General features: G+C 45.6%; 2 protein-coding genes across 3 annotated transcripts; one reads left to right on the top strand and one right to left on the bottom strand.

Annotated features, from left to right (window-relative positions):
* Positions 1-1,859: 1,859 nt before the first annotated feature.
* LOC149442144 (cytochrome c oxidase assembly factor 6 homolog) lies at positions 1,860-9,711 on the top strand. The gene is made up of 3 exons (XM_089656487.1): positions 1,860-1,923; positions 4,203-4,353; positions 9,450-9,711. The coding sequence occupies exons 2-3, from the start codon at positions 4,210-4,212 to the stop codon at positions 9,543-9,545; spliced, it is 240 nt and encodes a 79-aa protein (XP_089512613.1). The 5' UTR covers positions 1,860-1,923; positions 4,203-4,209; the 3' UTR covers positions 9,546-9,711.
* Positions 9,712-17,408: 7,697 nt separating this feature from the next.
* On the bottom strand, positions 17,409-64,334 carry LOC149442143 (uncharacterized). 2 transcript variants are annotated; one of them, XM_089656485.1, is made up of 10 exons: positions 64,212-64,334; positions 58,471-58,605; positions 54,527-54,712; positions 50,144-50,252; positions 49,939-50,039; positions 42,614-42,664; positions 38,170-38,230; positions 32,684-32,784; positions 32,104-32,170; positions 17,409-24,280 (listed from the first exon to the last, which is right to left on the bottom strand). In XM_089656485.1, exons 2-10 carry the CDS (start codon positions 58,588-58,590, stop codon positions 23,832-23,834), a joined length of 1,245 nt encoding a protein of 414 aa, XP_089512611.1. In that variant the 5' UTR covers positions 58,591-58,605; positions 64,212-64,334; the 3' UTR covers positions 17,409-23,831. The 2 variants fall into 2 exon arrangements, with proteins under 2 accessions (XP_089512611.1, XP_089512612.1); XM_089656486.1 differs by having other exon boundaries at positions 42,614-42,661.
* Between the last annotated feature and the right edge of the window lie 7,755 nt (positions 64,335-72,089).

Below are 72,089 nucleotides of genomic sequence, written 5' to 3'. Positions count from 1 at the left end.
CCCTCGCCCTCCTGAGGATTTCCCCCCCATCCTGATCAGGCCATTTTTTGTGATACGGCACTGCATTACTTTAACTGACAATTGCGCGGTCATGCAACACTGCACCCTAATGAAATTTACAGCCTTTTCCCCCACAAATTGAGCTTTCTTTCTGTGGTATTTGATCGCCTGTGCGGTTTAAAATTTTTGCGCTATAAGCAATAAAAAACTGACCATTTTGAAAAAAAAAAAATATTTTTGACTTTTTGCTATAAAACATGTCCAGTAAAAAAATTTAAAAAAAATCAAATTTCATCATAAATTTAGGCAAAATGTATTCTGCTCCATGTCTTTGCTAAACAAAAATCCCAATATGTGTAAATTAATTGGTTTACGTGAAAGTTATAGCGTCTACAAATGGCGGTGTAGATACTGGGATTTTTTTGCTTAATTTTTACTAGTAATGGCGGCGATCAGCGACTTATAGCGGGACTGCAGCGGGCATTCTGACACTGGGGGGGGGGGGGGGAACTGACTTGGTGTTACTGACATCACCAGTGACACCAATACAGTGATCAGTGCTAATAAAAAGCACTGACACTGTACTAATGACACTGAGCAGGAAGGGGTTAACATTTGGGGTGATCAAAGGGTTAACTGTGTGCTGTTTCACTGTGTGTGTGCTTCACTGTGTCAGCACATTGCTCTGTATTGGTCTGCTATGCAGAGCCATACAAAGCAGTATGCTGGAGCTGACAGGGGAGAGATCTATATTTTTTACATACAGGTCTCTCCCCCGTCAGTGATACTCGACGATCGCTGGGTGCCGGAGAGAATCACCAGAATCACCCGGTGATCAATAGCTGAGGCCGCCAATGGCCTACCCAGAAATGAAAAATCACACACAAGTATATATATATCTGCCTGGAGTTTGCATGTTCTTCCTGTGCCTGCGTGGGTTTCCTCTGGGTTCTCCGGTTTCCTCCCCCACCCCAAAGACATGCTGGTAGGTTAATTGGCTCCTGTCTAAATTGTCCCTAGTATGTGTATGTATGAATGTGAGTTAGGGACCTTAGATTGTACTCTCCTTGAGGGTTAGGGACTGATGTGAATGTACAATATATATGTAAAGCGCTGTGTAAATTGACGGCGCTATATAAGTACCTGAAATAAATAAATATATATATATGTGTGTGATTTTGTACAGCCCTACCGCCCTGTAGCAGGAAAGCGGTTAAAAAAAAATGAAGGTATCTACGCACAATTGAATCAGTAGATGAGGTTTGAGACACTGGTTGCAGGTATGCAGGGTGCTTTTTCTTTTTAGATACAACGAGAAATGTTGATAACGGTAAATGATAAATCAGTTGAATGAGTTTGAATGTTTTGCATGTATCTCCTTCAGAGTAACGTGTGGTATGACGAGGGGCGGACTGACCATTTGAAAACTCGGGCACTGCCCGAGAGCCTGGGGTCAGTAGGGGGCCCCATGAGATGCCCCTGGTACCTTTTTCATAGGCTTTTTTGAGTTTGGGCAAGGACACAGGGGCCCCATGATCCCCTATTGCCCAGGGGCCCCATGAGTTGTCAGTCCGCCCCTGGATATGACTGTACTCTGTAAAAATGTATCAAATTTATTTCCCTTCAGAGTATAAAATAGAATTTTTGTTCCAACTGCCTTCTGAATTTTGTCCAGCAGAGGGCAGCCTAGTCGCTCTGCCTCCTATTATCCCTCGATGTGGCAGCAGGTGGCGCTGTTGTAACTGCAGCGCACGGTGATAGAGAGCTGGCGGCCATTTTCTTGGAGACCAGTGACAGCTGATTTGGGGACAAAATGTTATAAGAATTGTAATACAATCAGTAGAAAATGTCAATTTGTCTCAAGTGTCTGTCTGCTGACGTCATTTGTGTTCGTCCATTGAGTGTTGTGAAGGTCCTAGGCAGGTGAGGACACGGGTTCTGTTTGGATGGATCACACTGTCAGTGTTCTCCAAATCCACCAATCACACTGTAATTGTTCCCCAAATCCACCAATCAGATTCCAGGCTGGGTGGGGGGATTCTGGCTGGACATTGTGGGGAGATAACTGTGTGACCTCAGCTATGCTGGGGCTGTGCATGGGGGCAGGAGGGGCAACTCAGTGGTGCTGGGGCCAGGGCTGGTGTAGTGGCGGAGGGCTCAGGTTTGCAGGTAGATAATTGTACGGTGGAAGCAGCAGAGTTGTAAGAAGGTTCTTGGGGTGCAATATGTTGAAGCGGGGTTGGAGTCCCTGGAAGATGAGGCAGCTCAGAGGTCCTGGGATATTGGAGCAGCGTTGGGTTCCCAAGATGGTGGAGCAGTGTTGGGGGTTCCCAGATGATTGCATAGCGCTGAGGTCCAGGGATGATGGAGTAATGGTGGGTTCCCAAGATGACAGAGGAGAGTTCAGGTCCTTGCATTTAGGAACAGATGAAAGAGCAGAGCTAGGGTGCCAAGATGATGGAGCAAAGTTGAGCCCCCTGAAAGAAAAGGTAGCTCAGGTGGCCTGGGATGACAGAGCGGCACTGGGGTCCCAAGATGACATACACGAGATACGGACCTTGGATGATTGAGCGGCACTGGGTTACCAAGACGGTGGAGCAGAGTTGGAGTCCCTGGAAGATAGGGCATCTCGGGGTCCTGGGATGACAGAACAGAGCTAGGGACCTGGGATGATGGAGCGGTGCTGGGTTCCAAAGATGGTGGAGCAGAGTTTGGGGTCCTCAGATGACTACTTGGTGCTGAGATCCCAGGATGATAAAGCAATGTTGGGCTCCAAAGATGACAGAGCAGAGTTGAAGTCCTAGGATGAATGGACAGATGAGGGGACAGAGCTGGGGTCCTGGAATGACAAAGCAGAGATCGGACGCCTAAAAAGATGGAGCTGAGTTGAGGTCCCTGGAATGACTGAGCATGGCTGAGGTCCTGGAGTTGGGGTCTGAGGATGATAAAGCAGGATAAGGTCCTGGGATGATGGAGCAGAGTTGAGGATCCCCAGATGACTGCGTAGTGCTAAGGACGCAGGAAGATGGAGCAGTGTTGGGTTCCCAAGATGACAGACTAGAGCTAAGGTGACAAGATGACGGAGCAGAGTTGAGGTCCCTGATTAGCTAAACAGTGCTGGATTACTGAGCAGACCTGGTGTCTTGAGTTGATGAAGCAGAGTTGGGATACCCCAGATGACTGCATAGAGCTAAGGGCCCAGGATGATGGAGTACTGCTGGGTTCCCAAGATGACAGAGCAGAATTGAGGTCCTGGGATGACTAATCAGTGCTAGGGTGCTAAGATGATAGAGCAGGGTTGAGGTCCATGGAATGACCTAATGTAGCTGGGGTCCCAGGTTGATGGAAAAGAGGCAGAGTCCTGGGATGACTGCGCGGTGCTGATGTCTCAAGATAACAGAGCAGTGTTCGGGTCCCTGGACAACTGAGCAGCTCTGGGGTTGTAGAATCTCATTGCTGAGGTCCTGGGATGACAGAGTTGGAGGTCCTGGAATGAAAGCTCAGAATTGGGGTCCTGGAATGACAGAGCAGTACTAGGGTGTCAAAATGGTGGAGCAGAGTTGGGGTCCCAGGAATGATTCAGCATGACTGAGGTCCTGGGATGACAGAGTTGGGGGTCCCCAGATGACTGCGTAGTGCTAAGGGCCCAGGATAATGAGAGCAGAGCTGAGGTCCTGGAATGACAGAGCAGTGCTAGGGTGTCAAAATGGTGGAGCAGAGTTGGGGTCCCAGGAATGATTCAGCATGACTGAGGTCCTGGGATGACAGAGTTGGGGGTCCCCAGATGACTGTGTAGTGCTAAGGGCCCAGGATAATGAGAGCAGAGCTGAGGTCCTGGAATGAAAGCTCAGAATTGGGGTCCTGGAATGACAGAGTAGTGCTAGGGTGTCAAAATGGTGGAGCAAAGTTGGGGTCCCAGGAATGATTCAGCATGACTGAGGTTCCAGGATGACAGAGTAGAGTTGGGGTTCCTGGATGTTGGAGAAGATTCGAAGTCTCGGGATGACTGAGCGGTAACTGATAACATCATTGGGGTACTAGGAGGACTGAGCAGTGCTGGAGTCCCATGATGACATATCAAAGTTGAATTCCCAGGATGACAGTTGGGGTCCTGGTTGTGGCCAGTAGGTGATATTTCATTACAGGTCCTCTTTACTGCCATAACTTTAATGATGATTTAATAATCTTTCTGTTATGTTCAGGAATAAGATGTCGGCACCCTCTGCGCAGGAGAGAAAAGCATGCTGGGACTCCCGCGACCTGTACTGGCAGTGCCTGGATGACACTAAGGAGGACAGGGACAGGTGCCAGCAGATCAGGAAAGGCTTTGAGAAGAACTGTCCACAGACATGGGTAGGTCACATGACCACCGCAGCCAGCCAATGTCACCATCTCAATCCACTTTTAGCAGCTTCTTTTTAAATTCTGGAAAATGAGGACTTCACCTGTTGCAGCCAATCAGATCCTGGCCACTGGCAATGGACAAGAGCTTATTTCCCTTTCCTCTGGTGCTCCAGCCGGGGGCCACGTGATGCACAACTTAAAATGGATCTTCAGTTTTGTATTTCCTGGCCCTCTATATACATTGGAAAGATTTCAGCAGATCGTTTCAGCCTGTTGTGGAGATAGTTATTGTGCCCTTAGCAGAGATCGGCCCGAACATTGCAACTCCCAGTGCAGTGAATTTAGGGACAGTGCAGGAATGCCATTTCCCAATTAGTCATTTGATTCAAGTTGTGTGCCAACTGGAAGGGTGGCTTTTTACAGGAGCAAGGGGGGTGGGGGGGGGTGGTGAGGATTCTGGGATTATAGCCCTCCAAGCTGCCCCCAGGGTGGGAAGGAGAGATTAGAATTTTGTTGTTGTTTTATAATGTCCTGACTGTCTGCAAATTAAAACTGGGCTTGTTCCTTAGTTGAAGAGATGAGTTGAACAAATACCTCTCTTCTGTTCTTCATACGGTAGAGGGAAGGTGTTCTGTAGTCCACAGCAATACATGGAGGGTCCTGGGAGATCAGATATAGTGAATGCAGGGTCCTGGGAGACCAGATATAGTGAATGTGGGGTCCTGGGAGATCAGATATAGTGAATACGGGGTCCTTGGAGATCAGATATAGTGAATGCAGGGTCCTTGGAGATCAGATATAGTGAATGCAGGGTCCTGGGAGATCAGATATAGTGAATGCAGGGTCCTGGGAGATCAGATATAGTGAATGCAGAGTCCTGGGAGATCAGATATAGTGAATGCAGGGTCCTGGGAGACCAGATCTAGTGAATGCAGGGTCCTGGAAGATCAGATATAGTGAATGCGAGGTCCGGGGAGATCAGATATAGTAAATGCAGGGTCCTGGGAGACCAGATATAGTGAATGCAGGGTCCTGGGAGACCAGATATAGTGAATGCAGGGTCCTGGGAGACCAGATATAGTGAATGCAGGGTCCTGGGAGATCAGATATAGTGAATGCGGGGTCCGGGGAGATCAGATATAGTGAATGCGGGGTCCTGGGAGACCAGATATAGTGAATGCGGGGTCCTGGGAGACCAGATATAGTGAATGCGGGGTCCGGGGAGACCAGATATAGTGAATGCGAGGTCCGGGGAGACCAGATATAGTGAATGCGAGGTCCGGGGAGACCAGATATAGTGAATGCAGGGTCCTGGGAGATCAAATATAGTGAATGCAGGGTCCAGGGAGATCAGATATAGTGAATGCAGGGTCCTGGGAGACCAAATATAGTGAATGCAGGGTCCAGGGAGACCAGATATAGTGAATGCAGGGTCCTGGGAGATCAAATATAGTGAATGCAGGGTCCAGGGAGATCAGATATAGTGAATGCGGGGTCCTGGGAGACCAGATATAGTGAATGCGGGGTCCTGGGAGACCAGATATAGTGAATGCGGGGTCCGGGGAGACCAGATATAGTGAATGCGAGGTCCGGGGAGACCAGATATAGTGAATGCGAGGTCCGGGGAGACCAGATATAGTGAATGCAGGGTCCTGGGAGATCAAATATAGTGAATGCAGGGTCCAGGGAGATCAGATATAGTGAATGCAGGGTCCTGGGAGACCAAATATAGTGAATGCAGGGTCCAGGGAGACCAGATATAGTGAATGCAGGGTCCTGGGAGATCAAATATAGTGAATGCAGGGTCCAGGGAGATCAGATATAGTGAATGCAGGGTCCGGGGAGATCAGATATAGTGAATGCAGGGTCTTGGGTTTAGGAACACTTTAACCAGCAGTGCAGGGGCGGGTGGCCGTTTATAAACATCCTCCCACTTACCTTCCTGTGCGCGCTCCGGAAACAGCGGAACACCGATCGCTGTACGGGACCTCTGTGCGAGGTCCCGATCATGTAATCACTGATTGGCCAATCAGTGATCACTTGAATAGGTGTAAGCAAGATGTCACTTCTGACATCATTGCTTACTACTAGTGAAATCTGTGAATGATCACAGAGGTCACATGGTACAATGCTATTCACAACAGCCTTGTACCATGTGACAAGTGTGACCAATCACAGCTTTCACAGTATTTCTCAATGGCTGCAAAAATGCAGCCAGAGAGGAGGAGAAATTATTGCTTTTACAGCCTTTATGGGTGTAAAAGCAATCTAAGAAAAAAAAAAATCTTCATCACCGCCCACAAGTAGTACAGTGTCACTATGGTGACAGTATGTTAAAAAAAATAGTCATAATATCAAATAAAAATGTAAAAAAAGTTTTGAAAAATTATAATTTTTGGTTATAAACTAATTTGGGTTATTTTATTTTATTTTTTTACTAAAAAGATAGAGGAATACAATTTGGCCAAGATTTATGATGAAATATTATTTATTTGCAAAATTTTATACGAAAAACACTTTTTTCAAAATGTTTGGACTTTTTCATTTATATAGCAAAAAAATAAAAATCCCAGTGGTGCATAAATACCACCAAAATAAAGATTTATCTGTCTCAAAAAATGCTAAAAAATTCATATGGGTACAGTGTTGCATGACCGCGCAATTGTCATTCAAAGTGTTACAGCGCTGAAAGCTGAAAATTGGCCTGGACAGGAAAGGGGGTGAAAGTGTCCGGACTTGAAGTGGTTAAGGGAGTACATTGGGGCCTCCCAGGTCCCCAGAACTAGTGTCCCCATTGGAAGATTACTTTTCTGGAGACAACCCAAAATTTAGGATTTTCTTCCACTTTCAGCCCTGGTTTACACTGATGCGGTGCGGCACATCGCATGTGATTTGCACAGGAACCACACCTCATTCCTGTGCCACATGCGATGCCTGTGCGGTGCGTTTTGAGCCGTACATTTTGTATGGCTCAAATCGCATCCGCACCAAAAAGGCGCAGGACCCTGTTTTCACCCCCACCTGATTTGCATTGCACAGGTGTTCAAACCCATGCTATGCAAAGTCTGGTAATCACATTGCATTTTGCAAAATGTTTCTGGCTGTCAATTTAACATTGACACCTGTACCAGATCGCATTGACGCTGTGCGATTGCGGTGCGGGAAATGCAGAGGATTCACTGCGTTTCCCGCACTGCATTAGTGTGAACCAGGGCTCAATGATAATGGTAAACTGGAAAAATAGAGAGGGGGGGATCTCCCTAACAGGGGGCACAAACAGCAATAAAAACCTGACAGGGGGTCTAATCCCACTCCATCCAAAACTAAAAAAAAAAAAAATTTTGCCTCTAGTTATACTTTAAATAGTGGATATGTATGGATCAGTTTTGGAGAATAGGGATCAGGGGCGGACTGACCATTTGGAAACTTGGCCACTGCCTGAGGGCCCGGGGTCAGTAGGGGGCCCCATGAGATGCCCCTGGTACCTTTTTCATAGGCTTTTTTGAGTTTGGGCAAGGACACCGGGGCCCCATGATCCCTTATTGCCCGGGGGCCCCATGAGTTGTCAGTCTGCCCCTGATAGGGATATTGTTTGCTGTCATTTTAACATGCCAACTGCTGCTCCTCAAATAGGAAATGATGACTTTTGATGCTTTGCAGCCACACTGTATATGCCATGGGCCCGTTTACAGCACTTTCAATATAAATAAATGGAAATGTTCTCACACAGCTGGCCAGTAAAAGCAGGTGGTTGAGCCACAGTTCTACCGCCCACCTAAACAAGGGCATGCAGCTGCTGTAGAGAGATTAGAACTGTGGGAGGGAACCAGCAGGCTCCACCCACTACAGGCTGCCTGTAGAAAACTACAAAAGTGCAGCGCTAGATAATAAAGTCTGAAAGAAAGTCCACTAAAGTCTATTCATAAAAACGTGCCAGATGACAAGTGGATAATCAGTGGTGGCGGTCCGTGAAGAAAAGAAGAAATGCGCACTCACCAGAAGACAGATGTAAGTAAGCGATATGCATCAAAGCCCATAGATCCTCAATCAAGGAGAGAACTGGTCCGGTCAAAGTGGGTTGATCTTCCCTTAAGGATGCAGAGCTAATCCAGAGCAGATCCAGGTTCCATACCTCTGATGATGTGCGTGCGCACGTAACGCGCAAGGAGGAGCCTGGACGTCGAGATGCTATGCCGCCGGAGCCACGTGGAGGCCCGGCGGCCATTATTTCATTTTCTAGGGTTCAACCTTTACACCTGGATGACACACGTTTTTCTAAGTTGTTACTATTGTCCTTAATAAAATTGTTGATTCTATGAATACTACACTATGGGCGTCCTTCCCTGACTCCCTGAGAGGAGTACCTTTTTGCAGAGTCCTTTACTGAGAATTCAGGCTTTTATCAAGAGGAGGAAGACCCCCCCTTTAAGCAGGTGACCCCTTCTGTCCATTCAGCTGTAGGAGACCTCTGGCTACCTGGATCTGCTCTGGATTAGCTCTGCATCCTTAAGGGAAGATCAACCCACTTTGACTGGACCAGTTCTCTCCTTGATTGAGGATCTATGGGCTTTGATACATACCGCTTACTTACATCTGTCTTCTGGTGAGTGCGCATTTCTGCTTTTCTTCACGGACCACCACCATTGATTATCCACTTGTCATCTGGCACGTTTTTATGAATAGACTTTAGTGGACTTTCTTTCAGACTTTATTATCTAGCGCTGCACTTTTGTTGATATTACTCTGTTTAAGTATTTTTTGGTTACTTAGAGTGCTTAGCTGCTTTTTTGGATCAGCGCTCACTCTTTTATTATTATATATGTAGAAAACTACAGGAGGGGGCGGAGACAAGACCAGTCATCCTGCACATGTAGAGAGAGCAGCAGTGAGCGGTCTTTATTACAGGAAGTCTCACACTGGATTACTGCACAGATCCGGAAGAAATACACAAAGCACACCGAGATTCAAGGAATAATACACATGACCAATGTACAGTATTTAGACAACATTTGCTTATTCTGGAGTTCAGCCTTAAGTCCTCAGATGCAACACTGTACAGAATTAAATATTTGCTGATTTTTTTTTTCTTTTTTTTTTTTTCCCAGATTAAACACTTTGATAAGAGAAGAGATTATCTAAAGTATAAAGCCGAAATGGATCGTAAAGGATTTGAGCCTTCACAAACGGCCAAGAACTCATAGTGGCCTTTATTACAGAGAAAGGACTTTCTATAACCACTGGACTTTCTGGATTTTGTATGTTTTATTGGGAGCCGGAACCAAAGGATCGTCTATGCGAGCGCAAGGACCACACAGGTTCTGCTCCGCTTTGTATATACAGAATTTATTAAAATGGCCTTGGACTGTATATGTGAGGTGTGTGGAGTCTGTGTGACCGTCTGGGGTCTTATTCGAGGTGATCCTTGATATACACAAACTGGAACAGCCAATGGCAACGGGGCCTTGTGGAATCTCAAGATATGGCAGAACATGAGGCCACAGCTTATTGAGGTAGAACTATGGCCTCTTATTAACCCCTGGACGCCGATCGCATTCAAATATGTGGCCTCTCAGCGTCTGGGCCTTGACGCCGAATAGCCACATATTTGCGTGCAATTAAAAAATACATATGTGCTGAGAGCACACATCCTGTGCGCTCCCGGCACATACAGTTGCAAGAAAAAGTATGTGAACCCCTTGGGATTACGTGGAGTTTTGCATGAATTGGGCATAAAATGTGCTCTGAACGTCATCTAAGTCACAACAATAGAAGAACAGTCTGCTGAACATAATACTACACAAACATTAGATGTTGCCATGGTTTAATTGCACATAACATGTAAACATTCACAGTGCAGGGAGGAAAAAGTATGTGAGGCCCTAGCTTAATGACTTCTCCCAGAGCTAATTGGAGCCAGGAGTGAGCCAACCTTGACTCCAGTGTGATGATATTGGATGTGTTGCTGACAGCTGTCCTGCCCTTAAAAAACACACACCTGTTTTGGGTTTACTGGTTTCAAGAAGCACTGTCTGATGTGAACCATGCCTCGCAGAAAAGAGCTCTCAGAAGACCTACGATCAAGAATTGTTGACTTGCATGAAGCTGGAAAGGGTTACAAAAGTATCTCCAAAAGCCTTGATGTTCATGTGTCCACGGTAAGACAGACTGTCTACAAATGGAGAAAGTTTAGCACTGTTGCTACTCTCCCTAGGCGTGGTCGTCCTGTAAAAATTACTGCAAGAGCACAGCGCAGAATGCTGCATGAGGTAAAGAAGAATCCCAGAGTGTCAGCTAAAGACCTACAGAAATCTCTGGCACATGCTAACATTTTTGTTGACACATCTACAATAAGGAAAACATTAAAGAAGAATGGAGTACATGGGAGGACACCACGGAGGAAGCCATTGCTGTCCAAAAAGAAGATTGCAGCACGTTTGAAGTTTGCAAAAGAGCACCTGGATGTTCCACAGCACTACTGGCAAAATATACTGTGGACAGATGAAACCAAGATTGAGTTGTTTGGGAAGAACACACAACACTATGTGTGGAGAAAAAAAGGCACAGCACACCAACATCAAAACCTCATCCCCACTGTAAAACATGGCGGAGGGAGCATCATTGTTTGGGGCTGCTTTGCTGCCTCAGGGCCTGGACGGATTGTTGTCATTGATGGGAAAATGAATTCCAGAGTTTATCAAGACATTTTGCAGGAAAACGTACGACCATCTGTCCGCCAACTGAAGCTCCCCAGAGGATGGGTGATGCAACAGGACAATGACCCAAAGCATACAAGTAATTCAACAAAACAATGGCTGCAACAGCACGGAATACGCCTTCTGGAGTGGCCCAGTCAGAGTCCTGACCTCAACCCGATTGAAATGCTGTGGCATGACCTTAAGAGAGCGATTCACACCAGACATCCCAAGAATATTGCTACACTGAAACAGTTTTGTGAAGAGGAGTGGTCCAAAATTACTCCAGATCGTTGTGCAGGTCTAATCTGCAACTACAGGAAACGTTTGGTTGAGGTTATTGCTGCCAAAGGAGGGTCAACCAGTTATTAAGTCCAAAGGTTCACATACTTTTTCCTCCCTGCACTGTGAATGTTTACATGTTATGTGCAATTAAACCATGGCAACATCTAATGTTTGTGTAGTATTATGTTCAGCAGACTGTGTTCTTCTATTGTTGTGACTTAGATGACGTTCAGAGCACATTTTATGCCCAATTCATGCAAAACTCCACGTAATCCCAAGGGGTTCACATACTTTTTCTTGCAACTGTATGTCCGCGACTCCCGGAATGGTCCCGATCTCCACTTTTGATCGGGACCTTTTCCGATTATGTGACGGCGAATCATGGTGGTCACGTGACCCTAAAACTCCGCTCCACCTCCTGAAACTCTTAAAGGGCCGGGAGGCGCCAGTGCCAAGATGTTAAAAAAACAAAATGCGTGTGTGTGTATATATATATATATATATATATTATACACACACACACACACATACATACACACAGGCATACCTCGGTTTATGAATTTAATTCGTTCTGCGTGACTTTTCATATTGCGAAAAATTCGTAAACTGAAATGCAGTTTCCCATAGGAATGCACAAAGAAAACCAATTAATCCGTTCTGGAGGTCAGAAAAAAGTAAAAAAAAAAAAGTTTTAAAGTCTTTTCTCTGTTCAAAACTCTTTATAAAGTGCACTTTAAAGGCATAAATACTATACAGGGACATGATAAAAAGGTGTAAATTAATTGAAAACCAATTAATCCGTTCCGGATATCAGAAAAGAATAAAATAAAAGTCTGTTCAAAACTTTTTATAAAGGCATAGTACTGTACAGGGACATGATTAAAAAACAAATAGTAAATGCATTGAAAACCAATTAATCCGTTTGTACTGCGAAAAAATTTGTAAACTGAGGCATTATTTTCAATGGATTTTTATTCGTAAACTGAAAATTACATAAACCGAGGTACTCGTGTGTGTGTGTATATATATATATATACCGTATTTTTTGCTCCATAAGACGAACTTTTTTCCCCCCAAAAAGGGGGGGGGGAATGTCAGTGTGTCTTATGGAGCGACCGGTCCGGTATTTCCACCGCCACCGTGTCAGAATACCGGGCCAGCCGCTCAGCTCTTCTCTGCAGCAGGACCTTACCTGTACCTCGGTCCAGCGCTGTAGTCTTCCGGCGCCGGCATCTTTAGTGTGGGCACCCGGCTGTGAAAGCCGGGTGCCAACTGCGCATGTGCAAGAAGCGCCGCGCTTTGTGAATGGCCCAGCGTCTTCTGGGACACATGACAGGTCCCAGAAGATGCCGGGCCATTCATAAAGTGCAGCGCTTCTCGTGCATGCACAGTGAGCACTCGGCTGTCAGCCGGGTGCCCAAACTAAAGGGAGGACATCTCCGCGGAAGTGGTAGTGGGTACCTGTCAAATTCAGGTACCCGCTCCCCCTCCCTCCCCTAAAGGTCCACAGTCTCTTGGTTATCCACTGTACTGTCTGCAGTCTCTGGTCATCCCCGGTACTATATCCGCAGTCTCTGGTCATTTCCTGTAGTATGTCCGCAGTCTCTGGTCATTTCTTGTACCGTACCGTTGCCGCAGTCTCTGGTCATCTGTACTGTACCGTGGCCGCAGTCTCTGGTCATCTCCTGTACCGTGGCCGCAGCCTCTGGTCATCTCCTGTACCGTGGCCGCAGCCTCTGGTCATCTCCTGTACCGTGGCCGCAGCCTCTGGTCATCTCCTGTACCGTGTCCGCAGTCTCTGGTCATCTCCTGTACCGTGGCCGCAGTCTCTGGTCATCTCCTGTACCGTGGCCGCAGTCTCTGGTCATCTCCTGTACCGTGGCCGCAGTCTCTGGTCATCTCCTGTACCGTGTCCGCAGTCTCTGGTCATCTCCTGTACCGTGTCTGCAGTCTCTGGTCATCTCCTGTACCGTATCCGCAGTCTCTGGTCATCTCCTGTACCGTATCCGCAGTCTCTGGTCATCTCTTGTACTGTGTCCGCAGTCTCTGGTCATCTCTTGTACCGTGTCCGCAGTGCCCTGATAATCAGTGTAGATGTCCCCTCTGAGTAATGCCGCTTACCAGCTCTCCTCTGTCAGCATGACAGCTCGTGAAAAGAGAAATGCCGATAACCGGCATTTCCTTATTTACATTCAATCAGCTGTGACTGGACACAGCTGATCACATGACTGAGCCGACATCTTCGGCTCGTTCCATTGATCGGTGATCCGCTGTGTCTGAGGGACACACGCACCACCGATCACCGTGCTGCGTGCCCCTGGAGCTGCGCATGCGCGGTTTGAGTGGGAGGACGTCATATGACGTCCTCCCAGAACGAGAGAACCACATTGTGCCTGTCATTTCCTTATATGGGGGGCGGGAGGCAGTTAAAAAAGTGTGTCCAGGAGCCCATATCTCGGGAGTTCAGACAGGTTATGAGGCTAATCCATACCATCTGTATATCCACCCTGTGGGCTATTGCCCTACACTGGAAATCCCTCATGGTACCATTGACCACAGTTCTACATGGAGTTGATGCAGTGATGCTCAGGGAAAAAATGAATTATACTTTATTGGATAAGATGCACTTATCTGACAGAAAATGGGAAATTTGGAGAACTTAGACATTTACTATATGACTAATGACCAATCAGGATTTGATTGATTGAATTACTCTGTTGGTAGCTGTATAGCTCTGCCTCCCTCTCTACCTATATTGCTCATGTATTTAATTTCTTTTCTCTTTTTTTTACCTTACATGATTGTATCTTTTGAATACTATAGATGTGCCTTGTTTCTGTTGTATATTCTACTTGTTGCTGTAATGACAGCCTATTTCTTAACCACTCAAGTCCGGACACTTTCACCCCCTTCCTGCCCAGGCCAATTTTCAGCGCTATCACACTTTGAATGACAATTGCACGGTCATGCAACACTGTACCCATATGAATTTGTTTAGCATTTTTTTGAGACAGATAAAACTTTATTTTGTTAGTATTGATTCACCACTGGGATTTTTATTTTTTTTTTGCTATATAAATGAAAAAGTCCAAACATTTTGAAAAAAAAAGTGTTTTTCTTATAAAATTTTGCAAATAATATTTCATCATAAATCTTGGCCAAAACATCTTTAAAGATATCTTTTTAGTAAAAAAAAAAATATATCCCAAATTAGTTTATAACCAAAGATTATAAGTTTTTAAAAAAACTTTACATTTTTATATTATTATTTATGGGTTTTTTTCTACATACCGTCACCCTAGCAGTACAGTGTCACCATGATGACACTGTACTGCTTGTGGGGGGGTGTGATTTTTTTTTTTTTTTTTTTAATTACACACTGATTGCTTTTACACCCATAAAGGCAGGGCAGCACAGTGGCTAAATGGTTAGCACTTCCGCCTGGCAGTACTATGGTCGTTGGTTCGAATCCCAGCCATGGCACCTCCTGCCTGGAGTTTGCATGTTGTCCCTGTGCCTGCGTGGGTTTCCTCCGGGTACTCCGGTTTCCTCCCACACTCCAAAGACATGCTGGTGGGTGAACTGGATCCTGTCTAAATTGGCCCTAGTATGTGTATGTATGAATGTGAGTTAGGGATCTTAGATTGTACACCCCTTGAGGGTTAGGGACTGATGTGAATGTATAATATACAGTCATGGCCGAAATTGTTGGCACCCTTGATATTTCTCCAGGAAATCATGTATTTCTCACGAAACGTATTGCATTAACACATGTTTTGCTATACACATGTTTATTCCCTTTGTGTGTATTGGGACAAAACAAAAAAAGGGAGGAAAGAAAGCAAATTCGACATAATGTCACACAAACCTCCAAAAATGGGCTGGACAAAAGTATTGGCACCCTTTCACAACTGCGGATAAATAAGAATGTTACAAGCATGTGATGCTCCTGTAAACTCACCTGGGGCAAGTAACAGGTGTGGGCAATATAGAAATCACACCTGAAAGCAGATAAAAAGGAGAGACGTTCACTTAACCTTTGCATTGTGTGTCTGTCTGTGCCACACTAAGCATGGACAACAGAAAGAGGAGACGAGAACTGTCTGAGGACCTGAGAACCAAAATTGTGGCAAAATATCAACAATCTCAAGGTTACAAGTCCATCTCCAGAGAACTAGATTTGCCTTTGTCCACAGTGCGCAACATTATCAAGAAGTTTGCAACCCATGGCACTGTAGCTAATCTCCCTGGTCGTGGACGGATGAGGAAAATTGATGAAAGATTGCAACGCAGAATAGTCCGGATGGTGGATAAGCAGCCCCAAACATGTTCCAAAGACATTCAAGCTGTCCTGCAGGCTCAGGGAGCATCAGTGTCAGCGCGAACTATCCGTCGACATTTAAATGAAATGAAACGCTATGGCAGGAGACCCAGGAGGACCCCACTGCTGACACAGAGACATAAAAAAGCAAGACTACAGTTTGCCAAAATGTACTTGAGTAAGCCAAAAGCCTTCTGGGAAAACGTCTTGTGGACAGATGAGACCAAGATAGAGCTTTTCGGTAAAGCACATCATTCTACTGTTTACCGAAAACGGAATGAGGCCTACAAAGAACAAAACACAGTACCTACGGTAAAATATGGGGGAGGTTCAATGATGTTTTGGGGTTGTTTTGCTGCCTCTGGCACTGGGTGCCTTGACTGTGTGCAAGGCATCATGAAATCTGAGGATTACCAAAGGATTTTGGGTCGCACTGTAGGGCCCAGTGTCAGAAAGCTGGGTTTGCGTCCAAGATCCTGGGTCTTCCAGCAGGACAATGACCCCAAACATACGTCAAAAAGCACTCAGAAATGGATGGCAAAGAAGCGCTGGAGAGTTCTGAAGTGGCCAGCAATGAGCCCAGATCTAAATCCCATTGAACACCTGTGGAGAGATCTTAAAATTGCTGTTGGGAAAAGGTGTCCTTCCAATAAGAGAGACCTGGAGCTGTTTGCAAAGGAAGAGTGGTCCAAAATTCCGGGTGAGAGGTGTCAGAAGCTTATTGATGGTTATAGGAAGCGACTGATTTCAGTTATGTTTTCCAAAGGGTGTGCAACCAAATATTAAGTTAAGGGTGCCAATACTTTTGTCCAGCCCATTTTTGGGGTTTTGTGTGACATTATGTCATATTTGCTTTTCTGCCTCTGTTTTATATTTGTTCCAATACATACAAAGGGAATAAACATGTGTATAGCAAAACATGTGTTAATGCAATACCTTTTTTGTGTGAAATACTTGATTTTCAGGAAAAATATCAAGGGTGCCAACAATTTCAGCCATGACTGTATATGTAAAGTGCTGCGTAAATTGACGGCACTATAGAAGTACCTGAAATAAATAATAAAAGCAATTATTTCTCCTTCTCTCTGGCTGCATTCTTGCAGCCACTGAGAACTACTGTGTGAGCTGTGATTGGTCACAACTTGTCACATGGTACAAGGATGTTGTGACTAGCCTTGTACTATGTGGCCACTCTGATCATTCACAGATTTCACATGTAGTAAGCAATGATGTCAGACGTGACATCTTGCTTACTACTCTGCATGTGATCACTGATTGGCCAATCAGTGATCACATCATCGGGACCTCGCACAGAGGTCCTGTACGATGATCGGTGTTCCACTGTGTCTGGCGGGCATCAAATCGCGGTGCTGCGCGCTCCCAAGGAGCGCACACAGTCCATAATGGCGGGTGCTGTTTATTAATGGCAACCCGCCCCTAGGCTGCCACCGACCGGCCGTTTATATACAGCGGCCGGATGGCAAGTGGTTAAAAAATAAAAACGTTTGTAAACGAAAAAAGTGTGTCCAATGCCAAGTTTCAAAGCAAGTATAAATGAGCCCTCCCTGCGGGTGCTACCAACACTCCACATCGGACCCAACATGCGTGATGGGGCCTGAACCAAGGCAACAGCGTAAAAGAGCTGAACCTCACTGATTACACATATAAAGAGTACCTGTTAGATTTGTCTATCGCCTACATACATCATCACTGCAGGTTCAGTCTTGTCCAGTAATAGACAATGCTTACATGGAGCTATTCAGAGGTTCTAAAAAAACAATATCTTTATTAAAACGTAATAGAAACATTACATTGTCAATAGACTACAATTTACCCTACCCCACCCGGGAAGCTAATCATTTCTTAAAGTGGACGTATCCTTCAATCTTTCCAGCTTTAATAATAACTATCCCACTACAGTGTATAATATTCAATCTAAATTAAAAATAATTAAATTTCATTCCAGCCAAATGTTTTTTTAGACAGCAGTAAAGAAAACTCACAGGAGGTTTTGACCCTTCCAAAAAAAAAAAAAAAAGTTTCTCCGGAGTTCCACTTTCATATTGGAAGTTGGTACCGGACCACTTTCTCTGAAAATGTTCACAACGTAGCCTTATTCAGACACCGCCGAGACGTACCTTGGCCTTTAGGCATCATTCTACCATGGAAACCTGTAACAGTGCTTTTTTGCCCTGAGTAAAAATATTTTTTTCCCATGTGGTGGAGCTGCGTCCGCACTGCTTGTTTTTGTCTAGGGGATTTCAGAGTGGAGATATACTTATTGATCCTCCAAGCGCAAGACCCGCTCCACGCTACTCCTGCACGCCTTGCATGCTAGCGGTCTTGTGAATGGACTGCTCCTGACGTCATCATGCTCACAGATCGGAACAGCATGCTGATCCTCCAGATACAAAGTAGTATTTACCACATCAATTAATAAAAGCCAAAATAGTTTCTGAAATCTGGAGTAAGGGCTGAAAACTAATTCTTCAAAAAGGGACAGACTAATGGCAAAAGGCCACAGGCAGATCAGACGGGTCGAAAATTGGCTGAGTTTTCAGCAAAAAAATCGGCCAATTTTCACACCGCTAATGGGTTAATTGGTTGGCCATTTTTCGGGGTTTTGGCACATTTTCTTTTATCGGTAAAGCTGGAAAACAATCGGCCAATTTTCCCGGCAATGATGGGCAAATCAGCCGATCGTTTTACCGATAAAAAAAAAAAATCTGCGCATGAGAAGAAGAGGAGGAGGAAGAACTCCAGTCCGCTATTATATTTTATATGAAAAGTCTTGCGGTTGCAACAACGTATCCATTTGTATCCGAATAAAAACATCTGTATCCAAAATGGATACATTGTTGCAACTGCAATACTTTTTCATGTCAAATATAATAGCGGAGCTCTCTGCAAGGGACAGAAGTAAAAATGCCGGCCGTAGACAGGCCGAAAATCGGCCAATTTTTTTTACCGGTGGTGGTAACGTCAGCCGATCGAACGACCGATTTTTATTTTTATTAAAAAACGGCCGGTTTTCGACCCGTCTATGGCCTGCATTAGACTTTGAAGGGGGAAGGCATGGAGCAACCATAGAGCCTCTGAGGTCATGAAAGAGAGCCTCAGAGGTGATAAGGCAGGAGCTAAGGGCGCCTCTGTTGATGATGTGGACCCTACAAGCAGAGTGTACCTGTACCAATACCTTGGGAGGGCACAGAACAAATGTCCCTGGAATGGTTAAGGGTGTATGAGCTGTGGTCACTAGTTTCAGCAAGACTGATCACTAGTTTGATTTACTAAAACTGGAGAGTGCAATATCTGGTGAAGCTGTGAATGGCAGCCAATCAGCTTCTAACTTTAGCTTGTTCAATTCAGCTTTTACCAAAAAAAAAAAAAACCTGGAAGCTGATTGGTTTCTATGCAGAGCTGAACCAGATTTTGCACGCCCCAGTTTTAGTAAATCAACCCTTCTGTGTCTAGATCCAGACAAACTGTATATTGGTGAGGCAACTAAGCTCAGGGTTTAAGGCAAGGCCTTAGGTACTTACAAAAACCCAGATAACTGCTGAGGGTCAAATGGCCAGTAGAATAAACCAAAGATTGGTGTTCTGGGTTATCCTAGGCTTGCCTACAATTTTTTGTATTTTTGTTTGCCAGTGTCCAATCCTCCTGCAGGCGATGGTATAACCTAACGTGAATGATTTCCTGTGTTCAATAGGTGAGAATAAAAATAAATTATGACATTAGATACACTTCTTTATTTCTATATACTATTTATCTATTTCCCTTAAATGCCATGATACTTCAAGAAACTCTTAATCTTAAGGCCTCATTTACACCATGGTGCAGAGACTAGGGATGCACCACAATTTTGGTGGCCGAAACATTTCGGGCGAAAACACCCCTTTCGGCCATCGGACAAAATGAAAAAAAAAAAGCACCGGTACAGGTGCCAAAAAAACCCTGCCAGCCACTGCCTTACCTGAGAAACCACTGAACGATCCCAGCGCTGGGCATAGAGATGAGTGAAGGAAAGATGGCCTCCACTTACCTGGGAAACCAATGAACGATCTCGGCACTGGGCATAGAGATGAGTGAAGGAAAGATGGCCTCCACTTACCTGGGAAACCATCGAACTATCTCGGCGCTGGGCATAGAGATGAGTGAAGGAAAGATGGCATCCACTCATCTCTTTGCCCTTGGAGGACCGGAACGATGTCACTTCCGGTTCTGGCCATTTTTATTTCAAAGCACTAGATCAATGTTTTTTGATCCAATGCTTTACATTGTAGAGGAGAGATGTGGGGTCTTATTGACCCCATATATCTCCACAAAGAGGACCTGTCACTAATTATTTCTATCACAAGGGATGCAAGCATTTCTTGTGATAATAGAAATTGATTAAAACATTTTTTTAAAGGGACAGTGCAAAAAAAAAAAATTTAAATGTTAAAAAAAAAAGTTTAAAGTGCCCCCGTCCCTGCACGTAGTGGTGAATGCATAAATATGCCATGCCCACATATGTAAATGGTGTTCAAACCGCACACGTGCGGTATCCCCACAAATGTCAGAGCAAGAGCAATAATTCTCACACTAGAACTCCTCTGTAACTTTATACTGCTAACCTGCAGAAATTTTTAAAGCATCATCCATGGAGATTTTTAAGTACCAGTTTCACGCCATTCCACGAGCATGTGCAATTTTAAAGCATGGCATGTTGGGTATCTATGTACTCGCCGTAACATCTTTCATATTTTACAAAAAAATTATGGTGTATATTGTTTTATTTTGTTTTTTTTTTTAATCAAAGTGTATTTTTTGCCCCAAAAATATATATTCATTTTTAAAAACTGCACATTTCGGTTTCCAGTGTTTGGCCAAGTGGATTTTGAATTTTCGTTTTCGGCACCAGTTTTCATTTCAGTGCAGCACTAGCAGAGACGTCAGTTTTTCTGCACGTGTTCTGCAAGGGCACAATGCAATTAATTATTTTCTATGTGCCCTGTTCACATCACAACACTAGTATCACGTGCATTTTCTGCGCAGGAATCAGAAACGTGTACAAAACTCATTGAAGTGCGCATGAAACTGATGTAAACTGACATCTCTGCAAGTGAAATCTGCACATCAGTTTCCATCAGTTTTTCTGCATGGATGGTGTGAACGAGGCCTTGGTGAACACTTAAATTTAGTGTGACAGGTCTACTTTAAAAGTGACATTGTTGTACTAATGCCTCAGATCAACCAGTTCTGTGTGGATGATACAAGGATTCAAAGAACATTTGTAAATGGAGGTAAATAGGGTGACCTATACATAACAAGATCTTATACAGTCCACAGAACGAGATTAGGGGAGCACCCCAGAACTCAGCAACAGTTTAGACTTCCAGTCATTTGTATGGTGAATAGCAGGGACGGACTGACCATTAGAGCACTCGGGCACTACCTGAGGGCCCAGGGTTAGTAGGGGGCCCCATGAAATGCTCCTGGTACCTTTTATAGGCTTTTTTGGGTGTGCTTTGAGTGTGGTCAAGGACACAGGGGCCCCATGATCCCCAATTGCCCAGGGGCCCCATGAGTTGTCAGTCCTCCCATGGTGAATAGTAAAAACCAGTAATCTCAGCTCAGTCTCCAGTGAGCAGAAACTGTATCCAGAACTAAGGAAAATTCCTTTATAGGAAACATATTCTGTGCCATTAAAGTGAAGCAGTCCTTCCAGAACATAATATTGAACAGCCAGTCTACCTGAGAACAATGTTTAAGTTATAGGTGGAACATAATGGGTTACGTCCCTGGAAGTCTTATTATGCTGTTTTGAGGATTCCAGCAGCAAGATCCCTCTGCCACAGTCTCATCCCCTCTCTCCCCTCTACCACTTCTTGCATTTGCCCCACTTTTCCTCTTGAAATCTCCTTACTGGATATTAAAGTGGTTCTAAAGGCAGAAGGTTTTTTTACCTCAATGCAGTAAGGTAAAACAACCCGTGTGCAGCTTCCTCCCCAGCCCCCTGTTGTACCTACCTGAGCCCATTCTCGATCCAGCAATGTGCATGAGAACATCGGCTCTCCCATGTCTCTCTTCCCTCGTTGGCTCACACAGCAGTAGGAGCCACTGGCTCCCGCTGCTGTCAATCACAGCCAGTGAGCCAACGAGGAGAAAGGGGCCAAGTCACGCTCCGTGTGTGACTGGACAATGTCCATTCACAGAAGCATGGTTCAGGAGCGAGCCTGCTCGAGTGCCCCAATAGCAAGAGCCTTACTATTGGGGGCACTCGACAGGGGGAAGGAGCCAGGACGGCCAGCGGGGGACCCAAAAAGAAGAGGATCAGGGCTGCTCTGGGCAAAACCAGTGCACAGAGCAGGTAAGTATAATATGTTTGTTATTTAAAAGAAAAAACCTTTAGAATCACTTCAAAAGCACTCCAGTCCATTTTCTTTGGATGGTCTGTGAAAGAGTTAGAGTCTCTGCCAGGTTTCTATTGCTGCCTTTGACCTTGTTGCAGAGAGATTCACTCTCTATTTGTCATGGTGACAGAAAGCAAAAAGAAATATAAACTATTACTGTTGTCACTACAAAAGAAATTAAAAAAGGGACATTTTTCAATGGGTACACCTGTTCTTATGACAGCTTAGAGGAGAGTACAACTCACTTCCTGTTGTCACTGAAAAAAAAATATAGGGGAAATTTTCTTATGGGGACAATTGTGTTTGTGATGCCTGAGGAGAGATTCCTACTCTTCTTCTGTCACTGAAATATAAATACAGAGCAAATTTTTCTAAAGGGGACTGTTGTCACTGGAAAAGAAATCAAGATAACATTTTTCTATGGGAAAGCCTATTCTCGTGACAGCTAAGGAGAGATTTCCACTCACTTCCTGTTGTCAGTGGAAAAGAAAAGGAAGATACTTTTTTTTTATGGGAACAGCTGTTCTTCTGACAGCTGAGGAGAGATTTTTTCTCATTTCCTGTTGTTAGTGGAAAAGAAAAGGAAGATACTTTTTTTTTTATGGGAACACTTGTTCTCCTGACAGCTGAGGAGAGATTTCTTCTCTTGTCGCTGGAAAAGAAAATCGAGATAACATTTTTCTATGGGAATGCCTATTCTCATGACAGCTTAGAAGAGATTTCTACTCACTTCCTGTTGTCACTGAAAAAGAAATATAGGGGAAATTTTCCTATGGGGACAATTGTTTTTGTGATGTCTGAGGAGAGATTCCTACTCTTTTTTTCTGTCACTGAAATATAAATTGAGAGCAAATTTTTCTTAAGGGGATGACGGTTAAGGAGAGATTCCTGCTCACTTCCTGTTGTCACTGGAAAAAACAGAGAGGAAATTTTATGACGGTGATACCTGTTATTGTGACAGCTAAGGAGTGATTTCTACTCACTTTCAGTAATAACTGAAAAAAAGACGGGACATTTTCAGAAGGGAGCAACTGATCCTGTGGTGCCTAAGGATTGATTTCTACTCAGTTCCTCTCGGTATTGAAAAAGAAATAGAGGGGGCACCTGTTCTTGTGACTCACTTCCTGTTGTCCCTAGAATAGAAATAGAGGGAATAATTTTTTTTAAGGGGACACCTGTACTTATGACAACTAAGAAAGGATTTCTTCCCACTTCCTGTTGTCATTGGAAAAGAAACAGGACATTTTCATGTGGGGACACCTGTTCTTGTGACAACTAAGGAGAGATTCCTACTCACTTCTTGTTGTCCCTAGAATAGAAATAGAGGGAAAAATTTTCTTAAGGGGACACCTGTACTTATGACAACTAAGAAAGGATTTCTTCCCACTTCCTGTTGTCATTGGAAAAGTAACAGGGGACATTTTCCTGTGGGGACACCTGTTCTTGTGAAAGATTTCCACTCTGTTGTGTCTCTGTAACAGGAAATGAGGGTAAATCACTCCATTGGCGATACAAAGCACACACAAAAAAAAAATGGTAGTGGATTTAATCCTTCCCCGCTCTATCCAAAGATTTTGGCTGGAGTGCCACTTTAAAAGTCCAGTAGGGATGGTGGGAGCCCTCACATTGGACAGCTGGTGTGCAGACCTGGGAGCCCGACATCCTATATCTCACAACGGGAGTCTCCGTGGAATTTAAGAACCCATCGTATGATTTACCTTTCAGTAAGAAAAGTTCGGCTGCATCCCCTGAGTAGGCTGAAAAGCAGAATCTTCATTTCTAGTGAAGCTGCTACTTGAGACCTAAAGTCATTTTGGCGGCTGCGCAGCGTCTCTGATGGCGCAGGAGGTTGCAGCTCTGGGAGAAGGAGCGCCCGCACTGGCGGCACATGAACGGCCTCTCTCCCGTGTGTACGCGCTGGTGTTTGACCAGTGTGGACTTCAGGGCAAAGCAACGGCCGCACTCTGAGCACTGGAACGGTTTCTCTCCGGAGTATCGGACGATGGTAGACCTGACCATGAAGCTCCGCTCCCCCAAACAGGGACTGGATGGCCTCTCCAAGTGACAGCGCTGGTGCTTGACGAATGTTGACTCGGACTTGAATGAGACCCGGCAGATGGCACAGGAGAAGAGGTGGTTGCCACTGTGTGCTTTCTGGTGGAAGGAGAAGTCAGAGGGGTCGGTGAAGCATTCATCGCACTCTGGGCAGTGATACAACTTTACTTCGACTTCTGAATGGTCTGTCAGAGATAAAATATACAAAGGTCACCAGATTGAATGGTTTAGATCAGTGGTTCTCAACCAAAAGGATAGGCCAACTACCGGGACAAGGCCTCCCACCTCCAGGACCTTTAGCTGCAGATCCTCTAATCCCCCAGATCCTGTAGGGCTACCCAACCTCCCTTAGTGGCCCCACAGTGCCCTTCAACCTCTCAGTGACCCCTGGCCCCCTAAAAGCCCTCAATCCCTACAGTGCCCTACCACATCTCACAGTGCCCCCAATATGCAAAGCCTTGAGCAGGGCTGCCGTTAGAAACCACGGGGACCCATACAGCTGACCTGACAGGGGCTCCCTCAAAATTTTTATTTTTTTACAATGCTACAGTTATGAATGAACACAGTGAATGATTGGTACCTATCACTCATTGTGTTCATTCAGGAAAGAAAGGGGCTGGTAAATGTGCCATGTTTACTGGACCCTTCCCCCACTCTCCATCCTGAAGGATCCTATTGTGTGGGAAGCAGAGGAGGGAAGCCGACAGCACTGCAGGAGTGGGAGCTCACAGGGGGGCCTGGGCAGTAGAGGGAAACGTATGGTGCACAGGGAGGGAGATGGATGCAGTGGGGGGGTAATTAGAGGAACCGATTCCCTGTATGGCTATCTCTGCAGCAGCTGGGAGGGAGAGGAGGAGAATCCAGGTTTCAGCTGCTGCAGGAAGAGCCATACAGTGGATCATTTCTCGTAATCCCCCCCCCCCCCAAATGCTGTGCCATTCACCCTCTCTGCCCACATCTAATTCACCCAGCTGCCTGGGCCCCCCTGCTGGCCGGGGCCCCATACAGGAGGACTGATGGTACCCCCTTATCCACAGCCCTGGCCTTGAGTTCTCCATAGTGCTCCTAACAGTGTCCCACAGTGCCCCCCAGTCTCCCACATCCTTCAAAGACTCCAGACTTCTGGAGAGACTATCTCCCTCCAGAGACCCCCAACCCCCAGCGTTGCCCACATCTTCGTTCAGAACCTCATCCCCTACAGGGCCACCTTCAGAATCTTCTTCCCCCAACAGTGACAGCCAGCCCCATCCAGCATTTCAATATATATTTTGCATTCCCATGCTTTTATTTTGCTAGTATAAAACTTTTTTTTTACTGTTAGGGCATGAACGTTTTTTGGAACAATTTACCGGGCTCCGGTCTCATCAAGGCTGGGCAGCACTGGTTTAAATTACATGGTACACAGCATGGCTGGCCACACACATCACAAGCTCATTGTATAAAGAGCGTGATTGTAGCTCTAGGGCTCTCCTGGTCATAGCTCTACAAATGGCAGGGAGCATGGGCTTTAATGTTAGGAGAGAGCTGGCTCTGACTCAGCAAGAGGCATGTTGGACCTCTGCAGAGAGACCACTCATTCCACACAGGGAGCAAGGATTATTCTCTGCAGCCTGCCAGCAGGGGATAGGCTTTTCTATATAGGCTGTGGCTGCTATCTAAAGAAAATGAACTGTAAGACTTTGCGTACCTTTTAATAGGCCAAATCAGCCATACTTCCTAATTATATGTGCACGATGCTGCTTTGTAGTGCACAGTATTAAAGCGGAGTTCCACTCACCCTGTCAAAAAATAAAAGTCAGCAGCTACAAAAACTGTAGCTGCTGACTTTTAAAAAAAAAAACAGTCACTTACCTGTCCCTCGGTCCCACAGTGTGTCCCCCCCCCGCAGCCCGTTTCACTGGCCGTCCTGTATTCCAGGAGGCCGGCATCTTCAGTGTGGGCACCCTAGTGTGACAGTTTGCGGCTTCACAGCCGGGTACCCACTGCGCATGCGCGAGTAGCGCTGCGCTTCCTGAATGGTCCTGTAGTCTTCTGGGACCTGTCACGTGTCCCAAAAGACTACAGGGAGGGAGGACACCTTCAACTTCCTATCGCCTAGGCCAGGGGTAGGCAACCTGAGAGCCGCAGGACTACAAGTTCCATCATGCCTCCGCAAGTCATAGCTGTAACTGTCAGTTTTGTAATCTTTGCAGTGCCTCATGGGAAATGTAGTTCCACAACAGCTAGAGAGCCACAGGTTGCCTACCCCTGGCCTAGGTGATCAGACTGGTAGTGGGAGCAGATACCTGTTAAATTCGGGTACCCCACCCCCCAAAGGTGCCAAACCTTAATGGGGAGCGGGGGGAACAGTCCTTAACCCCTCGCCTACCAGGCACTTATACCCCCTTATTTACCAGGCCAATTTTCAGCTTTCAGCGCTGCCGCACTTTGATTGACAATTGCGCGGTCATGCAACATTGTACCCATATGAAATTTTGATCATTTTTTTCTCACAAATAGAGCTTTCTTTTGGTGGTATTTAATCGCCACTGGGCACTTTACTTTTTGCGCTATAAATAAAAAAATTGCAAAAAATTTGAAAAAAAAAAAAAAAAGTTTCTTTGTTTCTATTATAAAATTTTTCAAAAAGGTAATTTTTCTCCTTCACTGATGTGCGTTGATGAGGCAGCACTGATGGGCACTGATAGGCGGCACTGATGGGCACTGATAGGCAGCACTAAAGGGCACTGATAGGCAGTACTAATGAGGTGGCACGGATAGGCGGCACTGATAGGCAGCACTAATGAGGTGTCACGGATAGGCGGCACTAATATGCAGCACTGATAGGCGGCACTGATAGGTGACACTGATGATGGGTACTGATAGACGGCACTGACTGGCAGCACTGCTGGGCACTGACTGGCGGCACTGACTGGCACAACCGCTGGACACTGACTGGCAGCACTGCTGGGCTGCACTGGTGGGTGGCACTGGTGGGCAGCACTGGTGGGTGGGCACAGATGGGTGGCACTGGTGGGCGGCACTGGTGGGCACAGGTGGGTGGGCACAGGTGGGTGGCACTGCTGGGCACAGGTAGGTGGCACTTCTGGGCACAGGTGTGTGACACTGCAGAGTGGCACAGGTGGGTGCACTGCTGGGCACAGGTGGGTGATCTGCTGGGCACAGGTGGGTGGAGCTAGTGGGCGCACTGCTGGGCACAGGTGGGCGGAACTTGCGGGTGGCACTGCTGGGCACCGATCATCAGGGCACTGATCATCAGTGCCCTGAAGATCGGTGCCGATCCTCGCTCTGACAACTGCTGGTTCTCGGCAGTACTTTCCTCACGATCTGACAGCGTGAGGAAAGTGCAGCCGAGAACCGGCACTTGCATTTCCCTCTGATCAGCGTGTCATTGGACACCGCTGATCACGTGGTAAAAGGCCGCTGTGATTGGCCTTTTACCACATCACGTGATCAGCTGTGTCCGTAGGACTGGGCGTTCTGGGAGGACGTCATATGACGTCCACTCAGAACTGGCCGGCCACAGTGCAGCCGTCATTCGGCTATCTGCAGTCGGCAACAAGTTAAAGTGGAACTTCCCCTTTTGGGTAGAGCTCCGCTTTAAGTGTTCTGTCCCGCTCCTCCCCCCCTCAAGGTTCAATTGGGCTTTAAAACTGAAATGTATTCTGGTTATATTTGGCCTTCCCTGGCTCCCCCTTCCACCCTCCCCCAGGGGAAGGACAGGGATAGTCAGAATGGGAAGGAAAGAGCAAAATGATGCTGGACATCCTCCAACTAGGAAATGAGGTGGTCTCTAGAAGACTTGCTGCAGCTTTTGATGCCCATTATGGGAAGTCCTGCAGGAAGGATGCGCAGGGTCTCTACTTGTGTTCCTGCCTGCATTTAGCTGGGCTGTAGGCAGTGATAAGGGAGTGAGAACTCCTCAATTATCACTCAGGATCCAGTTGTGTAAAGAAGATGCCAATCAATGGGCAGGAGAGAGGCCAGGATCTCTTACTGCAGCTGATGTAGTAACATCATCACTGCCTGCACAGAACAGCAAGTGGGTAGCAAGCTGACCAGTCAGCCAGCATGAAGGATGACCAGTCTCCTATACAGGAAGTCCCTTGTTGCAGCCTCTGAATTTGCTCTCAGGACAGATTATTAGAGCCTATGAAGGTTTCATGAAGAATGGATTAGTAAATTTAAACAGAATTTGCGCTTTGCCCATGCATTGTCGCCCCTATAACAGAAAGCTTGAATGAGGACTTCACCAATATATCATTTTGATAAAAGTTGCGGGATTAAAATAACATTCAAAAGACTGAAAATTACTTTTACAATGAAATTAACATGTTACATTTATAATAGATTCTACTGACTGGATTTAACCCTAAATATTACACTAACATTTAACTACCTAAAACCCAACCCCAACCTTACCACTTCCAGTCCGGACACTTTCCCCCCCTTCCAGTCCGGACGCTTTCCCCCCCTTCCAGTCCGGACGCTTTCCCCCCCTTCCAGTCCGGACACTTTCCCCCCCCTTCCAGTCCGGACACTTTCCCCCCCCTTCCAGTCCGGACACTTCCCCCCCCCTTCCAGTCCGGACACTTCCCCCCCCCCTTCCAGTCCGGACACTTTCACCCCCCTTCCAGTCCGGACACTTTCCCCCCCCTTCCAGTCCGGACACTTTCCCCCCCCCTTCCAGTCCGGACACTTTCCCCCCCCTTCCAGTCCGGACACTTTCCCCCCCCTTCCAGTCCGGACACTTTCCCCCCCCTTCCAGTCCGGACACTTTCCCCCCCCTTCCAGTCCGGACACTTTCACCCCCCTTCCAGTCCGGACACTTTCACCCCCCTTCCAGTCCGGACACTTTCACCCCCCTTCCAGTCCGGACACTTTCACCCCCCTTCCAGTCCGGACACTTTCCCCCCCCCCTTCCAGTCCGGACACTTTCACCCCCCTTCCAGTCCGGACACTTTCACCCCCCTTCCAGTCCAGGCCAATTTTCAGCTTTCAGCGCTGTCACACTTTGAATTACAATTGCGTGGTCATGCAACAATGTACCCATATTTTTTTTTTAGACAGATAAAACTTTATTTTGAGGGTATTTATTCACCACTGGGATTTTTATTTTTTTATTTCTTTGCTATATAAATGAAAAAGTCCAAACATTTTGAAAAAAAAAAGTTTTTCTTACAAAAATTTTGCAAATAAATAATATTTCCTCATAAATCTTGGCCAAAATGTATTCATCTATCTTTTTAGTAAAAAAAAAACCCAAATTAGTTTGTAACCAAAAATTATAATTTTTTATTATTTTTTTTAAATTTTTATTTTATATTATTGGTTTTTTTTTTCTTAACATACTGTCACGCTACCAGTACAGTGTCACCACTGTACTACTTGTGGGGGGTGATGAAGGTTTTTATTTTTTTTTTACACCGATTGCTTTTATAGCATTTATGGGTGTAAAAACAATCATTTCTCCTTCTCTCCGGCTGCATTCCTGCAGCCATTGAGTAATACTGTGCAAGCTCTGATTGGTCACAGCTTGTCACAGGGTACAAGGCTGTTGTGAATAGCCTTGTACCATGTGATCTCTGTGATCATTCACAGATTTCACAAATAATAAGCAATGATGTCAGGAAGTGACATGTTGTTTACTACTATTCATGTGATCACACAGAGGTCCGTACAGCGATCAGGGAGCACGCACAGGCAATGATGAGCTTATCTTTGAAAAAGGGAGTTCAACTCCCGAAACGCGTCAGCTTTTTCCCACCGGGCACCATCATCACTGGACTCCAGTCGTGTGACATTGATCCATTTGGCTTTATGTTCATTTTTTACATTTGTTTTGTGAGTATTCATTTATGTTTTTTAATAAATTCATTTGTAACCACGGTAATGCACGAGGATAGTGCGCCCTTTTGTGTTTTTCTTTTGCTAGTATCAAGACTCCCCCCATCTTTAGAGGGCTGCACCTCACCAAGTGACAGATACCGTTTTACATGTGGAGCATGAAGATTAGAGCGCTGCCGTTCGTTTCCTTTGGTTTCACGAGGTACATCGATGGCCTACACCAGGGGTGGGCAAACTGAGGCTCTCCAGCTGTTGCAGGACTACAAGTTCCATCATGCCTCTGCAAGTCATAGCTGTAACTGTCAGTTTTGTAATGTTGCAATGCCTCATGGGAAATGTAGTTCCACAACAGCTGGAGAGCCACAGTTTGCCCACCCCTGGCCTACACCTATAGCAAGGGCATTATTGAATTTAGGTCAAAGCTGCACAGTTTGTTTGTATCTACAAATGCCCCTTACCTGCATAGGCAGTTTTCTGGTAAATGTGAACCCTCTAGCTTATAACTCTATATGACCTGATCCTAACCCCCTGACCCTATCCTAAAGCAGGAACAGGCCGAAGTTTGATCCATCTATGGGTAGCCTGGTTGTACTGAAGTCGATCCATCAAATTGACTTCCATACAACCAGCCTGTCAGGTTGTTTTCATACAACCACTGTTATAGCCAGCAGCAGTGATCATTGTATCCTGACGGCGGGGAAACCTCCTGCTGCCAGAATACAATAGCGCAGTGCAGGGGTGTATTTAGGTTTCGTGCTGCCCTAAGCAACACAAAAATCATCTGCCCCCACGGACACCGACCAACACCCCTCCCCCATTCCCTCTCCCGCACAGAGAACTTGACAGTGACCAACAACACCTCTACCCCCCTACTCGAGAAAAACCTTCCACTACCCCCACCCCCCAGAGATATAGAGAAAGACACTCATCTTCAATGCTCTGGACATCCCTGGAATCAGGCTCCACATACACCATCAAGCAGTCCGCAGTCTCTCTTGGATCCCACCTGGTTCCCATGGCGTGCGTTTCCCTTCTTCCTTCTGCTGCCCCCCTGAAAAATGGCACCCTAGGCAAGTGCCTTGTTGGTCTCTTCCTCTGATAAAGTGCATGCGCACGTAACGCGTAAGGAGGAGCCAGGACGTCGTGACGCTACGCCGCCAGAGCCACTTGGAGGCCCGGCGGCCATCTTTAACTTTTGGAGGGTTAGTTCATCCCTACACCCCTGATGCTGTTTTTATCCATATCTTATGTTTGTAAACACCATTTTTCTCCTAATACCTAATTTAAATACTACACTATGGGCATCCTTACCTGACTCCTCCTGAGGAGTATTTATTTGCAGAGCCCATTACTGAGATCCAGTCATCTGACCCAGAGAAGGAAGATATCCTGTAAATAGGCACCCTCTTCTACCTAGCCCTTAAAAGGGACCTCTGGTTTCCTGGATCCAATTAATCTGATTCCTGGGCTTTTTTGCTGACTACCATACTGAAGGATGATTACCTAACCATGACCAGACCATTATCTGATGAGGAAATCCCTGGATGTGATATTTTATGCGTATAACTATTACGCATCTGGTGAGTGAGTAATTCTGCTATCTCTCACGGAGCACTGCCATTGATCCTACCACTTACCTGGCACTTATAGTCACACAGACTGCTGCTTACATTGAACTCTGATTTTTACTGTTTATTATAGTTTTAGCGCTACACTATTCTATTTATTAAGTGCCTTGTGGTAAATACGCCCCTGGCGCAAAGGGAGGGATTCCCCCATCAACACTGTGTCAATGAGGTAATCAAGTGATTTCCTTTCTTTCAATGTGTGGGTGAAGGAAAGAGAATTGCATAATGTATGGTCAGTCTAACCTCAACCTCCAACCAATGTTTATATCCCAACCCACAGTCATCAACATTAAGTCCCCCCCCCCCTTCTAATACATACATCGATTCTCCTTTCAAAATTGAGGTTGTTTCTGCATCAAGAGCAGCCCGGAAAATATGGCTGCCAATTTCTCCAATATGGACACAAGCAGCAATAAAAACCCATCAGAGGTCCTCACTCTTCCCCGCTCTATTCAGTGATACAAATCTGGCTGGAGTTGTGTTTCAATAGACGGGTACAGCAGATAAAATTCTCTCTTTTGGTTCAGTCTCACCTGCTGTGATGTGATCTGGTTCACTCTCTTCCTCCTTACAAAGGATTGTTATATCTTCAGCCTCCACCTGTCACACAAGAACACATTGCGCTGATCATGAAATGTCACACAGAAGACATTATTATTATACAGGACTTATATAGCGCCAACAGTTTGCTCAGTGCTTTACAATATAACGGGAGACAATACAGCAACAATACAGTTCAATACAAGAGGGATAGGAGGGCCCTGATCCTTGGAGCTTACAATCTAGGAGGGAGGGGCTAGTGGTACAAAAGGTAGTAACTGTGTGGGATGGACTGGTTGGAAGAGTAGAAGATTCCAGTATTAGCTGAGGGCAGGATAGGCTTCCCTGAAGAGAGAGGTTTTCAGAGATCGCCTAAAAGTGAGCAGAGTAGGCGATAGTATGATAAATTGGGGTAGAGAGTTCCAGAGGATGGGGGGAAGCTCTAGAGAAGTCCTAGAGACGAGCATGGGAGGAGGAGACAAGGGAGCTAGAGAGTAGGAGACATGACAAATGACTCTGGAATGGACATAACCTCCACCCTGAGAAGATGAGCCAGGAAAGGAATAGCTGTACCTGGTAATCCTCTGCATCTGTCATGTTTTCCTTCTCTGGGCAGTCCTGAAGATTGGGGACACTTCCACAGCTTTCTGCCAAATTCCTCTTACTGCAGCCACCTGGATAGAAATATACAAAGACAGAAGTGTCAGATCAGCTTGTGAAAGTCCAGCTAGATCACGGGTGTCAAACTGGCAGCCCTCCAGCTGTTGCGGAACTACAAGTCCCATGAGGCATTGCAAGGCTGACAGTTACAAGGATGACTCCCACAGGCAGTGGCATGATGGGACTTGTAGTTCCGCAACAGTTGGAGGGCTGTCAGTTTTGACATCCCTGATCTAGGGGAAGAGTTGGGGCCCATTCACATCAGAAACTGTGTGTTTAAATACATTGCACTGTGCATGCAATAACACGCAGTAAACGTACAGCTTCTGATGTGAATGGGCCCCAACTCTTCCCCTAGATCAGGGATGTCAAACTGACAGCCCTCCAGCGGTTGAGGAACTACAAGTCCCATCATGCCACTGCCTGCGGGAGTCATCCTTGTAACTGTCAGCCTTGCAATGCCTCATGGGACTTGTAGTTCTGCAACAGCTGGAGGGCCGTCAGTTTGGCACCCCTGATCTAGGGGAAGAGTTGGGGCCCATTCACACCAGAAACTGTGCGTTTACTGTGTGTTATTGCATGCACAGTGACATGTATTTAATTTGTGATTTTTTATACGCATTTGTATGTGTTTGTGGTGCATTTCTCCTAGGCATGCATTTTCTTTGAGGTCACTTCCATCTTCTTTGGACTTTAATGTGCACTGCACTGCGTTGTGGTGCAATTACACACATTTCTGTGCATTTGCAGTGCAGGAAAATGCAGCTTGCTGTCCTTTTTTTTTTCACATAACTGCGATAGTGTGAACTATTCCCATAGGATAACCTGCAATTTGGACTGTCTATGAAGTTGGGGTGCAATCAAAAATCCCATGGCATCTGGTGTGAATGGGTCCTTATTCTCCAGTTGTGTTTGCTTGCAGCCCAAAACAACAGTGGGATATATTATTACAAGTACTTATATTATTATTTCAGGTACTTATATAGCGCCCTCAATTTACTCAGCACTTTACATATATATTGTACATTCACATCAGTCCCTAACCCTCAAGGGGTGTACAATCTAAGGTCCCTAACTCACATTCATACATACACATACCAGGGCCAATTTAGACAGGAGCCAATTAACCTTCCAGCATGTCTTTGGCGTGTGGGAGGAAACTGGAGTACCCGGAGTAAACCCACGCAGGCACGGGGAGAACATGCAAACTCCAGGCAGGTGGTGCTCTGGCTGGGATTCGAACCAACGAACCGAGTGCTGCCAGGCGGAAGTGCTAACCATTTAGCCACTGTGCTGCTCATATACTGAAAGTGTGGAAGATTACATACCGAAGCCTGGATGACCAGTCTGCTGCAGCACTTTCAACTTTAAAGCGGAACTCCAGGCACACAGCCAGATGCAGGTACAATACATACATTCATGTTAAAAAGTAAGAACACAGGACCCTGTATTTAGCCAGTGCTGTACTATAGTTATACTATATGGACAGCACAGTGGCTAAATAGTTAGCACTTCCGCCTGGCAGTACTCAGGTCGTTGGTTCGAATCCCAGCCACTGCACCACCTGCCTGGAGTTTGCATGTTCTCCCTGTGCCTGCGTGGGTTTCCTCCGGGTATTCCGGTTTCCTTCGACTTTGCATGTTACTGTTTTGGGAAACTGTTAAATTCATGGGCTTAAGTCCATTTTAAACTATATGTCCATGGCAGCACAGTGGCTAAATGGTTAGCACTTCTGCCTGGCAGTACTAGGGTCGTTGGTTCGAATCCCAGCCACGGCAACACCTGCCTGGAGTTTGCATGTTCTCCCTGTGCCTGCGTGGGTTTCCTCCCACACTCCAAAGACATGCTGGTAGGTGAATTGGATCCTGTCTAAATTGGCCCTAGTATGTGTATGTATGAATGTGAGTTAGGGACCTTAGATTGTACGCCCCTTGAGGGATAGGGACTGATGTGAATGTACAATATATATATGTAAAGTGCTGCGTAAATTGATGGCGCTATATAAGTACCTGAAATAAATTGTTTTTTTTCTGCCCATTTCCCCACACCCTACAGAATGCACTTGGTTGTCATCACCAATACCTAATTTGGATCATCTGATTCTAATTTCATGGATTTAGCCCGGGTTCACACTGATGCGGTGCGGAATTTGCAGCGTTTTCAGTGTGAATTCCGCAGCGCATCAGAATCGCACCCCATTCATGCGAACAGCTGTGGGAGTGTATGTTAACAACACCCCGAAAGCGGTCCGCAAAACGTGGCGCGATGTGCAGAATTAGATCGCATAGGTGTGAATACCTATGTTATCTGATTCTAGTGCGGACCCAAAGGGTCCTGTACCTTTTTGGTGCGGGTGCGGTGTGAATAGAGCCATACAAAACGTATGGCTCCAATCGCACCGCACACAAATCGCATGTGATCTGCACAGGAATGGGGTGCGGTTCCTGTGCAAATCACATGCGATATACCACACCACATACAGTATATGTGAACCCGGGCTTAAAGTGGTGGTAAATGTAAGGAGGTACTTATTTACATAGAAACATAAACATAAAAAAGTGACGGCAGAAAAAGACTGAATGGTCCATCGAGTCTGCCTGTGTTTTTTTTTTATTTTGGGGGGGGGGGGGGTGTTTTTTGGTTAACGGTTTTGTCCGTGTGTAGATCTATGCTTGTCTGAAGCTATTTACTGTTCACCGGCTCACTACCTCTGCTGGATGTTTATTCCAAGCATCAACTGCTCTTTCAGTAGAAAGGTACTCTCTTTTTTCCACATTTTCACTTTTTAGATCATGAAAATGAATACACAATGCCAATTGCATGTGTCATTGGTTCAAGTATATCACCTTTATCTATAGGCACTGTTCAAATGATCTCACATATGCCTGTTCAAATACGTTCAACAATATAAAAAGTGTTTATGGGGTGTACTTATTTCACAGGATTGTACATGACAGCTGTTTTACTTGACAAAGGATTTGTATTCTGTCCATCTAGTCCTGAGATTTACACTGCTCTAACACACAGCACAACCCTGTCTGGCAGGGGAGGATGACCTGATTTTTCATTGCTACAGTTAAGGAACACTTACAGGCAGGGGCGGACTGACAACTCATGGGGTCCCCGGGCAATAGGGGATCATGGGACCCCTGTGTCCTTGCCCAAACTCAAAAAAGCCTATGAAAAGGTACCAGGGGCATCACATGGGGCCCCATACTGACCCTGGGCCCTCGGGCAGTGCCCAAGTTACCAAATGGTCAGTACACCACTGCTTACAGGACCCTTCCACCAGACTGACTCCGCAGGAGGAGCAGCAGACTGATGAACTCATCTCTGTGTCAATCTGCTCTCTGCACCTATCAGCAGGTACCTTGTCAGCACATGAGCACTGCAATACAACTCAATGGCTACTTGTGCTGCTTCTTCTGCTCCTTGTGTGAATCTAGCTGTACAGGGATGGCAAAAGGCTAAGGGCCCTTTCACACTGCTCTGCTGAAAAAAAAAATGTGTTATGCAGGCTTTAAGGGGAAATATTTTTATTGTGTTTTTCTTGTGCTATTAGCAGGGTAAAAGCAAAGAAAAAAAAAAAAAGAAATACAAAACATCAGTGTGAAAGGGTCCTAATACCAGGTCAAATTTAGGTGATTAACCACTTGCCGACCGCAGATAGCCAAATGACGGCTCATTTGATGTCCTCCCAGAACGCGCCCTACCACGTAACACCTGCGGACACAGCTGATCACGTGATGTGGTTAAAGGCCAATCACAGCAGCCTTTTACATGATCAGCCCTGTCCAATGACACAGCAGATCACCAGTAAATGCAGTTGCCGGTTATTGGCTGCACTTTCCTTATGCTGTCATAGCGTGAGGAAAGTACTGCTGATAACCGGCAATTGTCAGGACGGATCGGCACCGATCATCAGGACACTGATGAGCAGTGCCCTGATGATCGGTGCCCATCAGTGCCGCCGACCAGTGCCCATCAGTGCCGCCCACAAGTGCCCATTAGAGTGATCCACCTGTGCCCATCAGTGCCACCCACCTGTGCTGCCAGTCAGTGCCCAACAGTGCCACCCATCAGTGCCCATCATTGCTGCCTATCAGTGCCCATAAGTTCAGTATCATCAGTGCCCATCATTGCTGCCTATCAGTGCCCATAAGTTCAGTATCATCAGTGCCCATCAGTGCTGCCTATCCGTGCCACCTCATCAGTGCCGCCTCATCAATGCTCATCCGTGAAGGAGAAAAATTACCTGTTTGAAAAAAATGTTTTCAAAATTTTTGCTCTTTTTTTGTTTATAGCACAAAAAATAAAACACCCCAGTGACGAGTACATACCACCAAAAGAAAGCTCTATTTGTGTGGAAAAAAATGATAATTTCATATGGGTACAGTGTTGCATGACTGCACAATTGTCATTCAAAGTATGATAGCGCTGAAAGCCGAAAATTGGCCTGGGCAGGAAGGGTCCGGTATGGAAGTGGTTAAACTACATGCCTGCAAAAAATAAATAAATAAATGTAAAGATGGACTAATGTCTGTGATACTTACCTCTCCTTCAACGGCCTGAGGTCCCTCCCTGGAGCAGTCATCTTCTAACTGGCTGCAGGTGCCGCGTTGCATCCAGAATGACATTATTCCTGTGCTTGCGCTCCCTTGTCACTGGCTCTGGCCAATGGCTCCCGAAGCAGTATCTGAGCCAATGAGGAGTGAGAGAGCCGAGAGAGCCTCAGCTCTCATGCACCACGCTGGATCGAGGTCAGGCTCCAGTATGTAATTAAGGGACTGCAGGGGAAGCTGCATGCAAAAGGTTTTTCACCTTAATTCATAGAATGCAGTAAGGTGAAAAACCTTCTGCCCAGGGGCGGACTGACCATTTGAGAACTCGGGCACTGTCAGTAGGGGGCCCCATGAGATGCCCCTGGTACCTTTCATAGGCTTTTTTGGGTGTGGTTTGAGTGCGGGCAAGGACACGGGCCCCATGATCCCCTATTGCCTGGGGGCCCCATGAGTTGTCAGTCCGCCCCTGCTTCTGCCTATACAACCAAAACACCTTTCTCACTTTATCCAATCCAATTATTCTGCCTGTTTTTAAATTAGAGACCTTAGTTCTGCTTTAATGATGTATTAAAGTGGATTTAAACCCTTACATATACCCAGTGGTCTCAGGTGATACACAGAGATGAAACAAATCCTCCTACATAAAGTTGTACCTGTTTCTCTGCAGTCTTCCCTTCTCTACAGCTGTCCAGTTTATTTTTACTCTTGTCTGAGAGTTTAGTGAAAAGACAGTAGAGAGCTGAAATTACACACTAAACATCTCCTTTAAATAGATCATCAATGAGAAATAAAAATCATTCATTAACACGACCATTCTAGGAAGATTACCCGTCTCACCTGAGGTCATGTGATCAGCTTCTTCCTGCTTATACTGCTGGGGATATATCCAAGCCCCCTCCTGAACAAAACACAGCACATCAATTCTTCACTCTTAGAGAAGAGGAATGAACAATGCAATACAAAGGCTACAGAACTGTGCGAGTAATCATATAAAACATTTTTTTCACTTAAAGTGTGAATAAAAACAAAAATTATATTGTTACCCATTGATCCTGCCAGTAGTTCCGTTATATTTCCATGACCTGTAACAGAGTGACAACTCTGTGTGTTCTGCAGTGAAATCACACAGCAGTGTTGTCACCCTGTGGAAAGGGTAGTCTTATATTTATTTATTTCAGGTAGTTATATAGCACCATCAATTTACGCAGAACTTTACATATATATTGTACATTCACATCAGTCCCTAACCCTCAAGGGGCGTACAATCTAAGGTCCCTAACTCACATTCATACATACACATACTAGGGCCAATTTAGACAGGATCCAATTCACCTACCAGCATGTCTTTGGAGTGTGCGAGGAAACCGGAGTACCTGGAGGAAACCCACGTAGGCACAGGGAGAACATGCAAACTCCAGGCAGGTGGTGCAGTGGCTGGGATTCGAACCAACGACCCTAGTACTGCCAGGCAGAAGTGCTAACCATTTAGCCACTGTGCTGCCATGGACATGTAGTTTAAAATAGACTTAAGCCCATGAATTTAACAGTTTCCCAAAACAGTAACATGCAAGGCATGCTGTGCATGATAACCATAACAGCTGCTTGTGTTCTCAACCGAACTGTCAAGTCATCAAATAGCTGGTACCATAGCTGATCACATGTGCAGAATCATGGCAACTGCAGATCAAATAGGGGCTAAGATGGCAGCTTCCTTGGTTGTAAAGGTTAGGAGGATTAAGCTCCACTTTAAAGCGGAGTTTCACTCACTCTGTAAAGAAAAATAAAAGTCAGCAGCTACAAAAACTGTGACTTTTAAAAAAAATACCCACTTACCTGTCCCACGATCCCGCGTTGCCCCTGCCACATCCCGTTTCACCGGCCGTCCTGTATTCCAGGTGCCTGCATCTTCAGTGTGGGCACCCGGCTGTGACAGCTTGCGACTTCACAGCCGGGTGCCCACTGCGCATGCGCGAGTAGTGCTGCTCTTCCTGAATGGCTCCATAGTCTTCTGGGACCTGTCACATGTCCCACAAGACTACGGGGAGGTTAGTAGGAGGACAACTTCCGTTTCCAATCGCCTAGGCCAGGGGTAGGCAACCTGTGGCTAGCTGTTGTGGAACTGCTCGCCAAACACATGAACGGCCGATGTTCGAGTCGATTGTATGTTTGACTCGAACATCTAGCCCAAAACTAGTTATTATGGTTGAATGTTCTTCAAATAATATGGGCAGTATAGGTTCAAACCATACAGTACTGTGCAAAAGTTTTAGGCAGATGTCAAAAAATGCTGTAAATGAAGAATGCTTTGAGAAATTGAAGTGTTAGTTTATTTTTATCAATTAACAAAATGGAAAGTAAATAAACAGAAGAGAAATCTAAACCAAATCAATGTTTGGTGTGACCACCCTTTGCCTTCAAACCAGCATCAATTCTTCTAGGTAGAACTGCACACAGTTTTTGAAGGAAGTAGGCAGGTAGGTCGGTTCCAGGGACGGACTGACCATTTGGAAACTTGGGCACTGCCCGAGGGCCCGAGGTCAGTAGGGGGCCCCATGAGATGCCCCTGGTACCTTTTTCATAGGCTTTTTTGAGTTTGGGCAAGGACACAGGGGCCCCCATGATCCCCTACTGCCCGGAGGCCTCATGAGTTGTCAGCCCGCCCCTGGTCGGTTCCAAACATCTTGAGAAACTAACCACAGATGTTCTGTGGATGTAGTCTGCCTCAGATCCTTCCATCTTGTCATGTAATCCCAAACAGACTCCATGATGTTGAGATCAGGGCTCTGTGAGGGCCAAACCATCACTTCCAGGACTCCTTTTTTGTTCTTTACGCTGAAGATAGTTCTTAATGACATTGGCTGTATGTTTGGGGTTGCCGTCCTGCTACAGAATAAATTTGGGGCCAATCACACGCCTCCCTGATAGTATGACATGATGGATAAGTATCTGCCTGCATTTCTCAACATTGAGGACACTATTGATCCAGACCAAATCTCCAGCTTTATTTGCAGAAATGCAGCCCCAGACCTGGAAGGAACCTCCACCATGCTTCACCGTTGCCTGCAGACACTCATTATTGTACCGCTCTGCAGCCCTATGGTGAACTGCCTCCTGCTACAGCCGAGTATTTCACATTTTGACTCATCACTCCAGAGCACCAGCTGCCATTTTTTGCACCCCAGTTCCTATGATTTCCTCCATAGTTGAGGCACTCAGCCTTATTTCCAATTCTTCTATGAAGACCATTCTGGCCAGACTTCTCTGGACAGTTGACGGGGGTACCTGGGTCCCACTGGTTTCCGCAAGTTCTGTGCTAATGGCACTGCTGGACATCTTCCAATGTCGAAGGAAATTAACCCCTTGGCTCCGGAGCCTCCTGGCCCTTTAAGGAGTTTCAGACGTTGGGGGGTGGGTGGGGTTTATGACCATGTGACTGCTGTAATTGGCTGCGACAGCGGTCACATGATCAGAAAGCTCCCAATCACAAGTAGCGATCGAGAGATTTCCGTTAGCCACCGGTAACTGTGCAGGAAGCACACAAGGCGTGCGCTCTCAGCACAGTTGTGTTTACAATCTGGTAAGAATTAAGGCTCACCCACTGAGAGGCCGCATATATGCATACTGTCGGAGCCAATGCAGCAGATGAAAAACACATCATGGTTAAGTTTCTTTGTCCTACCACTGCCTCTATGGTCCTCAGTGCTGCCCGATCAGTCTTCAGCATATAGAAGGAGGAGTCCTGGAAGTGATGGTCTGGCCCCCACAGAGCCCTGATCTCAACATTATGTAGTCTGTCTGGGATTACATGAAGAGACGGAAGGATCTGAGGCAGACTACATCCACAGAAGATCTGAGGTTAGTTCTCCAAGATGTTTGGAACAACCTACCTGCTAAGTTCTTTCAAAAACTGTGTCTGCCTACAAGAATTGATGCTGATTTGAAGGGAAAGGATGGTCTCACCAAATATTGATTTGATTTAGATTTTTCTTCAGTTTGCTCACTTTGCATTTTGTAAATTGATAAATATAAACAATTAAAATACATATTTTTGAAAGCCTACTTAATTTACAGCATTTCTTCACACCAGCCTAAAACGTTTGTACAGTACTGTAAAGAAGAGATTGAATAGGGAAAAGCACTACGGTCACTAGGTGGAACGGTGGATTAAAGGAAATAATTACATTTTCATCAGAATGAGATACAATGTAACAATTCTAGACTACACTGCAGGGAATGAACGGGGATCCCATAGTAGCAATGGTTACATTTATACAAAATCAATATATAATAAGACTCCAGAGCTCCAATTCCTTTAGTAAAATGACCAAAGTACACACCCTCCCCTCACCCTTCTTGAGCTGTCAGCTATCTCAGCATCATAAACTGCGGGTTCTGCCCTATCTACAAACACCCCCCAAATGCTAAGACGGCCACCTCTTCTGCCTACATGCTGGAGGCAACAATTACTGTGCCAGATCTGGGCACGCTGTGCTGTGAAAACTTCTCTTTGCCTAAATCACAGATCTGTACTTTTATTTCCAAATCTGACACGGAGTTGGGGTGCAGGAAGGGTGGGTGTAACACAAATTAGTGACAGCCTAATTGTAAAGCCGCCCTTAAATGGATCAAATCTTGGCAGGTTCAGCAGGGACTGGCTAACTTTCAGTCCATCTATGGGCAGGCTGATTGTACTGAAGTCGATCCATCAACTAACCTGTCCGATTTTTTTTTTCATGGGATCACTGCCAGTAGAGCTATAGCTGCCAGCAGTGATCATTGTATTCTCCCGGCAGAACACAATAGTGTTGCAGGAGGGATTCCTCCATCAACACTGACTATGCTGATAAGGGAATCTGGTAATTTTCTTTCCTTGCACCCATGGGCTGCTTCAGGAAGGCAAAGAAGCAGAGTGTTGCTTGAAACCCTAAAGCAGCCCACAGGTGCAAGGAAAGAAAATCACTCAATTCCACCTAAACACAGGCAGTGTTGATGGGGGAATCTCTCCCGCATTATGCTATGGGGGAGCCTTCCCTGCTGTAAAAACACAATAATCACTGCTGGCAGCTATAGCTGCTGGCAGTGGTCACAGGCTGGTTGTACTGCGGTTGATCGATGCATCAATTTCAGTACAACCAGCCTGCCCATAGATGGATTGAATCTCGTCCGCTCCCTGCTGACCCAGCCGAGATTCGATCCATCTATGGCCTACTTTAGCCATTCACTGCACAGCCATTCCACACAATGCAGTTCCAGCCAGCAGTAAAAAAAATCAGACACTTACCCTCAGCTGCTGGGAGTTCTGTAAATTGTAACCCTCCGCGTACAAGTACTGCTGCCAGAGAAAAAAAAAAAGAGGCAAAAGAACGTTAACTCACTTATGTAGACTTGCCAGTGTGAGTAAGTAATATAAGTTTTCACAAGCTGAGGATGTAAGTATTATGTACATTCAAACAGACATTTATAATGCAGTGAAGGTAACTTTCACCAAACACTCACCAGTGGTGAATCAACTATCATCATTTAAAAAACACATGCACCAAGGAGAAACTACCCGCAGTGAATGTTTGGTTAATGCTACATTTACAGATTTTTAACCGCTTTCCTACCGCTCTATAGCAGAATTACTGCTACAGGGCGGCAGGGCTGCACAAAATCACGTATATATATGTGAATTTTCATTTCCGGGTAGGAAACCCGAACCGCCATTGGCGGCTACAGATGTCGATCACCGGGTTCCGGCCAGAGATTCCCCACCGGCACCCGGCGATCGCCGAGTATCACTGACAGGGGAGAGACCTGTGTGTAGACAGCAGCAGATAAATACACAGCAGCATGTCTCCCTTGTAAAACACACACAGCACACAGTTAACCCTCTGATTGCCCCGGATGTTAACTCCTTCCTACCTAGTGTCATTAGTACAGTGTCAGTGCTTTTTATTAGCACTGATCACTTTATTAGTGTCATTGGGATGTCAGTGACAGTCAGTTCCCCCCCCCCCCAGTGTCAGAATACCCACCGCATTCCCACAATAAGTCACTGAACGCCGCCATTAGTAGTATATAAAATTCCAGCATACAGTTAGGTCCTTTTATATTTGGACACAGGTACAATTTTCATACGTTTGGCTCTGCATGCCACCAGAATAAATTAAAAGGAAACAAGTCAAATGAATTTGAAGTTCAGACTTTCAGCTTTAACTCAAGGGGTTGAACACAAATATCAAGTACAAACTTTAGGAACTACAACCATTTTTATACACAGCCCTTCATTTTCAGGGGCTCAAATGTAACTGGACAAATGAATATAATCATATATAAAATGTTCATTTATAATATATTGTTGAGAATCCTTTACTGGCAATGACTGCCTGAAGTCTGGAACCCATGGACATTACCAAAGACTGGGTGTCCTCCTTTCTGATGCTTTGCTTGAAGTCTGGAACCCATGGACATGATCAAAGACTGGGTTTCCTCCTTCCTGATGCTTTGCCTGAAGTCTGGAACCCATGGACATTACCAAAGACTGGGTGTCCTCCTTTCTGATGCTTTGCCTGAAGTCTGGAACCTACGGACATTACCAAAGACTGGGTTTCTGCCTTTCTGATGCTTTGCCTGAAGTCTGGAACCTACGGACATTACCAAAGACTGGGTTTCTGCCTTTCTGATGCTTTGCCTGAAGTCTGGAACCCATGGACATTACCAAAGACTGGGTTTCTGCCTTTCTGATGCTTTGCCTGAAGTCTGGAACCTACGGACATTACCAAAGACTGGGTTTCCTCCTTTCTGATGCTTTGCCAGGCTCTAACTGCAGCTGTCTTCAGTTGTTCTTTGTTTGTGGGTCTTTCTGCCTTTAGTTTCGCCTTCAGCAAGTGAAATGCATGCTCAGTTGGGTTGAGATCAGGTGATTGCCTCGGCCATTGCAGAATATTCCACTTCTTTTCCTTCAAAAGCTCCTGGGTTGCTTTTTCAGTGTGTTTAGGATCATTGTCCATCTGTACTGTGAAGTGCCGTCCAATCAACTTTGCTACATTTGGCTGAATCTGGGCTGACAGTATATCTGTAAACACTACAGAATTAATCCGGCTGCTTCTGTATTGTCACATCATCAATAAACACCAATGACCCAGTGCCACTGGAAGCCATGCATGCCCATGCCATCACACTGCCTCCACCATGTTTTACAGATGACGTTGTGTGCTTTGGATCATGAGCTGTTCCAAGCCTTCTCCACACTTTGTTCTTCCCAACATTCTGGTACAGATTCTTCTTAGTTTCATCCGTCCAAAGAATTATTTTCCAGAACTGCTCTGGCTTTTTTAGATTTTTTTTGGCAAAGTCTAATCTGACTTTTCTATTCTTCAGGCTTATGAATGGTTTGCACCTTGTGGTGAACCCTCTGTATTTGCTCTCGTGAAGTCTTCTCTTGATTGTAGACTTTGACAATGATACCCCCACCTCCTGGAGAGTGTCCTTCACTTGTCTGGATGTTGTGAATGGGTTCTTCTTTACCATAGAGAGGATCCTGCAACCATCCACCACTGTTGTCTTCTGTAGACTTCCATGCCTTTTTATGTTGCTGAGCTCACCAGTGCATTCTTCTTTCCTCAGAATGTACCAAACTGTTGATTTGGCCACTCCTAATGTTGCTGCTATCTCTCTGATGGATTTGTTTAGTTTTTGAAGCCTTACAATGGCCTGTTTCACTTGCCTGGACAGCGCCTTTGAACGCATGATGTAGGTTCACAGCAATAGATTTCAAATGCAAATATCACACTTAAAATCAACTCCAGACCTTTTACCTGCTTAATTGATGAAGAAACAATGAAGTAGTAGCCCACACCTGGCCATGAAACAGCTTTTGATTCAATTGTCCAATTACTTTTGGTCCCTTGAAAAAAGGGGGGATGGCTACTCTTAAGAGCTGTAATTCCTAAACCCTTCCTCAAATTCGGATGTACATACCCTCAAATTAAACCTGAGAGTGTGCACTTTAAGCCCTTATCCATTATATAGCTATAGCTTCAACATGTTTTGGTAAAGAGCTGAAAAAAATAAAATTGTGCCTGTGTCCAAATAAATATGGACCTAACTGTATATACCGCTATAGGCTTCATGTAAACCAATTAATTTACACGTATTGGGATTTTTTTGTAGCAGAGACATGTAGCAGAATACATTTTGGTCTAAATTTATGAAGAAATTAATTTTTTTAATTTTTTTACTGGATATGTTTTATAGCAAAATGTCAAAAACATTGTTTTTTTTTCTTCAAAATTGTCGGTCTTTTTTTGTTTATAGCGCAAAAAAATAAAACACGCACAGGTGATCAAATACCACCGAAAGAAAGCTTTATTTGTGGGGGGGGGGGGGAAAGGACGTAAATTTCATTTCCGTACAGCTTTGCATGACTGTGCAATTGTCAGTTAAAGAAACGCAGCGCCATATCACAAAAAATGGCCTGGTCAGGATGCGGGGTAAATCCTCTGGGGGGCAAGTGGTCAAATAGATAAATAAAATGGTGCAGCGCTAGATACTAGAGCACAGTTTATACACACAATATATATACATGCGTGATATCACTCTAAGGGTGATCAATAAATATAAAAGTTCGATGGAATAGTGCGGATCATGAAAAGATCCTAATTCAAGGTGAGTGGACGTCCTGATCCAAGGTGTGATGATAGGTGTGATCACACAAATAGGTGAAAAACGCACTCACCAGATGTGCGTTTAATATACGCAATATGTAATCCTGCGTCACCAGGCCATAAAACGATCATCAGATCCCAGATCAGATTGTACCCAGATCACCATCCCGGCACCGCACTGTAGGAGACTTCTTGCTGTTGATCGCATCCGCGATCCACGACAAAATGGCGTCGATCGTTCGCGCATGCGCAGTAGCGCGGGAAGACGACGCCGACGTTCTGCGCATGCGCGGACAGCCGAGAAAATGGCGGGCGCATTAGGCAGAATTGCCATTCACATTTATAAATAGCACAGAAGAGGATGTCCTGGCTAGCCCTGGACCCTTTGAATATGTGCATCGCATGAAACGCGTCAGTGGGCAGCAGCAGGACACCTAACCACCTTAGGAATACATATGGTCAGTAAACCTTTTGTTTAATCCTTTTATGTACCCCACACCAACCAACCCTGAATAAAGGCATCTAAAGCAGTATCACGCTATGAGGTCTCTTATTGGGCACTCTGTGTGAGTGCGATCATTCGCAGTGCCCATCTGGAGGACTCAGGACCCTGGTGGTGATACCTGGTAGCGGTTTCGGATGACCTTACTTCCGTGGAGCCGGGATGGTGATCTGGGTACAATCTGATCTGGGATCTGATGATCGTTTCATGGCCTGGTGACGCAGGATTACATATTGCGTATATTAAACGCACATCTGGTGAGTGCGTTTTTCACCTATTTGTGTGATCACACCTATCATCACACCTTGGATCAGGACGTCCACTCACCTTGAATTAGGATCTTTTCATGATCCGCACTATTACATCGAACTTTTATATTTATTGATCACCCTTAGAGTGGGTGATCAATAAATGTATATATATTGTGTGTATAAACTGTGCTCTAGTATCTAGCGCTGCACCATTTTATTTAACATATATGTTTGATTGGAAGTTTTATTTAGTTACCGTTTCGGTGTATCAGCTGCTCAGTAACATTCTTTGTGTATATGCATCTATACACTTTTTGCATTTAAGTCGCGCTCACTATAACATCTTATATTACAAAAGTGGTCAAATAGACCCCTAGGTCCAAGGGTACTCCCTCTATAGGAGGGACAGGCTAGGTAGAAGGGGGGGAGGGGTGCTTGTATATTAGGAGCGATTTGTTGGTGAATACGAGGCATGACACTGCTAACAGGACTAGTGAGGAGGTGGAGCCCCTGTGGCTGGAGCTTCAACGGGACAAGATAAACGGTATATTGTTTGTGGGTGTATGCTATAGGCCCCCCCAAAGGTTAAAGTATAACTAAAGGAAAAACTTTTTCTAGTTTTGGAAAGAGTGAAGAGGGATTGGACCCCTTGTCAGGTCTGCATTTTATCACAGCCATAGGCTGCATTGCAGTGTAAATGGGATACGTAGGAAACAATGGTTTCCTGTGTGTCCCTGCGCTGACAGACGGTTTACAATGTGGTAAAACGTACGCCACCGCAATGTGTGAATTAACCCTAAAGCCCCGTACACACAGGCCGAATATCACCCGGTATTGGCCGGTTCAATAGACACCGGTCAACATTAGGCCTGTGTGTACACCAGCCTGGCCGGCTTCTGTTGAAAAAGCATCTGATCACTACTGGCAGCCAATGGCTGCAAGCGCTGACCGGTGTAATCTGGCAGGGGCAATCCCCCTTTTAGAACACATTAGCTCAGTGGGGAGTTCGCTGTTTTAACGGAACCAAGCCCAGTCTGTGCTTGAGTACTTCAGTTAGACTACCGCTTCCCCGTCCGAACACCGACCACAGACACCACAGCAGACCATACAAGGCTAGAGGACACCAGTCTTGAAGTAAACTAGGAAGTAGACTAGTTTATTTTAACTACCTCCCGTCCAGCCGTTGTATATAAACGGCTAGACGGTGGCAGTGCAGGGTCGGGTGGCCATTTATAAAACGGCCTCCCCGCACCCTGGGAGGGCGCAGCACCGCGATCCGGTGCCCGCTGTGTCCTCCGGACACAATGGAACACCGATCGTCGGACGGGACCTCTGTGCGAGGTCCCAATCATGTGATCACTGATTGGCCAATCAGTGATCACATGAAGAGTAGTATGCAAGATGTCACTTGTGACATTTCTTACTACGTGTGAAATTTGTGAATGATCATAGAGGTCACATGGTACAAGGCTATTCACAACAGCCTTGTACCATGTGACAAGCTGTGACCAATCACAGCTCACTCAGTAGTTCTCAATGGCTGCAAGAATGCAGGTAGAGAGAAGGAGAAATTATTGCTTTTACAGCCTTTATGGGTGTAAAAGAAATCAGTGTGTAAAAAAAAAAAAATCTTCACCACCCCCCACAAGTAGTACAGTGTCACCATGGCAATATTGTACTGCTAGGGTGACAGTATGTAAAAAAAATAAATAAATAAATGTAAAAATAAAGTTTAAAAATTATAATTTTGGTTATAAACTAATTTGGGTTATTTTTTTTTTTTTACTAAAAATATAACGGAATAAATTTTGGCCAAGATTTATGAAATATTATTTATTTGCAAACTTTTATAAGAAAAACACTTTTTTTCAAAATTTTTGGACTTTTTAATTTACATAGCAAAAAAATAAAAATCCCAGTGGTGAATAAATAGCACCAAAATAAAGCTTTAGCGGTCTCAAAAAAATGCTAAAAAAATTCATATGGGTACAGTGTTGCATGACCGCGCAAATGTCATTCAAAGTGTGATAGCACTGAAAGCTGAAAATTGGCCTGGACAGGAAGGGGGTAAGAGTGTCTGGACTGGAAGTGGTTAACACAGATACATACATTCCAAGGGAACAACCCCCCTCTCTGCATAATGACACAGGGCGGGGCAATCTACATTTAGTAACAGAGACACACCAGCAGACAGTCCCATCAGGAGGGACAGCTGCTGGAGACACCCCCCACCAAGCCAATACACATACACATACATCCCATAATAGTTTGCTCCCAAGCAAGACACACAATAGAACAATGGGAACGTGCGGCACCGCAATCCGGTGTACGGGACCTCTGAGTGAGGTCCCGATCATGTGATCACTGATGGCCAATCAGTGATCAAAGGAATAGTAGTAAGCAAGATGTCACTTCTGGCATCATTGCTTACTACGTGTGAAATCTGTGAATGATCACAGAGGTCACATGGTACAAGGCTATTCACAACAGCCTTGTACCACGTGACAAGCTGTGACCAATCACAGCTCTCACAGTATTTCTCAATGGCTGCAAGAATGCAGCCAGAGAGAAGGAGAAAGCATTGCTTTTACAGCCTTTATATGTGTAAAAGCAATCAGTGTAAAAAAAAAAAAAAAAAAATCTTCATCACCCTCCACAAGTAGTACAGACACTGTACTGCTACGGTGACAGCATGTTTAAAAAAAAAAAAAAAAAAGCATAAATATTAAAAAAAAAAAAAAAAATGTAAAACTATTTTTTGAAAAATTATAATTTTTGGTTATAAACTAATTTGGGTAATTTTTTTTCATAAAAAGATAACTGAATACAATTTGGCCAAGATTTATGAAGAAAGATTATTTGCAACATTTTATAAGAAAATTTTTTGGACTTTTTCATTTATATAGCAAAAAAAAAAAATTTAAATCCAAGTGGTGAATAATTACCAAACTAAATTTTTATCTGTCTCAAAAAAATACTAAATTCATATGGGTACAATGTTGCATGACCGTGCAATTGTCATTCAAAGTGTGACAGCGCTGAAAGCTGAAATTGGCCTGGACAGGAAGGGGGTAAAAGTGTCCGGACTGGAAGTGGTTAATGAAGGCGAAATCAATACTCTGATTCTAAGAATTCAGAGTCAACGCAACAAATGTCTGGGGACACAGCTAACCAGAGTAGCAGACATCATCTGACTGTCCTGTACCTGATAATCCTGTGCCATTGCATGGTTATCTCCTGCCATACAGTCCTGAGGGTAGGGGGCGCTCCCACAGCTTTGTACGGTCTTCTTCTCACTGCTGCAGCCTGCAGGAAACACACAGGCTTAGAAAGTCCAGCAATTGTGATGTCCGTGTAATAAACCTGCGCCTCTATATAAATGTGTCTTAAGGGGAAGACATGACTCTTACCCACTGAGCGAGGAGTCTGTGGAGTATCCATTTTGCTGTTCTTTTGTAACCCTGAATGCTCCCATTCTGTCAGGGAAAAACCGGACACCTCTTCACGCTTTATTGAAACCTGTAATGTAGAAGGGAAGTTTATAGAGAGACGGTCACCACTAGTCCAATATTTGCCTAATCAGTCTTTAAATATTGTAGCTCTGGCGATGTGTAGGGAAGAGGTTCTTAGGAGATGTAAAACTGGGAGTTTGTAGGGAAGGGGCTCTTGGAAGATGTAGCTCTGGTGATGTGTAGGGAAGGGGCTCTTGGGAGATGTATATCTGGGGATATGTAGAGAGGGGGCACTTGGTGATGTAGCTCTGGCAATGTGTAGGGAAGAGGTTCTTAGGAGATGTAAAACTGGGAGTGTGTAGGGAAGGGGCTCATGGGAGTTGTAGCTCTGGTGATGTATATGGAAGAGGTTCTTGGGAGATGTATATCTGGGAGTGTGTAGGGAAGGGGCTCTTGGGAGATGTATATCTGGGAGTGTGTAGGGAAGGGGCTCTTGGGAGATGTATATCTGGGAGTGTGTAGGGAAGGGGCTCTTGGGAGATGTATATCTGGGAGTGTGTAGGGAAGGGGCTCTTGGGAGATGTATATCTGGGAGTGTGTAGGGAAGGGGCTCTTGGGAGATGTATATCTGGGAGTGTGTAGGGAAGGGGCTCTTGGGTGATGTATATCTGGGAGTGTGTAGGGAAGGGGCTCTTGGGTGATGTGTAGGGAAGGGGCTCTTGGGTGATGTGTAGGGAAGGGGCTCTTGGGAGATGTATATCTGGGGATGTGTAGGGAGGGGACACTTGGTGATGTAGCTCTGGGCTCCGGTGATGTGTAGGGAAGAGGTTCTTGGGAGATGTATATCTGGGGGTGTGTAGGGAAAGGGTTCTTGGAAGATGTAGCTCTGGTGATGTGCAGGGAAGAGGTTCTCAGAAGATGTAAATCTTGCAGTGTGTAGGGAAGGGGCTCATGGGAGTTGTAGCTCTAGTGATGTGTATGGAAGAGGTTCTTGGGAGATTTATATCTGGGAGAGTGCAGGGAAGGGGATCTTGGGAGACGTAGCTCTGATGATTTGTAGGGAAGGTGCTCTTGGGTGATGTGTAGGGAAGGGGCTCTTGGGTGATGTGTAGGGAAGGGGCTCTTGGGTGATGTGTAGGGAAGGGGCTCTTGGGTGATGTGTAGGGAAGGGGCTCTTGGGTGATGTGTAGGGAAGGGGCTCTTGGGAGATGTATATCTGGGGATGTGTAGGGAGGGGGCACTTGGTGATGTAGCTCTGGTGATGTGTAGGGAAGAGGGTCTTGGGAGATGAACAGTGGGGCAAAAAAGTATTTAGCCAGCCACCAATTGTGCAAGTTCTCCTACTTAAAAAGATGAGAGAGGCCTGTAATTGGCATCATAGGTAGACCTCAACTATGAGAGACAAAATGAGAAAACAAATCCAGACAATCACATTGGCTGATTTGGAAAGAATTTATTTGCAAATTATGGTGGAAAATAAGTATTTGGTCACCTACAAACAAGCAAGATTTCTGGCTCTCACAGACCTGTACCTTCTTCTTTAAGAGGCCCCTCTGTCCTGCACTCATTACCTGTATCAATGGCACCTGTTTGAACTTGTTATCAGAATAAAAGTCACCTTTCCACAACCTCAAACAGTCACACTCCAAACTCCACTATGGTGAAGACCAATGAGCTGCCGAAGGATACCAGAAACAAAATTGTAGACCTGCACCAGGCTGGGAAGACTGAATCTGCAATAGGCAAGCAGCTAGATGTGAACTAATCAACTGTGGGAGCAATAATTAGAAAATGGAAGACATACAAGACCAGTGATAATCTCCCTTGATCTGGGGCTCCACGCAAGATCTCACCCCGTGGGGTCAAAATGATCACAAGAACGGTGAGCAAAAATCTCAGGACCACACGGGGGGACCTAGTAAATGACCTGCAGAGAGCTGGGACCAACATAACAAAGGCTACCATCATTAACACACTACGCCGCCAGGGACTCAGATCCTGCAGTGCCAGACGTGTCCCCCTGCTTAAGCCAGTACATGTCCGGGCCCGTCTGAAGTTTGCTAGAGAGCATTTGGATGATCCAGAAGAGGATTGGGAGAATGTCATATGGTCAGATGAAACCAAAATAGAACTGTTTGGTAGAAACACAACTCGTCGTGTTTGGAGGAGAGAGAATGCTGAGTTGCATCCAAAGAACACCATACCTACTGTGAAGCATGGGGGTGGCAACATCATGCTTTGGGGCTGTTTCTCCGCAAAGGGACCAGGACGACTGATCCATGTACAGGACAGAATGAATGGGGCCATGTATCGTGAGATTTTGAGTGCAAACCTCCTTCCATCAGCAAAGGCATTGAAGATAAAACGTGGCTGGGTCTTCCAACATGACAATGATCCCAAACATACCGCCCGGGCAACGAAGGAGTGGCTTCGTAAGAAGCATTTCAAGGTCCCGGAGTGGCCTAGCCAGTCTCCAGATCTCAACCCCATAGAAAACCTTTGGAGGGAGTTGAAAGTCCGTGTTGCCCAGCGACAGCCCCAAAACATCACTGCTCTAGAGGAGATCTGCATGGAGGAATGGGCCAACATACCAGCAACAGTGTGTGCCAACCTTGTGAAGACTTACAGGAAACGTTTGACCTCTGTCATTGCCAACAAAGGATATGTAACAAAGTATTGAGATGAACTTTTCATATTGACCAAATACTTATTTTCCACCATAATTTGCAAATAAATTCTTTCCAAATCAGCCAATGTGATTGTCTGGATTTTGTTTCTCATTTTGTCTCTCATAGTTGAGGTCTACCTATGATGCCAATTACAGGCCTCTCTCATCTTTTTAAGTGGGAGAACTTGCACAATTGGTGGCTGACTAAATACTTTTTTGCCCCACTGTGTATCTGGGGGGGTGTAGGGAAAGGGTTCTTGGAAGATGTAGCTCTGGTGATGTGTAGGGAAGAGGTTCTCAGGAGATGTAAATCTGGGAGTATGTAGGGAAGGGGCTCATGGGAGATATAGCTCTGGTGATGTGTAGGGAAGGGGCTCTTGGGTGATGTGTAGGGAAGGGGCTCTTGGGAGATGTATATCTGGGGGTGTGCAGGGAAAGGGTTCTTGGAAGATGTAGCTCTGGTGATATGTAGGGAAGAGGTTCTCAGAAGATGTAAATCTGGGAGTATGTAGGGAAGGGGCTCATAGGATATGTAGCTCTGGTGATGTGTAGGGAAAGGGCTCTTGGCTGAGGTAGGGAAAAGGTTCTTGGGAGATGTATATCTGGGGATGTGTAGGGAGGGGGCACTTGGTGATGTAGCTCTGGCGATGTGTAGGGAAGAGGTTCTTAGGAGATGTAAATCTGGGAGTGTGTAGGGAAAGGGCTCTTGGGTGATGTATATCTGGGAGTGTGTAGGAAAAGGGCTGTTGGGTGATGTATATCTGGAACTGTGTAGGGAAGGGGCTCTTCGGTGATGTAGCTTTGGCAATGTGTAGGGAAGAGGTTCTTAAGAGGTGTAAATCTGGGAGTGTGTAGGGAAAGGGCTGTTGGGTGATGTATATCTGGGAGTGTGTAGGGAAAGGGCTGTTGGGTGATGTATATCTGGGAGTGTGTAGGGAAAGGGCTGTTGGGTGATGTATATCTGGGAGTGTGTAGGGAAAGGGCTGTTGGGTGATGTATATCTGGGAGTGTGTAGGGAAAGGGCTGTTGGGTGATGTATATCTGGGAGTGTGTAGGGAAAGGGCTGTTGGGTGATGTATATCTGGGAGTGTGTAGGGAAGGGGCTCTTGGGTGATGTAGCTCTGGCGATGTGTGGGGAAAAGGTTCTTGGGAGATGTATATTACTGTGCAGACTTATGATGTAAAGATTTTTGTTTTCTTCCTGATCAGTTTTTCTGAATTGTTTGGATCTGACAAGCTAGCTGGAATGTTGGGTTTAGAGACTTAACAATTGTTGCCTGCCTGACCTCATAGCATATTCCCTCTGACAATGTTGTCATCAGCTTTTCTCTTTAGAAGGACAGCACTATCCTTGTTCAGACATCACCCATGGTCACCATCTAGTTCCTGGACTGAGATGTCGACTCAGATGACCCAATCATGAAAATTCTGGTGCATGTGCAGTTCTTGGCTGTGTTCACAAATGTCTGACAAAGATCAGCCCCTGCTGCTGTCTCTCATCTTGTCACAAAAACTTAATGCTGCAGTCTGATCACTGGGGGAGATGAGACAGAAATGCTTCTTCCTACCTGCAACCAACAGACTGATGACATCATCTTGCCTAGGTACAGTGGGGGAGGGCTTTTAATGATAAATGGGAAGAGCTTTTTCCAAGAAAAAGAAAAAAAAGTTACCTTTTTGGTTTCTTTCTGAGTGGTTGTCATGGGTTGCGGGTCCATTTGGTCATAGCTGCTCTCCTCTGTCCTAGAGTGAGTGGAAGACTCCGTCATAGGGCTCCCGGACCTACTTCCTCTATCCGACATAGAGGGGACACTGCCATCTTTGAGGTGATCACATGACTTTCTCACGACAACAAAATCCTACACAATAACCCACAGCAAAATGTCATCTTTACAAACGAAAATACACACTTACTGGAGAACAGATTTTAATAACAAAAGGAAGGAAAAAAAAAAAAAAAAGACTTTTTGGACACCAAACAAAACCAATTACCATTATGCCCTTTAAATGTATTTAATGTATTATTATATTATTTATTCTTCGTTCTAATTACTGCCAAACATTGGCCAATGACCATCGGCGTTATAAAGTGAGTGCCTGATTGAATGTGATTGGTTTAATGGAATACAACTGACTGATACAATTTTTAGAAAAGTATTTTTATATTGATTGATTGTATAATTCTGTGTTTGGCCTGCAGATAAATCAGAAGTTATGTACTGTAATCCTGCAGTGCAGTAATCCTGGCATCTTTCCTGTGGCTGTATACGGGGCTTTTTTTTGTATTTACATTTTTACTTCCCTTTTCCAGATATCTTCAGGCTGATCACGTGGTCAGACAGGGTTCTCTTCCTCTTTAAATCCTCTCCAAGCGTGGGTGGTGTGCCCCACATTTCTTGTCTACATTGCATAGGGGAGTACAGGGTGCCGTAGTGGCATTCTCTTAGGCTTGGTTCCAGGGGCGGACTGACAACTCATGGGGCCCCAGGGCAATAGAGGATCATGGGGCCCCTGTGTCCTCGCCCACACTCAAATCACACCAAAAAAAGCGTATGAAAGGTACCAGGGACATCTCATGGGGCCCTCTACTGACCCCGGGCCCTTGGGCAGTGCCCAAGTTCCCCAATGGTCAGTCCGCCCCTGCTTGGTTCACACCTCTGCATGTCGCAACTGATGCGTTTTTCTGGCGCATCTTGCTGTGCTTTTTTTTGTTTTTTAACACGTGTTTTTTTTGCCAATAGGAAAGTATTGACTATGATGCCACTTTGATCTGACTTTGGATGGGTGCAACTTTGATGCGACTTTGAATGGCTACGACATCAATGTGACTTCGAATGGGTGCCACTTTGATGGGCCTCTGATGATACTTTGATGCTACATGAGAGCCAAAGAGTGTAAAGTAGCATCAAAGTCACTGTCGTACTTTCCAAGCAAAAAAAAAAAAAAATAGTCACACCCATCCAAAGTTGCATCAAAGTCGCACTTATCCAAAGTCACATGCTACATGAGAGCCAAAGTGTGTAAAGTAGCATCAAAGTCACTGTCATACTTTCCAAGCAAAAAAAATAGTCACACCCATCCAAAGTTGCATCAAAGTCGTACTCATCCAAAGTGGCATCAAAGTCAGTACTTTCCTATTGGCAAAAAAGTCCCTGCCCCCTATCCACCCAAACAAACCTTCGGATGGGTGCGACTTCCATGCACCTTTGATGATACTTTGATGCTACATGAGAGCCCGAAAATGTAAAGTTGCATCAAAGTCGCACTCATCCAAAGTTGCATCAAAGTCTGTACTTTCCTATTGGCAAAAAAGCCCCCCCCCACCCAAACAAACCTTCGGATGGGTGCGACTTCCATGCGCCTTTGATGATACTTTGATGCTACATGTGAGCCAAAGTATGTAAAGTAGCATCAAAGTCTTTGTCATACTTACCAAGCAAAAAAAATAGTCACACCCATCCAAAGTTGCATCAAAGTGGCATCAAAGTCAGTACTTTCCTATTGGCAAAAAAGCCCCCCCTACCCACCCAAACAAACCTTCGGATGGGTGCGACTTCGATGCGCCTTTGATGATACTTTAATGCTACATGAGAGTCCGAGAGTGTAAAGTAGCATCAAAGTCACTGTCATATTTTCCAAGCAAAAAAAATAGTCACACCCATCCAAAGTTGCATCAAAGTCAGTACTTTCCTATTGGCAAAAAAGCTCCCCCCTACCCACCCAAACAAACCTTCAGATGGGTGCAACTTTGATGCGCCTTTGATGATACTTTGATGCTACATGAGAGACAAAGTGTGTAAAGTAGCATCAAAGTCACTGTCATACTTTCCAAGCAAAAAAATTAGTCACACCCATCCAAAGTTGCATCAAAGTCGCACTCATCCAAAGTCACATCAAAGTGGCATCAAAGTCAGTACTTTCCTATTGACAAAAAAGCCCCTCCCCCCTATCCACCCAAACAAACCCGCAAAATGCATCAAAAACACATTGCATGTGTCTACTGAACCAGAAATGCCCCGAGTTGCATTTAAAGAAGTCCCTGATCCTTTCCAAAAACGCAGCAGCTGATAAATGCATAGATGTGAATGTGTCCCATAGAAAACAATGTTAAATGGACTCTAGTGTGTTTCTACAAACTGCACTAAAAAAAAAAAAAAACCACAGGGGTGAACCAGGCCTTAGGGGGAGAGTCAAGACACGGGATGTCATCAGTCTCTTCAAGGAGGACTGAGGGCATCTATTTGTGAAGAAGAATTCCTGCGGGGTACAGCTCTGGAAAGGAGGTGTGTATTGCAGCTTTTCAGTTTCGGAACCTTCTGGAGGTCTTTTTGTTTGCCTGAAGCTGGGCTTTAACCACTTCCAGTCCGGACACTTTTACCCCCTTCCTGACCAGGGCAATTTTCAGCTTCCAGCGCTATCACACTTTGAATGACAATTGCGCGATCATGCAACACTGTATCCATATGAATTTTTTACCTTTTTTGAGACAGATAAAGCTTTATTTTGCTGGTATTTATTCACCATTGGGATATTCATTTTTTTTGCTATGTAAATGAAAAAGTCCAAACATTTTGAAAAAAAAGTGTTTTTTTAAAATAAAATTTTGCAAATAAATATTTCATCATAAATCTTGGCCAAAATTTATTCCGTTATCTGTTTAGTAAAAAAAAAAAACCAAATTAGGTTTTTTTACATACTGTCACCCTAGCAGTACAGTGTCACCATGGTGACACTGTACTACTTGTGGGGGGTGTTTTTTTTTTTTTTTTTTTACACGGATTGCTTTTACACCCATGTAGAATGTAAAAGCAATCATTTCTCTCTCTCTCTGCATTCTTGCAGTCATTGAGAAGTACTGAGTGAACTGTGATTGGTCACAGCTTCTCACATGGTACAAGGCTGTTGTGAATAGCCTTGTACCATGTGACCTCTGTGATCATTCACAGATTTCACACGTAGTAAACAATGATGTCACAATTGACATCTTGCTTACTACTTTGCATGTGATCACTGATTGGCCAATCAGTGATCACATGATCGGGACCTCATACAGAGGTCCCGTCCGACGATCGGTGTTCCACTGTGTCCGGAGGACACAGCGGGCACCGGATCGCAGTGCTGCACGCTCCTGGGGAGCGCGCACAAGCAGGGTGCGGGGAGGCTGTTTATAAATGGCCACCCGCCCCTGCACTGCCACCGTCCGGCCGTTTATATACAGCGGCCAGTCGGGAAGTGGTTAACTACTCAGAAAACAATTGAACGGTCGGAGACAATGGGTGTTTGTCCTTTGCTTTGGACATGGGTCTTCTACTTGTATTTAAAGGATCTGAAAAGCAGTGTTGGAATTTCGGCTGGGATAGTACCCGGCAGTGGCAACCTGTATGTATTCTGACATTTGCCGTGACTTGTGTTGTGTTCTTATTAATGTAGCGTGTCCCTATCGGCATACAGGTCGAAGTGAGCGCACTGTGGAAACACGCCAAAGCTCACATTTCTGTGGTTGCACCAGACTTGATTCTGAGTTTGTCAGCCAAGTCTTATAGACTTCAGCAGCAACCAGCGATGCTCCACCATTAAATCGTGTGAATGCCCCCCCATCAGCACACAGCGCCCTCACCTCCTTGGTCAGCAGGTGGATGATGTCCAGGGTGAAGTTCAGGAGCTTCTCTATGATCAGATCTTTGTTTCTGTCCAGGGTCATCGTGTGGCGTATGTGTTCCATCAGCTGGACCTCCATGTCTGCTGGCAACGTCTGAGGAAAGAATACAGTGATGGGAACTTTGTATGAGATCATTGTCCCTGTGTACAAGATAAGATGTTACTGTTCACAAAGGAGGTCACTAACCACATGGAGAGGTCACGAAGTCCACAGGTGAAGGCATCAGGGAACCTGCATGGAGAGGTTGCAGGGCCCACAATAAGAGGTCATAGAACCCGCAAAAAAGGGTGGGTTCCAATGACCCAAAGTGAAGGAGATCATAGAACTTGCATTGAGTGGTCATGGAATGTACATAGAAAGGTTGTAACCCACACAGTGGGCAGGTAAAAAAAAAAAAAAAAAACACAAGGAGAGGCCACAGAACCCACACATGGGGGTTTATTTACTAAAGCTGGTTCACTTAGAATCTCATGCACTTCTGCATGGAAACCAATCAGCTTCCAGGTTTTATTACTAAAGCCTAATTCACCAAGCTGAGGTTAGAACGCTATTGGCTACCATGCACCGGTGCACAAGATTCTGAGTGAAACAGCTTTAGTAAATCTACCTCCTGGTGTGGTCATGGAGCCCACAAGTGAAGAGGTCAGGAAACCTGCATGGAGGGGGTCAGAGAACCCACACAAGGATAGGCCATGGAACCACCTACCCAGGAAGAGGACAAGGAACCCATATAAAGGGGTAGAGTCAAAGAATCCACAGTGAAAGATCACAGAACTCGTATAGAGGGGTCAACAGTTGAAGAGGCCAGGAAACTTGCATGGAGGGGGTCAGAGAACCCACACAAGGACAGGCCATGGAACCACCCACCCATGAAGAGGTCAAGGAACCCATATAAAGGGGTGGAGTCAAAGAATCCACAGTGAAAGAGATCACAGAACTCGCATAGAGGGGTCAACAGTTGAAGAGGTCAGGTAACCCACACAGGGAGAGGTCAAGGAGAGGGGCCAAAGAATCCAACTTGTAAGCTGTAAGGAGGGCGGGGTCAAAGAAACCCAACTTGTAAGCTGTAAGGAGGGCGAGGTCAAAGGAATTCAACTTGTAAGTGATTACAGAACTCGCATAGAGGGGTCATGAACCACATAAAGAGGTCACAACATCCACAATGGAAGAGGTCACGGAACCCACAAGGAGGGGCTCAAAGAACTTGCTTAGTTGGTTCACCCACACACAGAACGGTCACAGAGCCCACAAGAGAAGTGGTCTAAAAACCTAACTTTTTACTGGTCTAAAAACCTGCATGGAAATGTCACAGAAGCCACACAGGGAAAGGTCAGGGAACCCACACCGGGCGATGTAAAGGAACCCACATAAAGGGGTGGAATCAAAGAATCTACAGTTGTAGAGATCACGGAACTCGCAGAGAGGGGTCATGAACTCACAGTTGAAGTCACGGAACCCACAAGGAGTGACTCAAACAACTTGCTTAGAGGGGTCACAGAACCCAGACACAGAACAGTCACAGAGCCCACAAGGGAAGAGGTCAGAAAACCTGCATGGAGAGGTCACAAAACCCCACACGGGGAATTCACAGAATCCACACAGGCGGAGGTCATGGAAACCCATACGGGGGAGAGCATGGAACCCACAAGGAGAGGACATAGAATCCGCACACAGGAAGGTCATGGAGCCCACGTGTGAAGAGGTCAGGAAACCTGCTTGGAGTGGTCACAGAACCCACACAGAAAGAGGTCAAGGATCCCACATAAAGGGGCAGGGTCAAAGAATCCAACTTGTAAGCGATTGCAGAACTTGCATAGAGGGGTCATGAACCCACATAGAGAGATCACAACATTTACATTGGGAGAGGTCACGGAACCAACAAGGAGACGTTCAAAGAATTTGCTTAGTTGGTTCCCCCACACACATACAGGTCACGGAACCCACAAGGGAAGTATTCTAAAAACCTGCATGTCACGGAAGCCGAATGGGGAAGGGTCAGGGAGCCCACACCGGGGAAGGGTCAGGGAGCCCACACCGGGGAAGGGTCAGGGAGCCCACACCGGGGAAGGGTCAGGGAGCCCACACAGGGGAAGGGTCAGGGAGCCCACACAGGGGAAGGGTCAGGGAGCCCACACAGGGGAAGGGTCAGGGAGCCCACACAGGGGAAGGGTCAGGGTGCCCACACAGGGGAAGGGTCAGGGTGCCCACACAGGGGAAGGGTCAGGGTGCCCACACCGGGGAAGGGTCAGGGTACCCACACAGGGGAAGGGTCAGGGAACCCACACAGGGGAAGGGTCAGGGAACCCACACCGGGGAAGGGTAAGGGAACCCACACAGGGGAGGGTCAGGGAACCCCTTAGTATATCCCATTACTATAAATGAATCCGGAGCTGGAGAAATACCATTGCTGCCGGCTGTCTCTGGCTTTGATAGTTTGATGGGGATCCAGAGCAAGCATACAGACTAGGAAAGTAACTCCTGATCTACCTACGTGTTCTGGGTCAGAGACTCAAAATGCTGAAGACATTGGACCAGTGAGAGCCAGGAAGCTAGCATTTTCAAGAGGTCAGGTCTGCAGCAGCAGCCTCAATACCTTGTTAGTGCAGAGAACCAATCACAACTGGACTGTGCCAGGAACAGAGTACTCTATTTTATTAAGATTATTAAATGTGCAGGCTCTGCTTCCTGCTCTATATTGCACCTGGCGATCATTAAATGTGCAGGCTCTGCTTCCTGCTCCATACTGCACCTGGCGATCATTAAATGTGCAGGCTCTGCTTCCTGCTCCATATTGCACCTGGCGATCATTAAATTTGCAGGCTCTGCTTCCTGCTCCATATTGCACCTGGCTATCATTAAATGTGCAGGCTCTGCTTCCTGCTCCATACTGCACCTGGCGATCATTAAATGTGCAGGCTCTGCTTCCTGCTCCATACTGCACCTGGCGATCATTAAATGTGCAGGCTCTGCTTCCTGCTCCATACTGCACCTGGCGATCATTAAATGTGCAGGCTCTGCTTCCTGCTCCATATTGCACCTGGCGATCATTAAATGTGCAGGCTCTGCTTCCTGCTCCATATTGCACCTGGCGATCAGTAAATGTGCAGGCTCGGCTTCCTGCTTCATATTGCACCTGGCGATCATTAAATGTGCAGGCTCTGCTCCATACAGCATTTGGCAATGATTAAATGCGCAGGATCTGCTTCCTGCTTCATAGTGCACCTGGCCACTATTCAATGTGCAGGCTCTGACTCCTTCTCCATAGTCCAGCTGGTTATCAATAAATGTGCAATCTCTGTTTTTCGCTCAATAGAGCACTTGGCAGTCTCTAAATGTGCAGTTTCCACTTCCTGCTCCGTAGTGCACCTCAGCATTATTAAATTTGCAAGCTCCTCTTCCTTTTTCCAGAGAGCAGCTGACTGTTGTTAAGTGCGAAAGCTCCTCCTCCTGCAGCACAACACAGCTGGCCATTGTTAAACATACAGATTCGGCCTCCTGTTCTACAATGCTCCTGATGATCAATATATAGGCAGGTTCTGCTTCCTGCTCTGTAGAAAATGGGGCAATAGTTAAAATGTGCAGTCTGTGCTTTCTGCTCCCCAATACACCTGGTCCTTATTAAATGCACAGGCTCTGCCTTCTGCTATGTAGTATACCTGACCATCATTAAATGTGCAGGCTCTGCTTCCTGCTCTGTAGTGCACCTGGCCATCATTAAATATGCAGGATCTGCTTTCTGCTCTGTAGTGCACCTGTCCATAATTAAATTTGCAGGCTCTGCAGTGCATCTGGCCATCATTAAATGCGCAGGCACTGATTCCTGCTCTGTAGTGTACCCTGCCACCATTAAATGTGCAGGCTCTGCTTCCTGCACTGGAATGCACCAAGCCATCATTAAATGCGCAGGCTCTCCTTCCTGCTCTGTAGTGCACCTGACCATCATTAAATGTGCAGGCTCTGCTTCCTGCTCTGTAGTGCATCTGGCCATCATTAAATGCGCAGGCACTGATTCCTGCTCTGTAGTGTACCCTGCCACCATTAAATGTGCAGGCTCTGCTTCCTGCACTGGAATGCACCAAGCCATCATTAAATGCGCAGGCTCTCCTTCCTGCTCTGTAGTGCACCTGACCATCATTAAATGTGCAGGCTCTGCTTCCTGCTCTGTAGTGCATCTGGCCATCATTAAATGCGCAGGCACTGATTCCTGCTCTGTAGTGTACCCTGCCACCATTAAATGTGCAGGCTCTGCTTCCTGCACTGGAATGCACCAAGCCATCATTAAATGCGCAGGCTCTGCTTTCTGCTCTGTAGTGTACCCTGCCATCATTAATGCGCAGGCTCTGCTTCCTGCTCTGTAGTGCACCTGGCCATCATTAAATGTGCAGGCTCTGCTTCCAGCTCTGTAATGCACCAAGCCATCATTAAATGCGCAGGTTCTGCTTCCTGCTCTCTAGTGTACTTGGTCATGAAATATGAAGGCTCCGCTTCCTGCTCTCTAGTATACCTAACCATCATTAAATGTGCAGGCTCTGCTTCCTACTCTGTAGTGTACCTGGCCCCTATTAAATGTGCAGGCTCTGCTTCCCACTCTGTAGTGCACCTGGCCACCATTAAATGTGCAGGCTCTGTTTCCTGCTCTTTAGTGCACCTGGCCATGATTAAATGTGCAGGCACTGATTCCTGCTCTGTAGTGTACCCTGCCACCAGTAAATGTGCAGGCTCTGCTTCCTGCTCTTTAGTGCACCTGGCCATGATTAAATGTGCAGGCACTGATTCCTGCTCTGTAGTGTACCCTGCCACCAGTAAATGTGCAGGCTCTGCTTCCTGCACTGTAATGCACCAAGCCATCATTAAATATGCAGGCTCTGCTTCCTGCTCTGTAGTGTATCCTGCCATCATTAAATGTGCAGGCTCTGCTTCCTGCTACACCCACTTTAATTCACATCTGCTGAGCCTGAGATCTGCCGAATTGATCTTACCCCAGCAGTCATTTAAACAGTTGCCCGCCACCCTATAGCAGAAATACTGCTACAGGGCAAAAAGCTGTGCAAAGTCACGTTTGTGTATATATATATATATATGATCTGCATTTCTGGGTAGGGGGGCGTGAGAAATGATGGGGCATTTTCCCCTTTCTGCTGGCGCCAGAAAGGGTATTACATTTGAGCATTGTACTGCTGGGATCGTCTGTGCAGCTTCTGCGTCACTGTTGACACGAATGGGATGGGAAAAGCTGTGCTAATAGAATATCACGTTCTACGGGAATGCTACTTGCCTGGCTGTCATGCTAATCATCTGGCTTCAATATTCTGGACTCCTGACATGCATTCTGCTTCTTTCCAGATTCAAAATATCGCAGGAGGTAAATGGGCGTGACAGCCAGGTAACTGGTATTTTCAGGGAGAGGGATCAGCAATGCCCCCTCCCCCGGTTTCTTTCAGTGCAGATACAGCCCCTTAAAGGGGAGGCTTTATTTTCTGTGGCTGTGATATAATAATGGAAATATGGAACAGCAAACACGTGACGAATGACTTAAAGGGGGAACACTCCAATGATGACCAGGAACAGAGACTTCCTGAAGGTTCCCCTTTAAATGCTGGCAGCTATGGAAGAGCCTGGCACCCCGCATTCCTCCAGGAAGGCCCCCTAATCTCTGTAAATAGATGAGAAGAGGACAGACATCACACAGCACTCCATACCTCTGTAGCCCGGCAGCAGAATGTATCAGTCACACTGGTACATTGTACCGCCGTATCCCGCCCCGAAGCAGGAGCCGCGCCAGAGCATCATGGGAATTGTAGTCCGTCTCCGTGATCAGCTAATGGGATCCCGCTGCGTGGGAACTACAATACCCAAAATCCTCTCCGCCGCTCCGTTAGCGTCCTGCTGATTAAAAACGTAAACAAACACAGCTGTCCCCTCAAGGCACTGAGGGGCGGCGGCCATGTTTCTGTAGACTGATAAGCCGGATACGGCGTCCATCTTTGTGTAGACCAAAATGAAGGCAGTTCCAATAAAAAATACAAAGGCGGCTGTAGCCACTTCAAACTTATTTTTTTCTTCAAGTTCATTATTCATGTCTTGGTCACTAAAGAAGAAAATTGGCCCCTAGCAATGGCAAAGAAAATCCTGACTTTGGAGTGGTCACCGGATCAGGAATAGAGGAGAAACTTTCCAATGGGGACACTAGTTCACTTGAATGGGTTTGCGTTCGACAGCATTACTGCCCACTCATGTGATATGCTGTTTAATGTTTGCACGACCACGAAAAAAAATGGCTGTGGCATGTGTACAACCGTGATTGTCCACATTTCCTTTTTAAGGTGGGTGGTCGGGGGGCTGTAAAAATGCAGCTCAACCACTTGCTTTTACCACCATCTACTTGTGTGAACACGCCCTTGAAGGGCCCTGGGGGATGGCAGCGGGATAGGAAAAGAGAAATGCCAGGATGAAAAATGGAGGTTAATAAGTATGTTTATATAGTGTGACTTTGATGTAACTTTGATGGCATTCAAGTCGCATCCATCCAAAATCACATTAAAGTCACACCCATCCAAAGTCGCATTCAAGTCACAACCATTTAAAGCTGCATCAAAGTCGCATCCATCCAAAGTTGCCTCAATGACCTATCCAAGTCACATCCATCCAAAGATATCTCAAAGTCCTATCCAAGTCACATCCATCCAAAGATGCCTCAAAGTCCTATCCAAGTCACATCTATCCAAGGATGCTTCAAAGGGCAGCACAGTGGCTAAATGGTTAGCACTTCCACCTGGCAGTACTAGGGTCGTTGGTTCAAATCCCAACCATGGCACCACCTGCCTGGAGTTTGCATGTTCTCCCTGTGCCTGTGTGGGTTTTCTCCAGGTACTCTGGTTTCCTCCCACACTCCAAAGACATGCTGGTAGGTTAATTGGTTCCTGTCTAAATTGGTCCTAGTATATGAATGTAGGTTAGGGACTGATGTGAATGTACAATATATATGTAAAATGCTGTGTAAATAGACAGCACTATATAAGTACCTGAAATAAATAAATAAGTCACATCCATCCAAAGATGCATCAAACAGCAGCACAGTGGCTAAATGGTTTGCACTTCCGCCTGGCAGTACTAGGGTCCCCAGTTCAAATCCCAACCATGGCACCACCTCCCTGGAGTTTGCATGTTTTCCCTGTGCCTGCATGGGTTTCCTCTGGGTATTCTGGTTTCCTCCCACACTCCAAAGACATGCTGGTAGGTGAATTGGCTCCTGTCTAAATTGTCCCTAGTATGTGTATGTATGAATGTGAGTTAGGGACCTTAGATTGTACGCTCCTTGAGGGTTAGGGACTGATGTGAATGTACAATATATATGTAAAGCGCTGTGTAAATTGACAGCGCTATATAAGTACCTGAAATAAATAAATAAGTCCTATCCAAGTCACATCCATCCAACGATGCTTCAAAGTCCTATCCAAGTTACATCCATCCAAAGATATCTCCAAGTCACATCCATCCAAGTCACATCCATCCAAAGATGCCTCAAAGTCCTATCCAAGTCACATCCATCCAAAGATATCTCAAAGTCCTATCCAAGTCACATCCATCCAAAGATGCCTCAAAGTCCTATCCAAGTCACATCCATCCATAGATGCTTCAAAGTCACATCAATCCAAGCATCCAAAGTCCTATCCAAGTCACATCCATCCAAAGATGCCTCAAAGTCCTATCCAAGTCACATCCATCCAAAGATGCTTCAAAGTCCTATCCAAGTCACATCCATCCAAAGATATCTCAAAGTCACATCCATCCAAAGATGCCTCAAAGTCACATCCATCCATAGATGCCTCAAAGTCACATCCATCCATAGATGTTTCAAAGTCACATCCATCCAAAGTCCTATCCAAGTCACATCCATCCAAAGATGCCTCAAAGTCCTATCCAAGTCACATCCATCCAAAGATGCCTCAAAGTCCTATCCAAGTCACATCCATCCAAAGTCCTATCCAAGTCACATCCATCCAAAGTCACATCAATCCAAGCATCCAAAGTCCTATCCAAGTCACATCCATCCAAAGATGCCTCAAAGTCACATCCATCCAAAGATGCATCAAAGTCGTATCATCTAAAGTCAAATCAAAATCACATCCAAGTTGCATCAGTCCCATTCATCCAAAGCTGCATCACCCCCAATTGACACTAATGCCAACAAGAAAAATGGAGGTTAATAAGTCCTCTTCCACATTGGCGTTAGGCTAGGTTCACTTATGTGCGGGTGGGGAACGCGTACACGTCCCGCAGAAAAAAATCGCACTTTTGCAGACACGTGGAGATGCCATTAAAGTATAACTAAAGGCAAAACTTATATATATATATATATATATATATAGCTTTGAGAGTGGAGAGGGATTAGACCCCCTGTCAGTTTTTATTTCTGTCTGTGTCCCTGTTACCCAGGTTCCCACCTATGCGTTTTCTTCAGAATTTTGCAGAAACGCAGTACAGTCCATTTAACATGATTTCCTATGGGACAGGTTTACATCTGCGCGTTTTCACCCGGTGTGTTTTTTGGAAAGGGTCAGGGACTTTTTTGAACGCAAAAAGTTGCGTTTTTGGTTCTATAGACTTTAATAGGAACGCTGCAGAAAAGCAAGTATTGCGTTATTGCTGCGTTTTTGCCATGTTTTTGATGAGTTTTGCGTTTAAAATCTGCCTAGCAACAAGAAAATAAAAAAATTTGAAAAAAAAATGCAAAACGCTGCAAAAATGCAAAACACAACACAAAATGCAAGGCAGAAATGCACAAAACGCAACCTGCATAGGTGTGAACCTAGACTTAAAGAGCCCCCGGGAGGGGGAGGAGCAGCGGGGGCAGGAGAAGAGAAATGCCAGGAAGAAAAATGGAGGTTAATAAGTCTGTTTAGGTAATGTGACTTTGATGTAACTTTGACGTTTGGCATATTTTGGAAAGGGTCAGGGACTTTTTTGAATGCAAAAAGTTGTGTTTTTGTTTCTATAGACTTCAATGGAAACGCTGCAGAAAAGCATGTAGTGCGTTTTTGCTGCCTTTTGCGTTTTAAATCTGCCTAGCAACAGGAAGAATTAAGAAAATGAAAAAAAAAAAAACAAATGCAACCTGCATAGGTGTGAACCTAGCCTCAGGGAGATTCACCCTCTCTATTTGTCTTGTTTATCATTATCATTGAAAGTAAAAGAAAATCCTAAATTTTGGGTTGTCTCCAGAAAAGTAATTTTCCAATGGGGACACCAGTTCTCGTGACCTGCCCCACCCCCTTACCCTAGTGAAATGAACATTTAAAAAAAAAATTAGGGTTCACATCAGAACAGGAATAGAGGAGCAATCTTCTAATGGGGACACTAGTTCTGGTGTCACCACGGGATTCCCTCACTTTGGAGGGATTCCCTCTCACTTCCTGTTTGGCTATGAGACAGGAAGTGAAGGGAAATCCCCCCTAAGGGACACAGGTGGTAAAAAAAAAAAATGACAGTGATTATACCCCTCCCTAACTCTACCCAAAATGAAAAAAGTCTGCTTTTAGTTACCCTTCAATAGCGAGTAGGACCCCCACGCACTAGCAGTCGCAGTGCATTGTTGCACTTTTGAAACGTCATGGTGCTGCAACATCATTCGGCTCGGCATGCTGCGTTTAACCCCTCGCCTACAGGGCACTTATACCCCCTTCCTGCCCAGGCCAATTTCCAGCTTTCAGCGCTGTCACACTTTGAATGACAATTGCACGGTCATGCAACACTGTACCCATATGACATTTGCATCACTTTTTTGTGACAGATAGAGCTTTCTTTTGGTGGTATTTAATCACCTCTGGGATTTTTATTTTTTCTTAAACAAACCAAAAACCACTGAAAATTTTGAAAAAAAACCCGTTTTTTCTTAGTTTTTGTTATACAATTTTGTAAATAGGTGATTTTTCTCCTTCACTGATGTGCGCTAATGAGGCTGCAGTGATGGGCACTGATAGGTGGCACTGATGGGCACTGATGAGGAGGCACTGGTAGGTGGCACTGATGGGCATTGACAGGCATCACTGATGGGCACTGAAAGGCAGCACTGATACATAACACTGATACATTATACTGATATATGGCACTGATAGGCGGCACTGATAGGCACTGATGAGGAGGCACTGGTAGGTGGCACTGATGGGCATTGACAGGCATCACTGATGGGCACTGAAAGGCAGCACTGATACATAACACTGATACATGATACTGATATATGGCACTGATAGGCGGCACTGACTGGCACTGATAGGTGGCACTGACTGGCACTGATAGGCGGCACTGACTGGCACTGATAGGTGGCACTGATAGGTGACACTGACTGGCACTGATAAGTGGCACTGATTGGCAGCACTGATAGGTGGCACTGATTGGCATTAATAGGTGGCACTGATGGGTGACATTGAAAGGCAGCTCAGATGGGCACTGATATGTAGCATTGATGAGCACTGACAGGTGGCACTTCTGGGGCCACACTGATCATCACTGCCCTGATGATCAGTGTACATGTCCCCTCCGAGGAATGCTGATTACCGGCTCTCCTCTCCTCTGTCAGCGTGACAGCTCGAGAGGAGAGAAATGCCGATAACCAGCATTTCCGTGTTTACATGTGATCAGCTGTGATTGGACACAGCTGATCACATGACCGAGCCGACATCTTCGGCTCTTTCCGTGATCCGCTGTGTCCGAGGGACACAGAGCACCGCCGATCGATCGTCGGGCTGCGCGCTCCCTGAGCCGCGCATGCGCAGGGAGAATGGGAGGACGACATATGACGTCCTATCAGAACGAGAGAACCACCTTGCGCCCGTCATTGTACTATAGGGCGGGCGGAAGGTGGTTAAAGGGACTTCTTTGGCCGCATTTCTACGGGTAGAACAGCCCATTCACATGAATGCGGTGAGTACACGCAGAACGCGGCTCGCAATAGTGTAAGCCGCGCCTAAACTGTGCTTGCCCAGTAATTGTGTCACAGACGAAATTCTGTCTCAGGCCTGGTTCACACCTATGTGTTGTTTGAGTGCATTTTTCAGAAATGCACTGCAGTCCATTTAACATGGTTTCCTATGGGACACGTTCACATCTGTGCGTTCTTCAGCTGCTGCGATTTTGGGATGGGTCAGGGACTTTTTTAAATGCAACACGGTGCCTTTTTGGTTCAATAGATTTCACTGGACATGCGGTAGAAAAATGCGTTTTTGATGCATTTTTAATTGGAAAGAAAAGTATTCACTTTGATGCCGCTATGTGACTTCAATGCAACTTTGAAGGGTGCGACTTTGATGCTACTTTTTTTTGCTAATAGGAAAGTATGACAGTTCTGTTCATGTAGTGTGACTTTGATGGCACCCAAGTTGCACTCATCCAATGTCGCAGCCAAGTCGCACCCATCCAAAGTTGCACCCATCCAAAGTCGCACCCATCCAAAGTCACACCCAAGTTGCACCCATCCAAAGTCGCACCCAATTCACACCCATCCAAAGTCGCACACATGTCGCACCCATCCAAAGTCGCACCCAAGCAACACCCATCCAAAGTCGCACCCAATTCGCACCCATCCAAAGTCACACCCAAGTCGCACCCATCCAAAGTCGCACCCAAGTCGTACCCATCCAAAGTCGCACCCAAGTAGCACCCATCCAAAGTCGCACCCAAGTCGCACCCATCCAAAGTCGCACCCAAGTCGCACCCATCCAAAGTCGGACCCAAGTCGCACCCATTCAAAGTCGCACCCAAGTTGCACGCATCCAAAGTCACACCAAAGTCGCACGCATCCAAAGTCGCACCCAAGTCGCACGCATCCAAAGTCGCACCCAAGTCGCACCCATCCAAAGTTGCACCCAAGTCGCACCCATCCAAAGTCGCACCCAAGTCGCACCCATCCAAAGTCGCACCCAAGTTGCACACATCCAAAGTTGCACCCAAGTCACACACATTCAAAGTTGCATCAAAGTCCTATCCAAGTCACATTAGATTAGATTCAACTTTATTGTCATTACAAGTACAACCCCCATGGAAGAAAAATATATTTTAAATATATTTTAAAAATATTCTTCCCGAATATATTACCATATATTTGAAATGCTACAATTTTGTCTGTTATTTTTATATATATATATATATATATATATATATATATATATACACACACACACATACTGTATGTTGAAATGCGTTTTTTTTACAAAATATGAACAATATTTTAAAAAATAAATTTCAAATATACTGTATGTCTTTAAAAATACAAATATACATTTTTGGAATGGATTTACAAATATATGTAAAAATATATGTTAAATGACTTTTTTTATATGTTAAAAAAATCTGAGGAATATATTTTATATATATATATAATTTTTATTTTTTTAATATATTTTGAAATATATTGAATATGGCCAAAATTGTAGCATTTCAAATATATGGTAATTTATTTGGGAAGAATATTTTTGATTTTTATATTTTTCTTCCATGTGGGAAGGCAGACTAACCAGAAGTGCAATAAGAAGTGCAAAATATACAATGTCTACAGTATGTACCAAACAGGCACTATTATGGACGTAATATACAGGTGGAGGTACTATGGAGAGAAAGCCAGGCCTTGCGATGTGCCATTTTCCATATCCATCCAAAGTTGCATCAAAGTCGCATCCAAGTCACATCAGCCACACCCATCGAAAGTCGCATCCAAGTCGCACCCATCCAACGTTGCACCAAACTTGCATCACTCTTGGTTGACACTATTGCGGCCATGTAGCCCGCATTTTTTCGGGCGCAGCAGCTCATTCATTTAAATGGGCTGCTGTGCCATGTTTCCTGCAGGAATAAGGTGCATTCACCTGTCAGAAAAAGCGATAGCAGGGCAACCGCGCGATCTTACTGACCATGCGGTTGCTCTGCGGTCTCTATACCCGCAATTGCGCTGTGGGCTGCGATGCGCGGGGGTGCGGTTCAGAATGAATGGCAGCCCTGCGCATCTCACAAGAGCAGCCCGATTCGGCTGCGGGTGCAGGAATAGGTGCGATTCCTTCACCCGCAACCAGCCTGTAGCCTGCAGGTCAGTGTGAACCGAGCGGTAAAGTGGCATCACCCTAGGTTCACATCTATGCGGGTGGTGCCACTGCGGATCCGCAGAAAAATCCGTGTGGCACCACCCACACAGAGAAATGCGGTCCCGCAGGCGGGTGCCATTAGTTGTAATGGCACGCCGACCGCACTGGAAAACGCAAACGTACCGAGGTTCCCGTGCGGGCTGCGTTTTCCAAAGACGTGCAGGGACTTCTTCTCTGCTTGTCACGGGGCACAGGAATCCATTCAAACTAATGGGCTCTCGTGCCCCTGCAAAACGCGGCCCGCACTGCCATATAGATGTGAACCGGGGGTCAAAGTCAATACTTTCCTACTGGCACAAAAAAAAAAAAAAGCAACAAAAATGCATGTTCAAGAATGCAAAGGCACTGAAAAACAAAACGTGCCAGAAAAACGTATCAATCGCAACAGGCAGAGGCGTGAACCTAGCCTAAGGCCGGCCATACATGGCTCGATTACCAAACAATTTT

The sequence above is a fragment of the Staurois parvus genome, unplaced genomic scaffold, assembly GCF_062004578.1.
Source record: "Staurois parvus isolate SC_StPar_1 unplaced genomic scaffold, SC_StPar_1.0 ptg000909l, whole genome shotgun sequence".
In the NCBI taxonomy this organism is placed as follows: Eukaryota; Metazoa; Chordata; class Amphibia; order Anura; family Ranidae; genus Staurois; species Staurois parvus.
This window is presented reverse-complemented; position numbering and strand designations above follow the sequence as displayed.

Bases quoted from the DNA above. Each gene is read 5' to 3' on its own strand.
- LOC149442144 (XM_089656487.1), top strand. From the start codon at position 4,210: ATGTCGGCACCCTCTGCGCAGGAGAGAAAAGCATGCTGGGACTCCCGC. The intron at 4,354-9,449 runs GTAGGTCACATG...TTTTTTTCCCAG, and splicing joins AGAACTGTCCACAGACATGG to ATTAAACACTTTGATAAGAG.
- LOC149442143 (XM_089656485.1), bottom strand. From the start codon at position 58,590: ATGGAGGTCCAGCTGATGGAACACATACGCCACACGATGACCCTGGAC. The intron at 50,040-50,143 runs GTAAGAGTCATG...TGTTTCCTGCAG, and splicing joins ACAGACTCCTCGCTCAGTGG to GCTGCAGCAGTGAGAAGAAG. The intron at 42,665-49,938 runs GTACAGGACAGT...TTTCTCTGGCAG, and splicing joins CAATGGCACAGGATTATCAG to CAGTACTTGTACGCGGAGGG.